The 71,199-nt window shown below is 45.9% G+C and overlaps 1 protein-coding gene and 1 long non-coding RNA gene across 4 annotated transcripts; both read right to left on the bottom strand.

Annotated features, from left to right (window-relative positions):
* Positions 1–6,170: 6,170 nt before the first annotated feature.
* Positions 6,171–10,485, bottom strand: LOC129527675 (uncharacterized). Its single transcript, XR_008672694.1, has 3 exons — positions 10,163–10,485; positions 8,278–8,647; positions 6,171–6,933 (listed from the first exon to the last, which is right to left on the bottom strand). It is a non-coding gene; the product is annotated as an uncharacterized lncRNA (long non-coding RNA).
* Positions 10,486–15,064: 4,579 nt separating this feature from the next.
* Positions 15,065–31,497, bottom strand: SALL1 (spalt like transcription factor 1). 3 transcript variants are annotated; one of them, XM_055366074.2, is made up of 4 exons: positions 31,428–31,497; positions 30,296–30,388; positions 17,773–21,255; positions 15,065–16,633 (listed from the first exon to the last, which is right to left on the bottom strand). In XM_055366074.2, exons 2-4 carry the CDS (start codon positions 30,369–30,371, stop codon positions 16,197–16,199), a joined length of 3,996 nt encoding a protein of 1,331 aa, XP_055222049.2. In that variant the 5' UTR covers positions 30,372–30,388; positions 31,428–31,497; the 3' UTR covers positions 15,065–16,196. The 3 variants fall into 3 exon arrangements, with proteins under 3 accessions (XP_055222049.2, XP_063556272.1, XP_063556271.1); XM_063700202.1 differs by lacking the exon at positions 31,428–31,497 and having other exon boundaries at positions 15,065–16,637; positions 17,777–21,255; positions 30,296–30,841; XM_063700201.1 differs by lacking the exon at positions 31,428–31,497 and having other exon boundaries at positions 30,296–30,841.
* Between the last annotated feature and the right edge of the window lie 39,702 nt (positions 31,498–71,199).

Raw genomic sequence — 71,199 nt, forward strand, 5'->3', positions numbered from 1 at the left:
TGGGCTGGGTAATTCTTTGATGTTAGGGGGCTGTTGTGTGTGCTGTGGGATGTTTAGTAGCAACCCTGCCCTCTGCCCACTGGATGCCAATAGCAGCCCTCCTCTCCCCAGTTGTGACAACCAAAAATGTCTCTGGAAGTGACCAAATGTCTCTTGGGGGCAAAATTATCCCCAGTTGAGAACCACTACTCTGAACAAGGGAAAAATTCATTTATTAGATGTTTCTATTCCATTTAAAAGAGAGCTAGCACAAAGTTAGAATGCTTTTCTGAACATAGAGTAAAATAAATAAAATTAATGATGTATTTCCATCCACATAATGGAATATTAAACAATCACTTAAAAACATGTTTGTAAAGATACTATAGGCATTAGAGAAAAGCAGAACATGGAATTATATGTTATGTGCCCTGTATGGATTCTGTAAGATATACAGATTTGAAAATATAGAAAGTATTTTAAAAGGAAAAACACAAAAATGAAAACCATAGCTCTCCGTGGGTGGTAGGACAATGCCATCTATATTTTCTTATTTAAATTTTTCTGCTTTCCCCAATTATCTACCATGAGCACGTATTTTTATAATTTCAAAATCAGACACAGAAAAAGGACAAAGAATGTTGTATTATACAGCACATGAACGAGAAAGCTGCAACATGCTGCCATCCTCTATTCCTAATTTAATTTTCTTCCACACCCTGAAGGAAGCAAAGCAATTCCTTTCCTACTCATCTGATCCTTTTCCTCATTAAACCCTCACATCTGCTTCACTCTGCAGTCTGAAGTTTCTACGGCCAGAACTCATGACATTGTTTATTTTATTCTACACCTTGCTTCTCAACCTGGGTGGACTCATGCATCCTTTCATTCATTCAATTCTCTGGCACTGTGTGAGGTACTGGGAATTCAGTGGGGGGAACAAGGCAGGTGGAGCCCCTACTCCCATGGAAGACAGACAGTGAATCAATAAACAAACACACAGACGAGATCATTCTAGAGAGTAACAGGGATTGTGAAGGCAATAGAGAGACTATGGGGAAAAAAAGAGGGAGACTATGGGAGACAGCACTACTTTAGCCTGGGTGGTCAGGGAAGGCCCCTCTGAGGAGGTGACATTTGAGCTGAGAACTGAAGAACAAAAGGAAGCCGGGTGCAGTGGCTCACGCCTGTAATCCCCACACTTTGGGGGGCCGAGGCAGGCAGATAGCTTGAGCCCAGGAGCTGGAGACCAGCCCGGTGAAACTCCATCTCTACAAAAATACGAAAATTAGCCGGGTGTGGTGGTGCATGTTTGTAGTCCTACCTACTTGGGAGGCTGAGTTGGTAGGATCACTTGAGCCTGGGAGGTCGAGGCTGCAGTGAGCTGAGCTATGATTGCACCACTGTATTCCAGCCTGGGTGACAGAAAAAGACCCTGTCTCAAAAAAAAAAAAAAAAAGATACAGAGAGTCACCAGGAAACTGGGAAGATTTGGGGGCAGTTTTCCAGGTTTGATTTTTTTAAGTTCAAATATACAGAGCAAGCATGGCACATTCAGAGAAGAGGAGAAAGGCCATCAAAGCTGGAGATTTTCAAGAAAAGCTGGAGGCCAGGTTGGGAAGATGGCAGGACCCTGACTGCACGGTCCTGATGCCACCAAGCTCAGGTCTACCCACATAGGGAGGTGGCAGCAGCAAATCAGAATCTTTGGGGCCAAGGCCCTGGAATTTGCATTTTACAACAAGCTTCCAAGGTGATATTGATGCACTGGAAATTTTGAGGGCCATAGCTCCAGAGTATTCCCTCACTCAAACGTTGTGGGGATGGCTGGAACAGAGATGACGAGTGAACTAACTGTGTGGTCCACATGCGTGCAGCAACAGCAGAAGCAGCCCCTGGGAGCCTGTCAGAATGCAGAATCTCAGGCCCTTCCCCAGGTCTACTGGATTAGAATCTGCGTTTCAACAATAACATTCTATGTCATTTAAATATACATGAAAATCTGAGAAGCACTGATTTAGACCAGCATGATGTATCATAATAAAGCTTTGACAGAGAAGAAAATGGAAGCTGTGTGATTTTTAGTGATAAATGATCAGAGAGTAACAAAATACCTGATCATACTGTGATTTTTGCTTTGGAATTAGGAGGCCACAGGTTATACCTATGTTAGCCTTTCTGGGTGAACTGTAGGGCCTGAATTGAAACCTTGAAATCTGAACTTATTGGCTCTAGAAAGATTCATTCAAATGGGCATTAGACCTTGAAATTTATTTTACCATTTATATATATATATTTTTTTTGAGAGGGAGTTTCACTCTTGTTGCCCAGGCTGGCGTGCAATGGTGCGATCTTGGCTCACCACAACCTCAGTCTCCCGGGTTCAAGTGATTCTCCTGCCTGAGCCTCCCGAGTAGCTGGGATTACAGGCATGTGCCACCATGTTCGGCTAATTTTGTATTTTTAGTAGAGACGGGGTTTCTCCATGTTGGTCAGGCTGGTCTTGAACTCCTGATCTCAGGTGATCTGCCTGCCTCAGCCTCCCAAAGTGCTGGGATTACAGGCGTGAGCCACTGTGCCCAGCCCATTTAGATTATTTTTGAAAGACAGGATATGTTCTTTATTAATGCAACTAAGCATACACATTTACTACGTTGTATAAATGTGTATACATATTTTCATATTTTAAAAAACAGAGAAATGCAAACACTGCGGAATCAGTAGAGACTTCTTTCACTAACCTTTAACAATCATGAGTCTCACTCATGGCCCTTTTCCTCTTCCCCACGATACTTTGCAACACTTTACACATCTCCTTGGCGTGGTCATCTATGTGATCTTCCTTTACTCTGTAAAATGTCTCTCTCTTTTTCTCTAATTAACATGGACTTTTTTTTTTTTTTTTTAATTGCAACAGCTTTTGGTAATTTTAGGACAGGTCTTGCTTCTTTTCTTTCAGTGGTCAGAAAAAGACCACGTTTATCCAAGCCCTGTGCGTATGCTGTAGCTCTCTAATCAAGAAATGTTTCTTTCAACTGACCACGGCTCCTAACTTTATCTCTCTGTCCTTTGAAGCCGATAGCTATTATTTTTAACGACCATCACTAATTCAAGAATAAACACTCTGTTTTCTCCCAAATTGCTACATTCTGTTAAAGGGAACTAGAATTAAAATCCCAATTTCTATCAGCACTCTATTTTATGAAAGGGTACTAAAGTAGGATGCCACAAGGCTTGAGAGCAGAAGCAAAGCGTGACTTCTCTGTGCTCCCTGAGTGGCCCCTTCTCCCACTGTGACGGTCAAGTCCACCTACTTACGGGTGTTCTCAGATTTACTCTATGTGGTGAATGAGGACTCAAAGATAAGGACTGTTATCTTTCTTTTTTCTTTTTCTTTGTTTATTTGGGGGCATGGATGGCTACTGTTTTTTTTTCTTCCCCTGTATCATCATAAAGACATTCATTCTGGAAAAGATTTGATCTTTGCCCCTTATCTGGCTGGAAGTAATTTAGACAAGAAGGGGAGCTTGCCTGGGGAGGAACAATCTCCCCCAGAACCACGATGGGGGCTGTTTTTTCAGGTTTCAGATGCAGCCTGTGACTGTCTTGGTTACGCTCTTGTGAAAAGGATCCTTCCTGCATCTAGAACTTCTACAGCAGTAGGGCTTTCTGGTCCTCCAGACTTCCAGAAGCAGAAGCCTCAGGAAATGAGGCCACTTATTTAGTTTGTTCATGGCCATTGGTTGTTTGGTCTATGTCTCACTTCATTGGCTGTTGCCTTGCTCTGTGCCCCAATAATACAGAATGTAAATATCTCTACAGCAGTTATTGCTGTTACGAGGATCTGTTATTCCACTTGGGCAATGCAATAGCTTTTAGAAAAGGATCTGCCTAAAGCCACGTAAATTACTCGTCCAGACATTTCACAAGAGTATAAGCAACCTGAGGGCAGACACTTATTTTGCTTTGGGCACTGATGAACCTCAGCACCTAGAACAGTGCCCAGTGCAGAGTAGATGCTCATTAACTATTCGCTGAATAAATGAATGAAATCCACCTGGTCAGTCAGGCACATTCCCAGGGCCTGAGAAGGACTTCCTGGGCCCCTTTCCCTTTCTGTGGCTTCGCTTTAGTGTTCTGTGTGTCTAGAACACTTCACTGTGCTCTGTGAGCTCGCACAGTGATCACCACTGCTTTGTGAGCACCAGAGGGCAATCCTGGTGCTTACCAAACTGCCTGGCACTTAGGAGGTGTTTAACAGTTTACTATTTGATGAAGGAAGGAAGCAGGAGAGGGCAGAGGGAAGGTGGGAGGGAGGGTCTGGGTAAGTGGTTAATTAGAGATTGTTCTCTTTAGCTAACTCAGTCCCTTCTGGGGTAAGCTAACCTTTTTAGCTTTTGTTGTGACTAGGCCTGAGTTGAAACTTCAGACACAAATGAGGTAGAGCCTTGTGGCCAGAGAGCAAATACAACTTTCAAAATAGTGAGTGTTGGCCAGGCGCAGTGGCTTATGGCTGTAATCCCAGGAATTTGAGAGGCTATGTGGGGAGAGCTTGAGTCTAGGAGTTCAAGACCAGCCTGGGAAACACAGCCTGTCTCTACAAAAAATTTTTTAAAAATTAGCAGGGCATAGTGGTGCATGCCTGTAGTCCTAGCTAATCAGGAGGCTGAGGTGGGAGGATGGCTTAAGCCTAGGGGTTGAAGTTGCAGTGAGCTATGACTGTGCCACTGCACTCCAGCCTAGGCAACTGAGAAAGATCCTACCTCAAAAAAAAAAAAAAAAAAAAAATAGTGGGTGTTTCCTTGGAAAGAGCACTGGGCTCACAGGGAAACATCCTGAATTTAAATAGCTCCCTATCATGTACTATCAAACCTCAGAGAGTTCACAGTAAATCCTCTAGACCCCCATTTCCTCACCTGAGAAGAGGGAATGGTGGTGCCATCTGCTCTGCACTGTACAGTTAATAAAAACAGAATGTGAAAGTCCCTTTAAAGCACAAAGCCTCAGCATGCAAAGGATCATCAGCAAAACTTCCTCTCCTGCCATCAGGGTCAGCTTCCAGCCCTTGTGTTCTTTTTCTCCCTTTCTCTGTCTAGCATCTCCCACAAGAAATTCTGCAGGAAATCCAGGGTCCTGTCTGAACCCAAAGGTTGGCTTCTGGGTGGAGCCCTTCTCTTGAAATTACCTGTAGGCTGTGCATTGCCTTCTTTGGTATCTTAGTATCTTTACCTTGAAGGTGTCTGAGTTGGGGCCATTCCACCGCAACCTGCCCCTGCTGGACTCATCTGTGGTTGCACTCATCATGAAAGCAAAGTCTTTCTGTCTCTCGGCCTTCCTTTCCTCCCTTGCAAGAAGTCAAACCTGACAGAGGTCGGCAGGCGGGTGGATGAGTGAGATGGCTGGGTGGGAATGAAAAAAAGGTGGAGAGCAGATTTGTTCCCTCCAAAGGGGATGGTCATGCCTCTGTGCCAGCCCATTGTTGAAATGTGGGAAGGCAAGAACACTAGATCATCTGACATTCAAAAAAAAATCTGGAAATCTGAACTTTTATAGGAGACCTCCTGACTTTTAAACATTGGTAACACTTACAATTTTGTTAACTATGCTGCCTGAGCCAACTAAAACACATCTGTGAGCCCAGCACAGTCTGTGAGTCTCCAATTTGTGACCTGGGGGCTCTGGGCACCTTTTTAGCTCTGAGAGCCATGGTCTTTCTGAACTGTGAACTCTGCTAAAAAATAAAAATAAAAATAAAATACCCAAAGCTCTTTTCATACTTCCTTTTCTTCTTAGGTCCTCATTGTGCCTCACCTGAGCTATTGTGACAGCTTCTCTCTAACCTGGTAGGAATCTGATTTGGAAATAGGGTCTTTGCAGATGTAATCAAGAAAAGATGAAGTCTGTGGAGTAGACATTAATTCAGTACGGCTGATGTCTTTCTAAGAAGGGAAGAGACACAGAGACAGGTACAGACACAGAGGGAGATGAGGTGGAGATTGTCATGCCATGGTGAGGGCAGAGACTGGAGTGGCGCATCTACAAGTCAAGGAGTACCAAGGACTGCCAGCGACACCAGAAGCTAAAAGAAAGGCATGGAACAGATTCTGCCCTTCAGGCATCAGAGAGAACACTGCTCTGCCAGCACCTTGATTTCAGACTCCTCGCCTCGCAACAGTGAGAGAATACATTTCTATTGCTTTATTTGTTACAGCAGCCCTAGGAAACCAACACATTGGCCAATCAGGGGATGAGTGCCTAGAAAAGAAAGAAGCTCACCCTACCCATCTTCTCACCCCTTCTCACTTCTCCGATAGCATATCCAGACTATGAAAACCTGACCCTCCTCTCAGATTTCCTGTTTCCCCAAATTTTAACAATTTCTCTAAACATTTCCTTGATTTTCCAGGAATTTTCAAATCTAGCTTTGTGCGAACAAGAAAACATGAATTGCATTGATCTTCTTCACATAGAGACAAAAAGATGCCAGCTGCCCATGCCTGCAAACTACTTCTTCACAGCAATAACTCAGATGCAACTTTTCCTCCTCGGTGAAAGATAGCATGACTTGCAGTCTATGAGAAGGAAAAGGAAAAACAGTTGATTTGTTTTCCCATGAGAGGGAAAAAGAAGGAAGGGATACAAGCTCACACACTATCAGGTGGATGGATCATTTCCTCCACTGAAAAGATACACAAATAATTTGATCTCTAAGCATTAGCAAGGTCTTTGTAGGGTAGGTAGTGAGGATCACATGCATGAAGAATCCATTGCTCGCTGAAAGAAGATCTTGGAATGAGTGCGTGGATCCACAATTCATGTAGATCACTGCTATTTCTGTCTGCGCTGCTCGCTCAGCATGAGGGATTCTGGGTAGGAGAGCTCTTCTGGGAGAAGGAGGAGTTTAGAGAGCAAATCTCTTGCCTGTAGATCGCTGAGGATTCTTCTTCTGGAGACCTATATATAAAGTAGAGAAAGTTAAGAACATCAGAGTGGGGAAGGTGCAGGATGAGGTTTCTTTCTTTTATAATTCCAGACCTGGGGTTTAGTTAGGGAGGGACAGTTAGCAGATTTCTCAGGGAGACTTGAGATAGGGCAAAATAGCAGCATAGTGATGAAGAACCCGCATGTGTGCTCTGTAGCCAGGTGGTCTGGGTTCACATTCTTGTTGCTTACCAGGTGTGTGACCTTAGACATTTCACTTAACCTCTCTGGGCCTTAGTTTCCTTATTCATAGAATGGGGTCAATGATAACACCTACCTCTTATCATAGTTACAGGGATTAAATGAGTTAATTCAAATAAAGCATCTAAAGCCATGTCTGACATGGTTATCATTGCATACATCTTACTGTCATTACTAAATACATCTTATTGAAATGGTTAACTGTGCCCTGATGATGCTAAGTAAGGAATCGCCCCCAAGCTGGTGGCTTAAAACAAGCACCGTTTATTCCTACAGAACCGTGGGTAGGCTCTGTGTGGCTGGGTTCACTCTGGTACATCTAGATTGGGGTTGGCTGGGGTTGGCTGGGGATAGCTCCACTCCACAGGGCTTCCACTCTTTTCCTGAGAGCAGCTGGCATGTGCTTCTCATGTCACGTGCTTCTCAGAGGTGCAAGGGCACAAGTAGAAACATGCAGGCTTCTTGAGGCCTGGCTCAGAACTGGCACACCATAGCATCGACCTCACTCTCCTGACCAAAGCAAGCCACATAGTCAAACCCAAAGAGGCAGGGAAGTGGGGAGGGACTGTAAGTTACCTGGCAAAGGGCATGGATCGAAGAGGCTGAAGAGCTGATGCCAATAAAGGAACTACTAGGGTGGGGTTTTTTTTTTTTTAAATTATCATTTAAACAGGAAGTATTGAATTGAGAACCAAGAATGAGATAGTGTATCTTATCTTCAACTCATAAGTTGACCTCGGGCAAGTCACTTCTGCTCCCAGATTGAGAGGGATAATTCTAAATGACTCAGGCCTCAACTCAGACCAACCTCTATACAGCCAAAGAAGTTCCTCCCTGGCCACTCTTAGCTCTGGACATTTAGGTAAATAAGTAAGTGTGTGTGTGTGCGCGTGTGTGTGTGTTAGAGGTGGAATCTTATCTTTGTTGAAGTCCTCAGACAACCTCCCTATCAGAGCAGCATTTCTACAAGGACTCTTCTAGGAATGACTTCTTAGGACTTTATACTATTAGGCTATGCTAAACCCCACAGTTAATACACAGTGACTAAGGGTGCCTAGAAATGGCAGGATTTGGGAGGGATGTTATCTTAGCTACCCAAGAGCTGGGCCCAATTACCAATGGGGGAGGGATCTTAAAGAGACAGTGCCGCTTGCTGCAGTCATTAAGCTTTCCTGCTCAAGGTTTTTCTTTCCCCTTCTGCACTCATGCGTGTGTTTAAGGAGAAATCCCCTTGACGACAAAATGCTATTAAAATCCTCCAAGTGGAAGCAGCCTACGAGGGGAGAACACACACAAGCCAACACCAGGAGCCAGCGCTGGCCTCTTTCCTCGCAGAAGCAGCAGCTAGAAAACTCTGCACAGTGGATGAGTGATGGCAGAGACTCTGGAAACCACTTCGTCTTCATGTGTCTTCATCCCTGCTCTCTTGATCCTCAAAAACCTGAGTGTCACTCCTCTCTCTGAGGACCCTGGTTCTGTGTTTCAGCTGAGAAACAGAGAGGATAACCATATCTTTCAGAGTCTTTGTCAATAGCTTTCAAACATTTTTAAACGAAGAATTATGTGTAATTAATATTATTGTAGCTTTTATTCTTTAAATGATAAATAATAATTGTATGGGGTACATAGTGATGTTTTGATACATATAATGTATAGCGATCAGAATGGGGTAATTAGCATATCCATCATCTGAAATATTTATCATTTCTTTATGTTTCAAACTTTTTTTTTTTAATTTTTTTGACACAGAGTCTTGCTCTGTTACCCAGGCTGGAGTGCAGTGGTACAATCTCGGCCCACTGCAACTTCTGTCTCCCAGGCTCAATGGATCTTCCCACCTCAGGCTCCTGAGTAGTTGAGGCTACAGGCACATGCCACCACACCTGGCTAATTATTGTTTTTTGTAGAGACAGGGTTTCACCATGTTGTCCAGGCTGGTCTCAAACTCAGACTCCTGGATTCAGGCAATCTGCCCACACTGGCCTCCCAAAGTGCTGGGATTACAGGGCACGAGCCACTGCACCTGGCCCATTTCAAAGTTTTTTTTTTTTTTTTTTTTTTTTTTTTTTTTTGAGATGGGTCTTGCTCTGTTGCTCAGGCTGGAGTGCAATGGCACAATCTCGGCTCACTGCAACCTCTGCCTCCCAGGTTCAAGCCATTCTCCTGCCTCAGCCTCCCGAGTAGCTGAGATTACAGGTGCCCGCCACCACGCCTGGCTAATTTTTGTATTTTTAGTAGAGACGAAGTTTTACCACATTGGCCAGGCTGGTCTCAAACTCCTGACCTCAGGTGATCCTCCCTCCTCGGCCTCCCAAAGTGCTGGGATTACAAGCCTGAGACACCATGCCCGACTCAAACTTTTTTGATGTCAACTCACGCTAAGAATGGCACCATGCCCAGTGCACACGTATATCTAACTGAAACAAAAGCTTCACAAGACACCACTTACCCTTACTACATGTGGTATACTCCGATATTTTCTGTTCTATTACATTAAAAAAAACAGTCCTAGTGATTATATATTCTGATTTCATAATGCACCAGTGGGTCACATCCTGCAGTTTGGAAAACTCTAGGCCGGGTCAAAGGTATGTATTGACAGATATGGGCAGGGGAGATGGGGCTTAAATAAAACTCTGTAAGACTTACAGACCTCATGCTTGTCTGAAACAAGAGACAGATGGTTAGAAGAGAACCCAGAAAGGGTGTCGATGAGTGAAGCCGTGGGATTTGTTCAGATTACTTTGAATTTGGGGAACGTCACCAGTGTAAAACCATTCTGCACTATAAGGGTTTCTCTGGCACAGGATTAGAAAGACTACTGGAGATAAATGAATTTAATGTTTCCCATTCCTTTTGAAATAAATATACTTAAGTTTTAAAAGGGGAGTCAGCTTAAATTATTAAATAAGTAAAAGTAAAGATGGGATTCCACTAATGTAGTTATAAACATGGCAAGAGTTTGAAGGAAGCTACTGGAGCCTATTGATGGAAGTCTAACCTCTCATGGTACAGTTTGGGGAATGGTACCATTGATCAGGCAATGATTGCCAAATGCCCAAAGTTGGCATTCAGGCTAGTCATAGCTCCAGGTCTCCTGGTGTCCAAATGTTCCTTCTCTGCTCTCAGGGCCTTAGTTTTGTCATCTGTTAAATGGATTGTTATGATCACAAGCAAGATGAGACATGGAGAATTCCAAATTCTGAATACAGAAGCAGGTCTGCAGGCTGATTAGTATAGTTATGTTTTGTCTGGCCCTAATCTCAGGAGTGGGGTCTACCATGTTTACATGTTTACCCTTGTTTCCAGGTGACTTCCAGGACCTCATCCCGAATGTAGTTGTGATGAGAAGATGATGTGACCTCCTGGTCTCCAGGCATCCATGACCTAACAGACTGCACTGTGTCAGGATTCAGCTATGCCTGGTGCAGCTGGACTAGGTCCCACTCTGGGTCTTATAAGGAAGGATCGACTTGTGTGTGGCCTCCAATGCAGTTTCACTTGTCTTCAAAGCCCTCCGCAGAATGTAAGTAAAAATCTGATCCTGGAATTGCCCTTGGTGAGGTGAGCAGCCAGGGGCCACACACAGAAAACAGTCTGTTCCTGGTGGCGTTCAGAAAGGCCAGTCACACTTGCCACCCCCGTTGTCATTGTCCCTAGCTTCAGAAAGCACTGGAGCCAGGTTGACATGCGGCCGATGAGTCTTTGTTCAACTTGAGCTCAGATGGACACAGAAACATGAGAGGAGCCAAGTCCTATGTTTAAACAGTTAAGAGGAAGCCAGGCTCAGTAAGGAACTACAACCCGGGATTTAGCCTGGGCCAATTTTCCTTCTCTGGGATTTCCTGTCCTTTTTTGTAGATGTTTCTATCTATCGAATGTTCCCTGGTCATTGGTTGAAGGCCATCAAGTTGGCGGTGAAAGTCTTACCCAGTACTTACACAGTACTTCAGCTTAGCTGCGAAAATATCAATGAGCTGCCGAACTGTGTGGCCCCCAAGCCAGGCTGATGGGACACACGTGCCAGGCCTCTGTCCATCTGCCCTTCTCAGTGGAAAAAGAGCCCAAACTTTAAGACTGGGCTTAAACAAAGCATCCACACAAAGAAGTCCAGCCTGCTACCCCAACAACTGCCAGGGGGGCAGGCCACATTGGGGTTGGTGGGGGACAGAAAACCGATGGGTCTTTAAGGAATGCAAAAGAAGGGAACCCCAAAGGCCCCCTGCAATGTCCTCAGACTGCAGTTAAAATTTAACAAATTTTTAATGTAAATCATCTGGCATACTCAATTGCATGGGGTACACGGGATGGGTGGGGGTGAGGGGTGGCAGCAGGGAGGGAACAATGGCTAGGATTAGATAATTTACTTAGTGCTAAAATTCCAGGAAGTTTGTGTTGATCTGGGCCTGGATCTTGTTACTTTTTAGCTCAAATCTAAATCTTTATCTTCCTCTAAGAGTTGAGAGGACATTTATTACGTCGTCATTTTTACAGTTGTAATTTTTACTCCCTTTCATCAAATAGAGCTGGTTAGATTAGCAGCTCTTAGCACTGAGATGAAAATATTGGTAGGGCCCAATGGGTCCTGTTTTGTTTATTCTAACAGAGCAGGCTTTGATCTAGACATATTTCCTGGGGTCTGGACGAGATGACCTAATTCCTGTCTTATCCATCTCTACTTTTCTGTGAATCTCAGATTGCGCTTTACTGTGGAGCCCTTTGAAATTCACTTTATACTTTTTTCCACTTTGTTACCCACTCTGACATTTGTTTCATTTGGGGATGGAGTGTGTAACTCCTAGCAAAGAATCCATTGCTTTATTTTTCTAACAGGACTGCTAAGTTTTAACAGAGTAGGAGCTTTTTTTTTTTTTTCTTTTTGCTCTCTCATTCTTGACATTCACGACATGCCAAAAACAATAAGCAAATAATCTACTGCTAGAAATTTATGTCAACTGCAAATCATTAAGAATTTTCTGTTTGAAGACATTTTTTTCTTGTAATTAAAAAAAAAAAATGCCCTCCCTCCACTCCCTAAAAAGCCATTTGAATAGACCTGGCCTGTGAAGATTCGGATGTGAAAACTCAAAGCGCAAAGCCAGCTTCAGGTATCTCCAGCTGATCTGCAGGACCCCTCCCTTATGCTACCCACCCTTCCCCAACCCAGACCGGGGGTGGGGGTGGGGGGGGAGGGAGGGAGGGGTCATCTCGAGCAGCTTGGGTTTGTCATTGGTTCTCTCTCTCTCTTTTTTCCCTCCCCGGGTCCCTGTCAATCACCAAACTGCTCTTCCAAGTATATTTTCCAGGAAGAAGGAAGCCCGTGGCGGGGGGGTGGGTGGAAAAGGGAGGGTAGTGGAGATGACGGGAGAAGGAAGAAAGAAAAAGCACGACGGAATATAAGGAAGGAAAGATACAGAGAATGAGAGAATGACAGCTACCCAGGCAGAGAGGAAGAACAGGAAACGCAGTTCCTGGGGAGGGGTGGGGGGAACAAAAACAATAAAAAACCTCGAATAAACTACAAATTCCTAACGTTTGTAAATTTTGAGTGATAGACACAAAGCGTTTCTTAAATTCTTCTCTGGGCTGTTCTGTATTTTTACAATTCCCCCTTTAAAAAAAAAAAAAAAGCTGGGGAAACTGTCACCAAAGTGAATATTTTTAGCTAAACAATTCTGTGAACTTAGTTGCAGCAACAATCCTTCCTTAATTCAGTGAATTCGGTTCTCGGTGATTTCAATACCACCACGAGGCACCTCTAGTGAGGCGTAGCGGGGCAAGGGTCGGGGAGTAGGTGAGGACGGGGTGCGCGCCCGTCAGCTGCCTTCACCTCAACCCAGTTGCTTTGCAAATGTAAATCCAGTTCTGTTCTGCGGGCCGAGCCCAAAGGCTGAGTGTATTTTTCACACTGGGAGGAGAAGCAGGGCAGAGGGCGATTTCTTATTTTGGAAATGGATGGAAAGGGGAATGAATGGGCAGGTAATAATAGATTAGAAAGATAGTCAATCAATAAATGGATAGGCAGGGACAAAAGGAGACACAGAGAGAGAAAGAGAGAGAGAGGAGGGGGTTGGAGAGAAAGAGACGGAGAGACAGACAGAGAGACCCTCTGACCTTTTCCTAATCTCTTCTGATGCCTCCGGAAAGAGAAGTGACTTTTGCTCCCCTTAACTCACTTTCAGAAACCGCTGGAAGGTGGGAGGTTAGTGATGAGAGGGAAAAGGAACACAGCGCCCCCCGCTCCCCTCTCCCCACTGCCTGCCTCTTGGAAATGGACGCGCAGCCCAAGGTGGTGCAGGGCGGTGACCTTCGCGCCCGGCCCGGAGTGCGGGAGCCCCGGGGACTTGGCGGCGGCGACCATTGAAGAGCGGGGTCCAGCTGCTGGCAGACGCTCGGTGGAAAGTGTCGCGGGGCAGCCCCCGGACACCTTTGGAGAGGGCCGGCGAGGCGCCGGGCATGTGCGGCAGGGTGGCGCTGTCGAAGCCTGCCCCTCTCGGTGGGCGGCAGCCCCCCGGATCACTTCCCTCAGATGTCCCCAGGCCCTGTCCCTGGGCGCAAAGGGCGCGCAGCCCGGGGCAGCCCCTCCTCGCCACGCCCAGCGATGGGAAGTTGTGGACGTCGTCTGTGCAACGGAAACAGCTCCACCTGGCCCGCGCAGAACCAGAGCTTCTGGCTGGAACTCCGGCCTTCAATCCGTGTCCCCACTCTTGGGGAAAAAATGTCACTCCTGGAGCGGAGGGGACGGGACAGGAGAGAGGAGAGCGAGAAATCTGTCTCTCTAAATGTTCGGGTGCCAAGCCTTCGGGGTGATTCTCAGCATCCCTCACGACGTCGCGCAACCCTCTCCCCTGCCCCCCCGCCGCCCTCTCTGGCTTTGGGGGCTCCCACCCCCTCCCCTGAACTCTCCCGGCCCAGGTCAGTGCCCACCTTCTGGAACGCCGGACCCGGACCCGGACCCGGAGGCCAAGCAGGGGTTGAGGGCGCCCCCTCGGCACAGAGGTCTAACGACAGGGTCGGGGGAGTGCGGACCCGAGTGGCACGCGCCCTGGTGGAAACTTCTGCAGGAAGCGGCCCGACGCTTTCTACCTTACCTGGGCACAACCGCCGGATGCGCGGTTCACCAGCTCCCTGAAACATTAAAAAAAAAAAAAAAAAATCGGCGACCCCTCTGGACACAGCTTCCCTTCAGTCCGTTTGCTCACCTCAAAACAGTGCTCAGGAGGAAGAAAGCCTGTTCCCCCCTCCGCCCCAGAACAACAGGGAGAGGGGAAGAATCCATTTGAATTTGCATGATGAAATATTCAAGCTGACTCTACATAACCTTTCTAATAGACTTTTTCTTTCAAATATGCATGTGCGTTTAAATGCCTAAAAGACCAATTAAATAAAGAACATGTTGACCTCTCTGGGTTGAGGCCCAGTTTAAGTCAGATTATATAACCCCGCAGCATCAGGAACTTCCCAGCAACGTGGCTCTCAGTTGCCTGAAAAAACGTGACTGCATTAAGTGAAATAAAACCAGAATTGTAAAAGTGAAATCTAAATCGGCATAAATATCTTGCTTAAAAGAAACTTACCTGTTGGGTTAAAACCTCCAACAACATCTTTTTATGTCATTTCGTTGTTTTGCTTTTCTTGGGGGTGGGGTGGGTAGCGAGTGGAGTCTATAAAATCCATTCCTAAATAAATCATAGATACTGGGAAAATATCTAGGGCCTCCAAATTTCAAAATAAAAGAAAAGCGCAGGCCCATGCAAAGCCGTTTCTGTTATGCCTTTTACAATTCCTCATTTAAAGAGGGATACACACTCACATACACAATTGACTGCTGCCTGGGGAAATGTTAAAATGCATTTAGGGGCCTGGCTAAATGGAAATGCACTCTAAAAACACAGACACAGTATTTTGTTTTATCTGTTGCAAAAAAAAAATGTATTTGATTACTTGAGTAAAATTACAGTATCTCTGTTGTTAGTAAGTATTAAATGTTAAAGAAATTGGACCCCCCCTTTCCTTTCAACTTTCCAAGAAAGTGCATGTAACAGTCCAATTTTTTTCTTCCATACCTAATACAAAATAAACAAACACTATACCTGCTCTCTTGATCAAGAAGAAGCATTTGCTCTTGTAAGGAACATATGTACATTTGAATGAAAGTGATATTTCTTATTGTATATACAAGAGCATCTACATTTTCTCCACTGAAGGTTGTTCAAGATGCTATACTTAGCAGCATTGTGAAATTCCAGCACACATTTTCTATCGTGAATATACCTACAAGGCAAAATGTTACGTCTCAGTTTCAACTACCAAAACAACACTTGTTTTCTTTTTCTCTAAAGAATTCTGCGTGCTTATTACTGTACAGAAACTTATTAACATTGAAGACGACTCAAGTAAAAAGCACAATACAAATAGCAGTTCAAAATGGAAATGGTTAAATCGACAAAAAAAGAGGTTGAATTTTAGAATAAAAATAAAAAAACCAAACCTTTCAAAGAACCACACTGTTCAGTCTGTACTTTCAGTCCTTTCCTTATATCTGTTTTGAAAGATTAGACAATGTGTTTGCTGATAAAATTTTCCAGCAGGATCAAAGTGTACATGTATATACAGACTTTATTAGAGATCTAATGCATCACTGAGGCATTGCATCAACACCAGATTCATATTAAACTGGATATAGAAAATAAGTTAATGCCAGATTACAACTGCCTAGCAGGGCAACTTGCAATTGCCATAAATGTTACAGCAAGTTTACAGCACTCTAGTCAATTAGTATTTAGTCCAAAATACAGAAGACCAAAGTTAACGCTTGCATTCTGTTTGCAAAGCAAGGTTATATCACTAATAAATAAGCTTTCTTAGAACTCTAAAGTTGAACAAGGTACAAAAGAATGTCTTCATAATGTTGTAGTTCATAGATCTGGGGAACAGAAGGAAGGGGCGGGGCGGGGTGGGGGGCAAGGAGTAGGAGGCCACCATAGGTCGCATTCTGAACAGGAATGAATGCTATGTCTCCAGCCCGAGCTGCTTTAACTCGTGACGATCTCCTTGCTGTCCTCCACGAAGCGGGTGAAGCGGAAGTTGGTTCCGTTCTCACTGCTTGCCATTTTCTCCAGGCCGGCCAGGGGAGCACTGGGCTCTGAGTTCTGGAGCCTCTCCAGGTTTCCTGTCAGCCCACTAATAGGTGAGCTGTTCCCACTGCCGAGGCTTCCAGGAATTGGAGGGATGCCACCGTTCTGAATGACGGAGATCTCGTTGGCCTTCATCGCCAGCCCGTTGGAGAGCGCTGCTGCATACTGATTCCAGAAGCTGGAAGGATCCCCACTTCCTGATCTTGCCGCCAAATCCTTCTGGAACATTTCTGGGAACTTGACGGGATTGCCTCCTAGAAATGTCATGGGGCCATCCACAGAGAGCCGCCGACCCCGTCGTGCAGGGGTGCTATTCCACATGTGAGTGCCCATGTGTACCTGAGATACGGGGAGGGCAGGCAGAGAGACACAGAGAGAGAGGGAAAAAAAAGAGGAGGGGGAGAGAAGCTTAATAGCTGAATCTGTCTCAACTCATATCCCAAATGTCCACAAAGCAAGTGGCCTAAATGTCTATTCTCATCATGTGACAGACAGTGAAGGCAACAGGAACCATCCATTCCTCCTGTCTAGTAATAACATGTTCACTCTCTGCAGCCCTGGGCTGTCTCCCCTCTTCCAAGGCAAGGATGCCTTACTTACTCTTTTTTTATTACCCATATTTAGCTTATAATGGCCTCAAGCAAGCCAGGCAGTGGCGGATAGCTCCTTTCAGGGCTAGAATTGTTATGTCCACTCTCATTGCAATGGTAAGTATTGTATCTGACACCCTTTACCCTATAAATATCCTTTTCAGATGGGGAGAAGGTATCCCTCCCTGATTGCCCATTGGAGGGCCTGCGTATGGAGAGAAAAGCCAGAAAGTAATTATTCATCTCACATTACTGGGAGCAATCTCCAGAGAAATACTCTGTCAACAGAAAAATGTACACACTAAGAGCACTCAACTGTTGCTCTAGAACTTAAGCATATTTGCTTTATTTCCAACACATATCAGTAGGAAATGCTGTATAATCAATTATCATAATACCCATTAGCAGAGCAGTGACGTTATTGTTTTTAGATAAACAAACCATGCTGGACTGCATAGTTATGAAAAATAGATACATACGCCGAGAACCCTAATAATTAAGTGATACGGGCAGCACACAGGCCACGTGGAGGTCTTTAATCAATACCCCATGGCAACGCTAGGCTGTCTTTCTTGGTAGGTAAAGCAATTCATTTGGTGCACTTAGCGAGACAACAGAGAGAGGCCGCTGCTTCGCTTAGGTACCAAATTATTCAATGTGCACTGACATTCAGTGAGCTGCAGCTTGCCCTTGTCCCTGCCATGATCCTGACCCTCCCAGGCACCTTCTCCCCCATTTCTCCCCCGTCAACCATGTGCAGCAGGTTCCCTTGCAAGAGCTCTCTCCCTGAATATCTGGGCTGATGACTCTGGGGGCATGCATTATAGATAATCAATGGCAGTGGGACAGGGTTGATGGAGTAGGTATGGTGCAGACAGAGCAAGGTACCTTAAGATTGCCTTTAGTCGTGAAAGCTCTTCCACAAATAGTGCAAGCAAAGGGTTTCTCTCCAGTGTGAGTTCTCTCGTGAATCTGCAGGGCACTCGATGAGGAGAAGGTTTTGCCACATGTGTTGCAGTAGTGCTGCTTGGGAGTTCTCCTGGGCAGAGCAGGGAGCAGAACTGGGGATGTGGCAGAGGAAGACAGAGGCCCAGACGGGACGTGACTGGTGGGGGTGTCCTTACTGTCCTGAGGAGAAACATGCACGAAGCCGTTGACCTCTGTCTTGATGAGAGATGACAACGAGTTGGCGGGAATCACCGCTGAGTTCTGATTGGGGCCAAGGTTGGAACTGGGCTCAAAGAGCTGGGATGGCAGATCTCGCATCTGATGTGTCAACATGTGCTGCTTCAAATTACCCTTTGTGGAAAAGCCACGATTGCAAACTGTGCAAATAAATGGTCTCTCTTTGGTATGACTTCTATAGTGAATGTCCAAGGCACTCTGACAAGCAAATGTTTTGCCACAAATGTCACAAGCAGTGTTTTTAAATTTACCCCGGTCTCTAAAAGGGAAGAGGATCCCCAAAGAATCTTCTTTGATGATTTTCTCTGCGTGACTAGATGTCAAATCCAAAGCCCCACCATTCACTGGGGTGGGAGACAAACCATTGGCAAACTCGCTTGGGACCGCTCTCTGTGGTTTCTCCTCAATGCTGGGTGACTTCTGGAACTCCTGCGTGCTGTTGGACGGGGACAGAGCCTGCATGGAAGAGGTAGACTCTGAGATGGCGGGGCTGCCAGCACTTTGGCTTTCCATGTCACCACCCACTGAGGATGAATCATTGGTCAGGACATCCCCCTCGACGGACCCATTCTCCACTGACTTCAGGCTGGCCTGTAGCTGCTCTGCCAGGCCAGCATTGATCATCTTCATCTGATTTTCCAAAGCAGCGATGCTCGACATCTCGAGGGGCAAAGGCGAAGAGGATAAGCTGTCTTGGGAGGCGTCTGCAGACTTAGGTGTATCGGGGATGCTGCCCTCAGGACAGTCTTCCATGTTTTCATCGGAGAAGTTGTCTAGGTCATCAAAATTTTTCTCATCAAAGGAACCTGTGTCAGACTCCATGGACTCAGAGTAGCTGTCGGGGACTGGGGTGTTGGGGATCTGGCCTCCCATATGCATTCGGATGTGCTGCTGCAGGACCACAGCGTTCGTGAACTTCTTCTGGCAGATGGGGCAGGAATGCTGGACTCTGAGCGGGGGCATAGCACGATGGACACTGTAGTGGGTTTTAAGATTCCCTTTCGTGGTGAAAGCCCGGCCACAGATCTTACACTTAAAGGGCCTCTCCCCAGTGTGTGTCCTGTAGTGCATTTTCAAGGCGCTCTGGCAGCTGAGAACCCGGTGGCAGATGATGCACTCATTGGGGTCAGTGGCCTTCTTGTCAATGTTTTCTACCAGTTGCTGAAGCTTGGACGTCTCTGATGCCTGAGCTGAGTCCAGGAGTCCCCCAAAAGGAAACTTGGCCTTGAACTGCTCAGACATGAGCGGCAACAAAGGGTTGGTGAAGGTGGTGGCACTGCCCGTGGGGCCGCAGTCTGCCGCTGGGGAGCTCAGGACGCTACTGCTCACCGTCGGGACTGAGTTGGTGACCATGCCACTCTCTTCGCTTTTGCCACCAGAGGGTGGCAGAGTGGACCCTTCGGCTTCCTCTGGGAGCCCACCTAGGTTTCTTGTGGCTGGCTCAGGGCCCCCGGAGTCACTTTTGACTGAGCCTGGGGGGCTGGTGGCAGAATGGCTGATGGGGATGGGGGCTGGCTCTTCCGTCTTGATGAAGGGTATGAGGCTTGGGAGGGTTGGGGGCAACGGCAGGCCGACTGAAGTGGTCAGAGTAGGCAGGACTGGTTTGGTGTCTAGCCAGCTGGTGACTGGCTTCTCTGGAGGGATGGACATGCCATATGGGATGCCAGTACTCGTGGGGATATTGTCCAAATGCTCAGGCACAGGATAGGGGTTCATCTGGATATGAGGGTATTTCTCTTTGTGGCGCTGAAAGTGGACTTTCAGATTCCCCTTGGTGGAGAACCTGTTCCCGCAGATGTTGCACTTGAATGGCCTCTCTCCGGTATGGGAACGCAAGTGGATCTGCAAGGCACTGTCACTCCCAAAGACCTTCGCGCAGAACCTGCACTTGTGTTTGAAGAATGCCTCATCGGAAGTACTTTTCGCTTCAAAGGCAGTGACATTTGGTGGCTTGCTTTTTCTTTGCTGGGCCAAGGCAGACAAGGAGTTTAAATCCTCTGCAGTTGTTCCGATGTTGGGCAAAGGGCTGGGGAAAACCGAGTTAGCGGAGGCTTGCTGAGGTAGAAGTGGATTAGACGCAGGACTTAATAAACTGCTTATTGCAAAAGCTGGTGAGGACGATGATGAGACCGCTGGGTTGCTGACATGGGAGGCCCCAGCACTTGAAGCCACTTTTTCAGAGGACGGGGTGGTAACTGCCGCTGCCAATATGTTCATATTGGGAGAAGAGCCGCTGTTGGATGGAATGATGGTGTTGCCAGAACTGCTCTGAGGTAGCTGGATTGGGGGTAGCTGTTTCACACCACTAATGCTGGCAGATTGGCTGGCGAGGCTCTGTGCCAATCCAGCTGCTGCTGCCAGCTGCTGAGATAAATGGGAACTTAGCGTGGACAAGGGGTTGGCAGATGTTCGTAAAGTACCTTGAGAAGGACTAGAAGATGTTGGCAAGTCTGCATTCTGAGAAGCCAACAGCAATATTTGGTGACGAATCTGTTCGATCAATTGCAGCTGGTGGATCTGCTGCTGCTGCAGAGCTAGGAGTTGTTCCATGAGGGCTGGGACGGCCAGCTTGCCCCCAGAGGCCCCGCCGCACCTCGCTTCCTGGGAGAACTGGGCCACCGCCACCTTGGTGCTCTGGAGGTTCTCGATGATGACGTTGCTGTTGATTACGGAGAAGTTGCCCAGTGTTGTCAGGTCCCCGAGTTGAGGTAGAGAGGTTGTGATCGCTGAGGTACCTGTGGAGGAGCCGCCGCTGCCGCTGCTGCCGCTGCTGCCGCTGCTGCCGCTGCTGCTGCTGCTGCTGCTGCTGCTTGGGGCGGTACTGCTGTGGCTGCCGCTGGAAGTGCCGCTGCCGCTTTTGTTAGCAACCGGGGCCTCCACCTCCATGGACTCTTCCCTGTCAAGTCCGTTGTGTTCTGAAAGGTCGCTGCAGTCCACTTGATCTGTTTTGTTAACTGTGTCATTCATTTGTTCATCAGGATTATCGGGAGGGGGGCTGGGGGAGAAGGTTTCGGGTGGGGAGGCTGGATTTTCATTTACGATTAAAACTAATTGATTTTTAGTACAGTTCTTCTTGTGGAGCAGAAGATCTGATAATTCAAAGAACTCGGCACAGCACCGGCCACAGACGTGGGCATCCTTGCTCTTAGTAGGGCGACTCGGTTGACCCTTTTCTGTGTCTCCTACAATTGTCAAAAAGGTGCAGGATTAGAAAAGGGGCCAGGACACACAGTCACCTATGACTTAAAAAAAAAAAAAAAAAAAAGGCTAATCAATGGTTTTCTACCTGCAAAACTCAAAACTGTAGCCCTTGAAAACCAATCAATATTACCTAAGAACATCCATAATTAATTTGTAAGGGTATGGAGGAATTCCTATCCATCTGGTATTTCAGAGAGTCATGGCCTTCATATAATTCATCAAAATATAAAATACTACAAATGGGAGACATTGGTGCATGATGAAATTCCATAGCAAAATATTGATTTCCAATCTTTTATACACCTTATTGTCTACTCATCCGGAGAGGGTCCACAAACCATTCTGAGGACTTATTAGGCTCCTGAGTTTCTGTCAACCTTATTCATTTTCAACCGACTCAAAGATATCTGTGACAGTTTGTTCTGTCACTAAACTAATTTGTAGTCATTCAGGTTCCAATCAGTTGTTGACAAGGGGGGAAAAAATGCATATCACCAAGCTGTAGACTGACAACTTGAAAATCACCTCAAGCCCCTACCTCGAACCTGCGCTAAGTCTGATCCGTGACAAACACACTTTAGTCACATCAGTAACAAATCCTCCAGACCATTCCTCAAAACTCACTTGAACACAAAGGGATGGCAACACACACAATGAAGAGAAACACAATGATCATAATCCATTACAAGGCTTGCCTGGCACCTATATATCACCCCATGGCATGTTTATTTTTAAAATTAAAGACGTAACTCCGGCTACCATTCCACTAATCAAAGAATATATGCCACCATGCTCCGAATGGCAACATTATGCTTCTAAATATTTCATCAAAAGTGTTCTCTACGTCTATAAAAACTGGCACAAGATTTACATTTCTGATTAAACATCAACTTCAAGAAGGATGTGCAGTTGAGAAGTGCTCCCATCTCCTAAGAAATAATTCTTGGTTTAGAGTTTGAAAATGCTTTGCAGCTCTCCTTGTCTGAATGCCTTTAAAAACAGTTTGCTCTTAACTGTTATCAATTGTTTAACAGATTGTCCTGAACCTTTTATTATAAAAATCCCTTTATTTCATGTTTGTTTCCATTGGTTGCTCAGATGTCTTCTCACTAAGATCCATTTGTAAATTAAACAGAAAAATCTCTAACTCCAAGCTAACATCCTATTCAAAGACAGGATGGCTTCCCATTGTTTGCCCAGCATGGGGAACACCAACTTCTGTTGTACAAATGGTGTGTGGTCATCTACGAAGGCTGTGAAGAAAAAAAAAAAAACTGTTTAATTCAAGGATTACCTCCCTGCATGCTTTTCTGCAGAACTGAATCAGATAATAGGTAGTTTCCATGACTTCCAAATTGAATCTCCCAGAAAACTTGCAGAAAACAAAGTAATTGCAGATATGAATAAATGTAAAATCAAAATGCTGCTTTTTTCAGTAAACTTAAAGTCCATTGGAAAGGGTCAGCTGTTTGCCTTTTTGTAGTAAACATTTTTAAAAACTTGACTAGTTTAGCATTCCAGAAAATAAAATTAATACCTAAATACTAACTTCTGGAAATTCCTTAACTCTATTTGCCTTGAGTGATGCCGAAGTTGATTAGAATCCCTGGTGAAGTATGCCAAATGTATGCACACTTTATTCACTGGGAGTGTTATTTGAGTAGCTAAGTTATACTTAACAAGCTAGCTTTCCTAATACCCATCTTTTAATCTCCACAAGGGTATAGTGCAAAATGCATTAACACCACCAAACAAATCTTAGTTGTAGCAGAAAATACCAATAATGATTTGGTTTTAATTTAATGTTTAATCATTCTAATTGGCACTGGATTCCTATGCACATGGAAGGTGCTGTTTTAAGCCCTTTCTGTTTCTCCCCTTGCCTTAAAATCATATAAACAAAATATTAGATGAAATTTGCTAAAGTTATATTGCTTAACTTGGGACAAAAATAATGTGACAAAAATTCTCTTTAAAGCGTCTTATTTTGACAACCAATTTTAAATGATGCATCCATTTCAGATGCTTATTTTAAACTAGGAAATGCAATTCCTAATATATTCGACAGAAATGTTATTTCTTTCTCTTTGCACATTTCCATATGTAATGGTTATGTTTCCATCTACTTTTACAGCCAATTATGAAGGAACAAAAGCTATTCTGTTTGTTCACACATTTTCAACAAAATGCATTAAAACTATTATGTCAGCATGTTCTATTAAGCTCTGCATTCAGTGGAAAATACTTTTCAACCAGCTCACATTTATCAAAACATAAAGCCACTTTAAAACACAGTTTTGCTTGGTCAGCTGGGCTTAGACAAATAATGACAGATTCAGAACTAAATAACTAGCAAGGGAAATCAGAAAACTGACTTCATCAATTGTACACATTACAATGTAGTTGCTTCAAATATTTAGCACATCTGTGCTCACGATTAAAAGAGATTTTAATTCTTTATAACTTGCAAATATCTGATATTCTCATAATATATAGAGAAAATAAAAGGAAGGTTACTTTACAGGATTTAGCTGATTATTACTTTCCTGCACTTAAATTCTGCATTCATGCTGCCTCGAGACTCACTTGAGAATTTTCAAGTTTTTCAATCTAAACATTTTTATATTTAGGATTGTGCTAACTGGATGGAAAATATAGATGTTTAAAAATAAATGCAAATGCCTGCTTGCTTTTAAGAGACTGTGTTAAAAAGTTGTCCATATTTTAGCTTAGGTTTTCACAACATTTTTAATAAGCTGACATTTGATCTCACTGTAGAGTGAACTAATTTAATTTCCTGATGTTTATGAACACCCCCACATCCCCAAAATACTGGTATCTATTTTGATTTATTTCAAAAGCAGGTGTCGCTACACTGTAATAATTCTTAACTTGAAATCTAACTTGAAATCTATCTTCATTCGGAACAAAATTCCAAGGAAACAGTCTTTTACTTAAAAAAAAAAAAAAAAGACAAAACATGAGGACTAGTTGGACTCTTTACCAAAGGGAATATTTTAATTTGTAGTAAGATACACACACACACTTACACACACATTCTCTCTCTCTCTCTCTCTCTCACACACACACACACACACACACGTACACACGAACATGTTCTAATTCATTTTTCTGATTGTCTGCTATCTTGTATCTCTCTCAGTAATCTGTTACACAAGATTGCAACTGGTGACCCCATTATAGTAAATACAGTTGCCTTGTTCCTTGTACTATGGTGAAAATAACATTCCTGTTCCTTTTCTATGGATTTTGCATACAGATTATTTTGTAAGCAACCCTAGTCAGATAGCAAAATTTAAGAAGCAGTGGTTTTCTAAGTATGTGCACACAAACAGATATTTGGAATTTTCTGGGCCTTTTGTTGGGGGGGTGGGAAGAGTGATCTTATACCTCCACCAAATTTATACTAAAATCCCAGATGCTTTAGTTCCTGTTGTACTATTTAGGTACCTGATGCCTAATTCAAATTTGTCAGTTTTTCATCATCTGAACCAAACTGCAGAGTCGGAAGCAGAAAATTGAAGTGTTCTACCATATCTGTCTACTGAGAAAATAAAAATAAAACTATGTCCCACACAGAAAGGTTTAGCCAGCCAGGAAGGGAAAAAACAAAACAAAAAACAAACGCAACCACCTTACTCTACTAGGTTTAGTTTTCTTTTTTGGAGCTCTTCAGAAAGACACTTCACTGTACTTCCCATTATCTTAAGATTGCATTTACATTTCTTAATAGAATTTCTCATGGTAGTGGTTTAGGAGTCCTTAATTTTAACAGCCTGTTCCTTTTTTATCACAAACATATTTGATTGATTGGTCTTTTTTTTTTCTTTTTCTTTTTCTTTTTCTTTTTTTTTTTCTGCATCGACCTGGGAAAAGTCTGAATCCAAATGGAAAAGTCTGAATCCAACTTAGGATTCCAAAGAAATTTTAAACACTACGACATATGCTGTGCATATTTTCTGTGATGTCTAAAGTTTCCTCTATGTGATATGCCACCAAATGACAAATTTCCTGGTACCCTTCAAGTTCACTCACTGTTCTGATGGGGATTACAGTATTCTCTTGTGGAAGAATACAAGTGAAATCTCTGAAAAAATAACAACATGGACGACGCATTGCTTTTAAAATAGTGATCCAAGCCCACCTAATGTACACAATAAATGAAAGGGGAAAATGTCTTTCCCATGGATGAATCAAACTGAACACTAGATGGGGTTCCAGTTGCAAGGGTTTGTTCAAAAACTTCTTTGTGGCTTTCCTATTGCAGTGACGCGTAAAAAAGAGACTCCTTAAGGCGAGATCTAAACTTTGACTACATAAACATTGGCAAAGGCACAAGAAACTAAATCCCTGTTGTTTGAGGGTAAAACTGAGCTATGGGAACTACCTGTCAATCTTCCCCTTTGGGGGTCTGGCATCTGAGGGTGACAGGGGAATAAGGTTAGGAAAAGACGCCAAGCTGATAAGGTGAAACTAAAATAAACTACTAACTTCCTGCTAAGTGACTAGCAGGATTCAATTTGGGGGTCACTGGGAAGATACTGAAGGACATATTATGATCTGGACCTTGTCACCTTTGCATGGGAGGAGGCTAGCAAAGGTTAAAACAGCTTGACACATCTAGGTTTTCTAAAGCCTGGCACACAAACTTTTTTCTTTTTTGGGGGGAGGGGTGTTAGTTCTTTGGTTAACTTTCCACCTCTTTTGCCAAACTACTTCAGTTTTAATAATCTAAGAATATTTTTGGAATATTCTGGTGCTATCTGCACCAAGAAGTGTCTCAGAAAAACCTAGTTGAGGTTGTAGAAGGAATTTATTCTAGTTCCTACACAGAGCTTGGCTTTTGACAATTTCAAAAACTTAACCGGTCTGACTATTTCTGCCCCAGTAAGATCTCCACCATAAAAATGTGGAGTTCTACCTTCTAAAAGGTTCTGTTGGTAAAGACAACTTGCTACCTCCAAAAGTATAAAGAAAACAAATAGAGCCCCCAAAGAAGAACCTATACGTTGGCACTTGTGCCAATGAACTCTAGGGGAAACGTGATGTAAAATAAACCACAAAACATTCAGTATCACATATTCACTTTCACACATACTACCCTCATGCCTAACTAGACTTTGCTCATTTATGTGTTTGTTTTTTAACATTTTACAAAGTATGTGCGGCCTGAAGCAAATCACAAAAAAAACAGTTTGCATTTTCTCATTCAGAATCTTCCATTATGACAAACTTAAAACAGCTCTGATTAAACATGAATTCTTTCCAACTGCCTTATCTTGCAGGTGTTGGTTTTTTTTAAAAAAAGCAATTAATTACAGTTCTCGCTAACCTTTTGGGCCCAGAGATCAATGTGTTGCTATGAAGCTGCTCAAAATGAGCAAATTACTTTGGTTAAATAATAGAATTTCATTATTAATATAAATAAGAGGAATTTTTATGATACTTTGTATGATTGTTAAGTGTTTTATCTGCAATTCATGGTGTTTCATTCTTCCAATATTATCTTTTCCTTGAAAAAACTGAGCACCAAAATACTTTTTAAATAAATGAATGGAGTCTAAATGGGCCATCCATGTAGAAGTTACAGGAATCTTAAAAACGCCACCAAAGGAAGAACTCCAACACACACACACACACACACACACATGCACACATGCACTCACGCACACAAAACACATAACTGAAATCCCAATTTGTAGTAAAGAGCCCACATATAAAATCATTAGATTGTAATATTCCCTTTCCTCAGAATTATTTAACTTGATAAACAGTCTTTCCAGTAGCAGTCATCTTTCTGCAAGTAATTCAAGACTTGTTGAATATCATTTAGGAGACAAGTCATATTTGCCATAATCTTGGTTTCATAAGAAGCAGAAAAATTACCAAGTTTAGAATGTTTCTGGCATAGCAGCTGTACACTAAAGTAAAATAAAATACCAGCATCCTGAAATCGACCAAATACTCATTTTTGTTTTTGTTTTTGTTTTTTGTTTGCATTTGCTTCAGATGAAGCTGTCTGTGTGGCTCCTTAGCATGGTCTGGATTTTCTTTGTAAGCACACACACAGTCAAACACACACAGGCAGGACACACAACACCAAGCAGCCCTAGCTGCTTTCAGCTTTGGGAGCTGCTTCTTTAGGGCTCCTGTAACTTAGGTCTACAAACTTTTCTAGGTCTCACTCTGGGTAGAAGTCATACAATCTGAGGTGCTGATAAATGAGAAGTGCATGAACTAGATTTAATTTGGTATGTTTCATATTTCATTTGTCATATTTCAAAGACCATCTCAAGACATAAGAAAAAGTAATCAGAATGTTTGAAAAGGGGCTTGCCTTCTAAAAATATAACAATGTTTCTTTACGTAAAAAACAAAACAAAACAGAAAATCCAGCTACTCCTAGAAGTATGGGTTATATGTGGGGAGAAGAATGAGATTGCTGAACTCACTGCAGAAAAGGTGACTTTTAAAACGTAACCTTGAGTTATGTCACGAACTTTCAATGCCATTTATTTCAGAACTATTCCCAAATAAAAGAACTGGAGTATGTTAGGCCCTCCTGTATGTCCAGCGTTGGGGGAGGATTACTTGTGTACTAATATTATTACAACACACTAAATCCTGAAACCCTATTACAAAATCTACCCTCTAGGCAACTTCTCCCAAACTTATTGTTCAACCATGTAAAAACAGTCATAACCTAAAACCATTACTACTGAAGAAAAAGAGGAGGGGGTGGGGAGAGGTGAGGAAAGAAGGCTGGGAGGGGGTGTTTCCTAGGGAGCCCCTAACAGTTTACTGCTTCTTTAGGACAATGTACCAGCTTTTGCGAAGAAAAAAGAAAGGAAGGAAGAGAAAGAAATCAAAAGAAGGAGAGAAAAGAGAAAGAAAGGAAACTTGATTGAGTTACTTAATTACCTCAAAGCTCAAATAAACTAAACTGAAAAAAATAGTACTAATAAAGAATAATGGTAAGAGGTAGTGAACTCCTTTTATATTATTGCTTAATGAGAAGACTTAACTATTAAAAATTCCTGATACTGAAGGCAAAAGGCAAAGATCTTCCACGCATTTCTCCTCGAAGGCCGAGACTTTTTTTTTTTAAATGTAGAAAACCAGTACAAATTTACAAAACACACTATAAAATGCTCTCTTATCTCTAGTTTGCTTTTTTTGTGTACAAACTGTTAACCTGAACAGTTTTCCGGTGCAAAAGGTCTCACCAGAAACTTTAGGAAAGATGAGTGTGAGTGCGGGAAGCAGAAGAAACTAAGCTGAGAAAACCCGGAAAAATACTCGGCGCAGCTGCTGCGGCCTTGGGTCATCTCACCTCCATCTACCCCGCGTGCTCGCTTTCGCTTGGGGTGGAAAGCGGGGTTCAGGGGCTCTTTTCAGCGGACTGAGAAATCGCAGAGGCCATGGGTAAGGATTCAAGCTTGAGGAAACACTGGGGGCCGGGAGGAGGGCTATTGTAAAGCATTTCTTAATTAATTTCAAGTCCCCCATTTTTTTACAGGCACCCCAAGTCAGGATTCCCCTTTCCCGACATCAGGGGTAAAGGGAGCGGGGGTCCCTTCGCTTCACTGTGCCCCAGCTCTACCGAGAGGCAGGCCTCTGGGAAACGAGCCGGGGACCTGGGGGCCCGGGCGGCCGCAGCTTAGTGGGCTGAGGTGCCGATCAGGGTCACGCTTCGGAGCTCTGTCGGGGCCCAGCTCCCTCCTTCACACCCTAAAATGCCGCCTAGGGCGTGGGCATCCTGAGTGGCATCCGGAGCCGCTGAGACCCCGCCGAGATTGCTCCTTGTGCGTCCTCCCACAGCCGAGAGGCCAGCATCGTGCCGGGATGACCCGGGGACCCGAGTCCGGGCGCCGCTGCACCGCCTCGGGCGCTAGGCCTGGGAGCTTTGAGGCCGGTACCGTGAAACACCTTTAGGAGCAAGGAGGGATTCCAGGTGTCCTCCCTTTGTACCCCAACTCCCTGCCCGGATCTCTTCCACTCTCTGCCATAGCCCCCACACACAAACTTTGTTCGGGACTTGTTCAGCCCCTTCGGGACCCACAGTTGTCGCCTCCATCGGAGAAAACAAGTGCCCCTGTTTCAGGGGGGATTCCACTCCGGCTGGCCACCCGCAAACCTGAAAAACTATTCTATGACTTCTTCCCCGACCCCCCTGGAAGTAGGGAGCACCACGATCCGCAGAGGGCGCATACCGATCAGAAAGATTTTGGGGGGCAGAGGGTGCAAGTGTTGTGGGAAGAGATGCGGAGATAAATTTTGCGAGCCAGACCCCGACACTTTCCCCGTCCGTTTGCACCGTCTCCGGAACAACTGGCGGCCAGCAGCACTCTCCACCCCGGCCGCAACCCCAGCGGGTCAGGCGCTGGCGCCCCGACATCAGTCCCCATCTTCTTGCAGCTCTGAACCTCCAAAGACACCCGGTTCTGCCTCGCAGGCCGAGGGGGAGTGTGCGTGGGGGCAGGGGGGCGCAGCGAGCTCCCCCACGCTCGGAGTTCAGCCCAGCGCCCGAAGTAAACTTCCTTCCCGCTGGCAGCAAGGCCGGGCGGCGGAGGCCGGGCCGGGGGCCCCGGGGCCGGCGCCGGGAGCGCTAGGGGCCCCGTGCGGTCAGGCCGGGACGATCTCCACCCGCACCTACGCCTCATGGGGCTCCCGGGTCTTGGCCGCGGCTGGGATCCCCGGAAAAGCAGGGACGGAGAAGCCAGGCCGGCATGCCCGCCCTCATTCCCCCGGAGGACCCAACAACTCCGGAAAGATCCTGCCGGGAGATGTGCTCGCTTTCCCTGGTGCAGCGGGGGAAAGCCCAGCAAAGGCACATTGAAAATTAAAAAGAAAAAAAAATTACGCCGAGTGGAAGAAGCAATCGGGGCCACGGCGGCGGTGAGGTAGGGGGCGCGGGGGCCAGCCGCGTGTGAGTGGGTCCGAGTGTGCGTGAGTGTGAGTGCGTGTGTGTGTGTCCACGGCGCGGGCCGGAGCACTCACCATCTCGCCGGGGGAGCGAGGCCACTTCGGGGTCGGATTGGAAATGTTGAGGCTTCGCTTGCTTCCTCCGCGACATGCTGGCTCAAACATCAGCTGGGGCAGAATAAAAAATTACTAAAAAAAAATCTTCTCAAAATTACGGAAATCGAGCGGCGGCGGCGGCGGCGGCTCCCCCCGCCCGCCGGCCCGCCCGCCCCCTCCCCGGCTCCCCGGCCCCGGGCGCAGCGCGCATGTGTCCTGCTATAATTATGATTATCAATAATGCATTGCGATTAATCATAGAGGGGCTCTTTGAAAGGCGATTGGCACCGGGCCAGCGCTATTCAAACCCGCTCGCCTTAATCAATTAGTTCGTGATTTGCTGCAGACCCCTGTCTCTCCGCGAGCTGGCCCAATAAGCCGGCCGCGGGGCTGGCTCTGCGCGCCGCGCCGCCCGACACTGGGTTAACCCTCTTTGCGACCGCCCGGGACTCCGCGGCCCGGCCGCCGGGGGCCGGCCTCCTCTCCACTGCGGGCCCGGCGCCCCGGCAGGCGCCCCCCGCTCTCTCCCTCTCCCCTCCCTCTTCCCTCCCTCCTTCGCCCCCCCCCCCAATCCCGGGCTGGGCCGACCCAAATTAGCATGCCCTCCCCGGAATTGAGCCGCCCCGGGTGGGGGGTGGGGCCGGGCGGCGAGGGCTGGGGACCCGGGCTGCCGGCGCGCTGCGAACTTCCCAACTCGGGCGCGAGGCGCGCCGGCCCGTGGGGGGAGGGAGTCCAGTGGCGGGATCGGGGGGAGGGCGTCCCGTTTCGTGAGTGTTTCTTCGTTTCTTTAAGAGCTACCAGAAAGCAGCCCACCCCCACCCCCATTTAAAAAAAAAATAAGCGAGTGGGGAAGAGCCAGCCCCACGCCGGTCCGCCTCCCGCCCACGGCTCGGCCTCCCTCCCGCCTGGCTCGGCGCTCCTCCGCCCCGAGTTCTCCATCCCCTGGATCCCGGGCTCGCGGGGGCGCGGAGAAGAGGATCCAGGAAAGGTTTGGGAACCTGATGGGTTTGTGGCTGCGGGGGAGGGGCAGTTCTCCCGCCACCCCATCCCCTCCCCGCCAGGGGCACTGATTCTCCAGCTTCTTGCTTGCTCCCTCGCTCCCTTTCTCTACCTCGGACATTCCCAGGACAATTAGGGCTGAAGTTTTCGGGAGAAGCAGCCCCGAGCCCGTGGGATAAGGGGGCGGCCCGGCTCCGCCCAGGACCCCTCCCGGACCTCCCCCCCGGCTGCCCCGGTTGGCTGCAGGGCGCGTCACTCCGCGGGGAGGCGGCGGCAGCGGTGGCGCCGCAGAGCCCCGGGCGGGCGGAGAGCGGGGACCGGCCTGGGCTCCGAGTTCAGCTCCGGCCGGGGGGAGGGGAGGGGCTGCCGCTCACACTGAGCGCAGCAGCCAGCACCGGCCTAGGGAGACACAGCCCGGGCGGACCCGGCACTGGACTGGGCCAGTCCCTGGGACCCCTGGGCACCCCGCCCTGGGGAGGGGGCCGCGCCCCAGCCTTCGGGGACGAGGTGGCGGCGCAGAGCCGGAAAGCGGGGTGGGGGGAGGGCGGTGGGGAGGTGTTCTGTCCGAGGCTGCCTGGCGGCGCCGAAGCTCGCCTCCACTTTTTGGGCACTTGCCGAGCGCGGCGCCCGAACTTTTCGCTCTATCACCATCTCCCCCAAGCTGAGATGCAACCTCCCTACCCGCACCCCAGAGCCCAGGGCCAGGAGCCCGATCCCTCTGCCGGGCTCAGGCGCCCGCGAACCTGAGACTCGGTACGCGGCTCAGCCTAGCTCTTTCCCCTCGCGCCTCGGGGTCTCCTCGCTCCAAGGTTCTTGAAGTCTTGCGCCCGAAGGACTAAACTAAACTAAACTTCGGCTGAGTAATGGGGGAGGAGGGGGGTGCAGATACACAATCCCTGCCCTATCTCACGATCAGGAAAGGAGAGGGCTCATAAGGACGACCCAATTCGCGAGCGCCCTTGAGTCTGGCCGGTGCCACGGTCGGTTCGCGCGAAGTGGGCACCGGTCTCCCGAGCCGACTTCGTGTACTCCGGACCTGTACTGCGCTCCGGTAGAGGACCCTTCCCTTTCTCTTAGCTTCTTAAATCTTTTCTTTTCTTTTAAGGTGTAAATGTGTTTGTGTGCCGATGAATGTTTCTGTTTTTCATCTGCTGACTTTATTTTTTTGTTGTTGGTATAACTTCTCCCTTCTTTCTTCCTGCTCGTCCGTTTTCCACCTTTTCTCTTACTTTCTTATCTTCTGCCCTCGCTCACTCCCTAACACACACATTCACACCCTCTCCGCCTCGCTGTCCCTTTCTCGCCAGGTCCTGATGGGTACAGTAGATTTTGATAAAAAGACAAACGAAGCTATCAGTGGGGCTGATGTTGAAGAATGAAGATAATAATGTTTCCATAGGTGGTGCTTCAAATGCCATTATTTCTCACTGAATATTTAAAGAGATCCCTCGGCAAAGATGGATCTGCGCACTCCTGGGGTGTGAGCGGCTCGCTTCTCCCAGACCCCGGGGAACGTGTACGGGAGCACGTGTAAATCCCGCACCCGCCTCCATCTCACAAACAGGGGTCCTCGCACACCCACCAATCCACACTCTCCCAGGTACACGAACGCGTTTGTGTGCACTTGCACACTCCTGTCCCGGAATGTGCCCGTGTTTGGAGCCGCCCGCATCCTTCTCCAACAATCTTGGCTTCTTGAAAGTCCGGGCCTCCCGGGCACCGCATGCAGCCAGGAACCTAGCGGAGCTGGCGGTCCCGCAAAGCTTTTCTCCTGGTGCGCGCCGCGTGCGCAGCAGGAAGCTCCCGGGAATAACTTCACACGTGTTTGTTACTTGGTCTACGTGTGATTTAAGATTAAGTGTAGGAAAAAAAAAATTCCCCCCCCCCAAAAAAACACCACAACAAACAACCAAACGAAATGAACATGCAAAAAGCAGCTACGCGATGCTTAATTAAAAATGGGCGAGCAGAGACGAATAAATTGGGGGATCCAAACTTTAGTAACTTTTTTCGTTTTTTTGCGTCCTCGACGGCGTAGAGGCGGGCGTTTCGCTCTGCGCTTGGCGTCCCCCGCTAATTTCTTGTTTGTTTTCTTTCCCTCGGTGGCCCCGGGAAAGGAGATGGGAGGTGGAGGAGGGGGGGATGGGAGGAGGGGGATGGTCGGAATGGCGGGGAGAGGAGAATTGGTCTTTATTGTTGATGGCAATACATCAATTACGGGCCATTGTCTCGGTCCCAAGTTCCGTGGTTCGCTGGTGCTGGCGCCGCAGTGTCAGGGCGCTGGCGAGGCTCCGCGTGCCGCGATGCAAAGAAATACTTACATCAATAAAAACAGAAGCAGAGTGGGGGTTAATCTGTATTTTTGTGCGGGTCGAAAGTAGGCGGCGAGCGGGAGTGAGGTGTCACTCCTGGAGTCCCTCCACGCGCCCTGCTCACCCCAGAGACCTGCGCGCTCTACGTGCGGTAGCACCCTCCTAGCTCTGGGTGGAGGTGGGGTGGGGGGGGGGTGGGGGGGACTACTGGGGAATCCGGGTAGCGAAGTTTGGACTTGCAGGTTCCGCCAGAGGGCCTGGTACTTAGGGGCTGATCCGCAATAGCGAATGGGGATAGCCCGAAGTGAGGCGGCAGCTGCGCCGGGGTCGCGACCTCACTGGCGGAGAGGAACCGCACCCGGGGGAGGCGCTTGGCGAGTTTTGCAAACTCCCATCTTGGGGGATTGATGCTCGTTCCTACTAATACGTCCCCTTAGTTTTCCCAAGTCCTAGAGTGTCCTTGGTGGGTTGGCGGGGCCGAAGGTCTGTGCCCCAAGGCCGCAGGCCACAACTGGGGTCCCAGCCATGAGGTTTCCAGGCTTCTTTGCTCAACCTCTGGTCCTACGAAGGGCAACGTGGGGGGCGTCAAGGCTCGCGCATTCTGAGGCCTGGTTCTTCTACCATCAAAAGTATCTTATTCTGGCCCGATCTGACCTCGGGTCTGGGATGGGGCCTGGGATGAGGCCTTGCCTGGGCCCCAGACCCTCTTTTCCGTTCCGTTGACGGTGCTTGGCCACCCCACCCCAGAAATGGAGGACGTCTCCAAGTGCTCTCCCTGCACCCGTGTTTCCTCAGTCCCCAGCTCAAGGCCCCGCTGGTCCCCGGCCGAGGCTAGAAGGGCAGTAGTGGAGGTTTCGTTTTCTTAAGCAAGGCAAAAAGCGGCGAAAAGGCGGCAGCGGCGCCCCGGGGGCGGGGGACGAGGCACATCGATGGTATCAACATTATTGATGGGGAAAAGTTCGGGGCAGGAGCCCGGAGATCAGGTTCCCAGTCCCTCCCCTGCCCGGAGGTGGGTGGGACAGAGCGGGTGGCCAGCTGTGTGTGTGTGTGTTGGGGGGGGGGGGTGTTCCTGAATGCACCCGCATTAACCACCTGGGGTTTATTTGTATTTTCCTTGTCTGAAAGTTTGAGGGGGCAGAGGGAAAAGGAAGGGTTGAGGTGGCTTGTACCCTCTAGCCCTTAGGGCTCTTAACTAGGGTTGGGGTTGGGGTTGGAGTTAGGGTTGGCGGGGGGGGGGGGGGGGGGGATGCGGGGAGAGCAGGAAAAAAATGACAGAAAAAAAGATCAAGTTTGGAAAGCTCTCCGTAGATTCGGTTATTTTTCCAAACCCCGGGACTTTGCTTCCCCGGGAGTTTCAGAAACTCCTTTCCTACTGAACTGCTGTCACTCAATCCTAACCTCTCTTAGAACACTGGAGCGGCTTCGAACCCGAGGTATGGAGCAGGCTTGGGTGGGTACCTCGCCCCTGGCCAAGTCTACACTGTGCGCCCTCGGCGCACTCGCTCTCCAGCAGTTCAATACCAGCAGCAAAACGCAGGTTTTTGGGGGGACTCCCGCCGCCCGCCACCAAGGGCTATCTCCAGACGGGCGCCGGGTGCAGCGCCGTGACCGGGCGCCCTGGCGCCGGCTCGGGCGCGAAATTCAGCGGTGGCAAGCGGAGGGTGGGCTTGGTAACCACCCGCGCGCGCCCGAGCCAAGAGTCGCGTACTGTCTGCCCGCGGCAAAGTTCGTCTTTCTCCGCTTGGAGGACCGTTCCTACACCGGTATTAAGAAACCGACTTCGCTAGCGACTGCAAGTGCTTGCGATTTTGACTTTCCGTCCACATTTGAGCGTCTTGCACTTAAATTCACTGCGCCCCGCATGCAACAGTGCCTCGCCAAGGGGCCTCTGGGTATGAAATTCCTCCCAGAGGAAATGTCCCGACGTAGAGAAAGTGGAAAAGGCTAATCGAATTTATAAAAAGAAAATCTTTCCTCCTTTTGGTTAAATCCCTTTGCGGTTTTCTGAGCGCGAAAAAAAAAAATTATCACCATGTAATAGAGTGTAGCTAATTCTTAGAACCTAGTAGTAGGATGTTCAGGAAGCCCAGCAGGACGCACAGATTCCCATCTGCCGCTCCAGTAGGACCTTAGTTAGGATCCAGCGAATAGTGGTTAGTTCCTGTGTCTTCTGTTGGAAACAGGTGTGAGATCTGTGGAGTCCTGTTCTCGGAGTGTGTGCATTTGGAAGAGACTGGTAGTCTGCCAGGAAACTCACTTTCATTCATAAATGAGATCCCCTCAAACGACCTCCTTATGGCATTCCTGGATGAACTAACTTAGCACATCTCTTGCAACAAAGTTTTATTTAAAAAAAATTTACGCTGCCACTTTTTCAGCAGAACTTCCATTGTTAAAGAACAGATAAAAAATTCTCAGAGATGTGCATCTTGGTTTTTACAAAAAAAAAAGTTGTGTGCAGTGAACCCTTGCTGGTGAATGGCTTCTCTTCCTCAGTTTTCATGCAGGGAAAAGCACCTTTTGGTTTCTGTTTGGTGGAAATGAAATGGCAAGGTCTGATTTCAGAACTGTGCTGGGGTACTGACACTTGGCTGTGAGCAAGGTCTGCCTGTCACTCACATTATAGATAATTTACAAACCCCTCAAGTCTCAGCTGAGCTATGACTTTCATAGGGAATATTTCTCAGGGTTTCTTGCTACTGACTTTTAAGCAAAGATCATTCATTTTTTGTTTTTTCCCTGATGGAGAGAGGTGCTTCTTGGGGCTGCAGTTTGAATCACATTTGTAGCTTTACCCTGCCCCCACAATGAACTTCAATTCGTCAATCCTGTGCAACCTTTTCAGTTCAAACCCACATTCTTTCCTTTTCAGCTCCATATGTGTGGTCAGTAAGGAAGGGGTAAAAAAACGGTGTGGCAGGGATAGCCCACTCTTCTCCCTCTTCCCCTTTTCCCAGATTGACTAAACTTTCTTAATTATTGCACTATAATTTCTTTCTTTCAATTTTTATCTTTGTCTCTTCAGCCACATTAACAATATTGTTCTCTTCAACCCAACATCCAGTTTGACATAGAGTTTTACATTTAAGAGACCAACATTTCCCAACCCCAAACCCGTGTCTCCCTGTTTTCTTATGCCTTCTCGAAACAGAAGCAATTATCCCTGAAGCCATAATCCCAAACCCACACACTAATGTTAGCAACTAGTTCCAATCTTTTCTTCCTCTTCATGTTTATAAATTCTCCTTCTGTCCTGGCCTCCCCTCTTTCATCCTGGCTTTCCTCACTTCCCCAAGACTCTTTGACATGTTTTGTAGTAAATTCCAATCCTCGAGAAGATTCACCCAGAAGTTTGCTCAGGGTGTAATATCTGTAACTTTTGCTGAGAACTGGGCCCAGGTCTTGCTGTGGACTTTGCTCATGCTGTAATGGATGCCTGGGAACTAAACAAGGGAAGATGCCAGCACATTCCTCCTTCTCCAACCAAAGCAAAATGATTTCAAGAGAACTGGGGTGCAGCCCACATTTTCCAGGGTTGTCTTTATTTCCTCTTTCTTTCCTGGACCCCACAACACCTTCAGTCTGGGAGAACAGTGCTGAATAACCCAGTTCCTATTATCTCCACCCCATGGACAATCTCTCCTCTGCAGATCTCACATACTTGCTGTGGACTCGCTTGATTCCACATGTGCTACTTGGGAGTTGAGCGTGCAGACTCACAGTCAGGTTATTTGGGTGCACATTCTGGCTCTGCCATTTAACACTGGCCAGGGAACGCAGCCCTAAGCTTGCCTCTGCGGATCGGGGAGCCTTGTTCAAATTAAGATTGCCACTTTGGGAGGCCAAGGTGGGCGGATCACGAGGTCAGGGGATCAAGACCATCCTGGCTAACACAGTGAAACCCCATGTCTACTAAAAATACAAAAAGCCTGGGCATGGTGGCACGTGCCTATAGTCCCAGCTACTCGGGAAGCTGAGGTAGAAGAATCACTTGGACCCAGGAGGCAGAGGTTGCAGTGAGCTGAGATTGCGCCACTGCACTCTGTCTCAAAATAATAATAATAATAATAATAATAATAATAAATTAAGATTGCTACCCTCCATTTTCTGCTTCATAAAATGTAGCCAAGGGAAAAGAAGCATAGTGCTTAAGAGCATCTAACAAGGATTCGGCTTTGCCTCCTACCAGCAGTGTGACCTGTATATGTCTCCAACAGTTTCTTGGTCTGCTAAATGAAGGTAATAATCATCCATATTTCATAGAGTTCTGGAGGGTTAAAAGAGTTAATATGTATGAAAAATTTAGAATAGTGGCCAGCATATAATCAGCACATTATAGGTGTGAACTATTATTGTTATGACTTCTCAAGGTGGTTGTGAGAATCAAATTATATCCTATGGTTAAAATAACATTCTGTATTCACCCATCCACCCATCCATTTATTCATTCACGTCACAGAGGTGCGTGCTAGACATGGGATATCTTTTCCTTGCTTACAAGCAATTAATCAAACCTTATTTCCTGAGAGCATGTTACTGCCTGGCTCAGTGTTGGGGGTGAAGGGAACAGTGTAGTGGAAAGAATAAAAGCATTGCTTGATCTCAGGTAATTTCTAAGATTTGAATGGGTGGTTCTAGCTAGTAAAGAAATTTGAGACTGTAGCAAGTTGTGCATGAGCCAAAGCATCCTTTTGCCTGTGGGTCTCCTGGGCTGGGGACAGACCATCTTCATGCTTCTAGAAGGTTTAGAAGCACCGGTGGACACATAAGTGGCCTTTTGCTCAGGTGCCAGCGTGTATTCACTTGGTTGTTTTATTTGGTTCACTTAAAACAAAAAATTGTGTAGTTTTCCGAATTGTGCAGAAAAAGAAAAAACAAAACAAAAGAAAACAGGTGCCGTTTTTTGGGGGGAGTGGGGACCTGTAAGGTTTAAACCACTTACGGTCTCATAGGCCTCACTTTTCTGGCAATTTTACTTCCCATTTTGTCAGATTGTAAAAATTAGTCATGTTTATTACAACAGAGCAATCTGCAGCCAAATCTAAAAGTTGGAATGGAAACTCCTCCCGTCAGCCTGTCCTGCCCTTAAAGGTGTGTGTCTCCTGGATCTGCATTCAGACCCTGCAATAGCTGCTGCATGGACCAACTCATTATTGGCATGATAACCATGTTGTGACCAAATGTAATTTAACATTTGCAGGCAGAAGGCACAGTGCCCTTGTGAAACCCTCTCCCTTGTGCTTTCAGATTAAAACACTTTTTATGGTTAGAATCTGGAAAAGGAATGAAAATCAGAGCAAAAAAACCTGTTACCAGCAGAGTTGTATAAAATGAGAGAGACAATAGCATCTGTGTATGGTTTTCAATGTAATCACGGCTTCCGTGGGAAGCATCTGACAGCGAATGTAGTTTAAGACATTCGCAGATGTCCCAGCAACTGGAGGGTGAGGTTTCTTTTCTTCCTGGTGTTGGGGTAGCAGACTTGATGTAATCTGTCGCTGCATGTCCTTCTCCTCAAAAATAGTGCTTGGGAGCCCTCGGGTGCTTTATTTAGAGGCTCTCAGGAGCTTGGCAGTATGTAAATTACATGTGAGTGTCCTTCAGGGTCCCTAGTGGTCACAATCAGAGGGATTTAAACATGATTTAGCATTTCAGATGATTTGTAGGAGCACCGGAGCCAGCCAGTGTGGTGGGGATCACCAAGGCTGACTTGCTCACCATCATGTTAAATAGATTTTCGTGTCACAGCTGCTGGGTTTGGTCCAGGCCCTTGCGCCAATCCATGAGCAAGCCCGTGTTAGTGGGTGGCCTTCCAGATTTCTTTACTCTATTAGGGAGTTCTGAGATTTTGCAAAAAAACGTGTTTTATAACTTTTAAAACTATAGTTCAATCCATAGTGCTCTTTCACCTTTTCATACATTCATTCATTTATTCTCTTATACTTTCACTTAACTAATATTTATTGAGCACCTACTATATAGCAGTCAATATTATAGGCATCCAGGATATAATGGTGATCTTGGAAGACCTCTGAGGAAGTGACTGGAGCATTGAGATGTGAATGATGAGAAGGTATGAACTATGTCAAGATTTGGGAAACATTCCAGGCCAAGAACAGGGCAAGTGCAAAGATCCTGAGGTGGGAATGAGGGCAGAGAAGTGGGATCCTTTTTTATTTTCCTTTTTCCTTGTTATTATACTTTCAGGAGGATTAAAAAAGTTAAATTTCCTTTTTCAAAACTGGTTTTTGCAATTGCATAGAAAACAGTTTCATTCAGCGGAGTAGTACTCAGCAATATAAAAGGAATGAAGTACTGATACTTGCAATGATGTAGATAAATCTCAAAAGTATTGTGCTTAGTAACAGAAGCCAGTAGCAAAAGAGTACACACAGTGTAATTCCATTTATGTAAAATTCCTAGAAAATGCAAATGAATCCATAGGGGCAGAAATCAAATTAGTGGTTTCACGGTTGCCTGGAGTGGAAGGGGAGGGAGGGAGAGATTGTCAAGGGGCACAGGGAAATTCTGCAGGGAGATAGAAATGTTTGTTATCTTGATTGTATTCATGGTTTTACAGTTATATACCTATTTCAAAACTGATCAAGCCTGGCATGGTGGCTCATGCCTATAATCCCAGCACTTTGGGAAGCCAAGGCAGGCAGATCGCTTGAGCCCAGGAGTTCGAGACCAGCCTGGGCAACATAGTGAGACCCTATCTCTGCAAAAAATTTAAAAATTAGCCAAGAAGGGTAGTGTGCCCCTTTAGTCCCAGCTACTTGGGAGGCTGAGGTGGGAGGATTGCTTGAGTCCAGGGGGCAGAGGAACTGATCAAATTGTACATTTGACATATGTGTATTTCCACAATATCTTGATAAAATTGAAAAGTTAAGTTTCTCATTTCTGAAACTGTTTGGAAATGGTCGTTGTACATAAAGAATTTAAAGGGAAAAGGAAAATTGCCACTGTCATATTTCAGCATTTGAACACATAAAGTTCTCTGGGGCCTGGTTGCATTTGATCTGGGAACAAAGCTAGGGTGGGGACAGGATGGGGCTGGCACTGAGCCACCTACATTGACTCTGGAGACAGCATAAAGTTTTCCTTGTGTTTCTGAGTAGTAGTAACTTATTCTGTTATTCTGCCTGAAGGCAAAAAGACCTTTGGCTGTCAGGTACTAATCTAGTCTCACAATTAGATGCCCTGTCTGTGGTGAGAGTGAAGGCCACAGACCCCAGTGGCAGACATATCCAGGGGGAATTCAAGGTCTGAAGCTGGACCAACATGACTCAGAACCCCCAAACTGACATAACTCACCATTGGATGATTCTTTTGGTATGCTATGGATTGGTTGTGGTGAAGGACTAATTGGTTTTCTTTTTTTTCCAAATGTATTGTGGACCAATGTTTTGGGGAATACATTAGAAAAATACTACTTGAAAAAAAGTGAAATAGAAAACAGGGTCACAGAAAACATTAGTCCAAAATTGTATGATGGATTTAGCAACCAAGAAATTATTCTGGCAAAATGCCAAAGTAAGTTCTCAATGCTTACTTTCAGTTTCTGTAGTTATGGTGTTGCAGATGGACTACAAACTCATGGATCACACTGGTCCATGGACCAGAGTTTGGGTGGCTCTGAAATAGTCCAGAATCTCACAGCCATTGTACCCACCAGGTGGGTAGTTAGATAATGTTTCCCCTTAGTGCTCAGGGTGGCTGGGTATGACCTGGAACAGCCAGAGTACCCCAGAGCCAGTTGCCTTGGGTCACAGGAGCTTCTAGCTTTCATCACAGTGAGCCACACAGATGTTAATACTTGTCTATGTAGAAAAGGTTAGGAAGCACCAGAGACGAGTGGGTTTTACATTTTAGTGAGCACAACAATTAGAAAGATGGGTAGGGAGAACTTGGGGGGGGGGGGGGAAAAAAGCATGTTTCTGAACTGCAACCTCCAAGAGTCTAAACCAGGAATCTGCATTTTCATCAATACCCTAGTAACACCATCAATACCCTAGTAACACCGTAGTTGACTCCAATGGGTGTGTTCCAAGGGCTTCATTTTCAGAAGTACTTCTGTAGACATAGTGGAGTTAGGTCAGTGGTGGGGATTTTCTAAGTGTACACATTTATTTATTTCTACAAGTTACATTTAAGACCAGGAATTAAACTGAGGTTTGCTTCTGTCAGGGTTCTTAGCTTCAGCAACAGAAACTGGTTAATTTAAACACTGAGAGGCTGGATGAATTGGCTCTCGCTGGCAATCCCAGCACTTTGGGAGGGCAAGGTGGGAGGATTGCTTGAGGCCAAGTGTTCAAGACCAGCCTGGGCAACATAGTGAGACTGAGTCTGTACAAAAAAGTAAAAATAAAAAAGTAGCCATGTGTGGTGGTGCATTTGAACGGGGCTCTGCCTCCTTCACACTCCCAGCTCAGCTCAGCTGCATGTGTCAGAGAGTTGCTAGGGAGACTCATCAGGTGCCATCTGCCCTCAGTAGACCCCTGGGATGTTTTCAGAAGAAACGGGAGGGAGAAGGTATTGGCCTTTTATTGCACACTTTCCAGGACTCCAGCTGAGCACAGTACACCCATTATCTCAACATATTCCTCCAAGAACTCTGTCAAGTGTTTCTGTTTTCCCCATTTTACAGAGGAGAAAACTGAGACTCATGAGCAATTTCCTTGAAGTCATGAAGCCTTGGAGTTGCTTGATGCCTAAAACCAGGTCTCATGACATTTTTACAAGAAAACAAAAACTACTGATAACAAAAAAAGGCTTCAAGTTTTAGGAAGCCCAGGTGCAGAAGGATTTGGGGCAGGACTTTGGAGTTCCCAGCAGTGACCTGATCTGGGTCCCTGTTTTGGTTTAAGATGTTAGGAAGATACAGTATGAGGGTACAGACTCATTAAAATCTCAGGAGCTGCAGTTGCTTTGTATTTTTTTTAATGGGTGGTCTTTAAATGCCTTTGATTTAGAACTGATGAAACTGACGGAGAGCTTAGAGCAAAGCTAACTCCACCCCAGTGAATGAAACTGTCTTTGAACCTCTGATTCTGGATGAGTTCATGACTGATGCCAGCCGCCAGTCTGTGTGACCCCTATCCTGCAATCCTGCCTTTAGTATGATTCAGTAGTTAGGATATGCAGAAACCTCTGTGTCTTCTTTTTACCCCAATGAGTATGGTTGAAAAGTAGTATGAATATAGGAGAAAGGGGCAGGATTTGGGAAAAGAATGCCTCAGTTAAAACTCTTATTCTGTTTGTTAGCAGCGGGATTTTGCCCAAGCTTCTTAATCTGGTAGAGCTTCACTTTCCTCCTATGTTGTAAACTGAGTGACTTTATCTGGGTAGTCACCAGCTGGGCGGGGGTGGTGGCCAGAGGCCACCAGACTGTCAGCCCCACATGGGCAGGACGTGTGGTAGGCATTCGAGAAATATTTATCAAATGGGTGAATCCAGAGAGCGAAGGGATGCTACGGTCCATCTGTGCACACTCTAACATGCTGACAGATGCTAGCAGCCTTGGATTCTTACCACAGAGCAGTATCTCAGACTTTAATGCATTCACAGATAACCTGGAGAACTTGTTAGAATGAAGATTCTGAATTGCAAGGTCAAGGGTGGGGCCCGAGATTCTAAATTCCTTAATGAGCTCTGGGGTGCTGCTGTGGCTGTGGATCACGGACCACTCTTTGTGTAGTGAGGGTATAAATGAGTGGCCAGTGAGTCCGCAAGTCGTGTGTGGTTGAGTGGGATAGGGCAGGGGTCACCTTGACTAGTGATTTTCCAGTAGGATCATGACTCAGTTCTCCAGCCCATCCTGTGTCAAGAAACATCCCTAGTCTGACAACACAGGACTGTCAGCAAAGAAGGAGCACACTCTCTGTTTCCCCTGCAGCAGTGAGGGCAGCCTGGCCATGCTACTTCTTGTTTGCCATATTTGGTGAACATGATGGCTCTGGCTGTCTGTTACTGTGAGTCACCAGCCCGTGGCACCAGCATTAATTGCCATGAATACTTGTTAGAGATGGTGGGTGTCCAGTACCAGGCATATGGTTGGTATGTGATAGGCACTCAAGAAACAATAGCTGCTGTGATGAGGATGATGATGGTGATGATGATTATTTTATGAAGTCCTTTCGCATCTCATTTAGTGTTCTCAGGAACACAATGACATGGGTAATAATTGTGCAGTGTTTGTTTATCTCTGGATCCTGGATGTACCAGGCTTGTTCCCACCTCCACACCTTTGCTGGGAGCAATGGTTTTCAGATGGGAGCAATTCCATCCCCAGGGATATTTCGCAATATCTGGAGACATTTTGGGTTGTCATGACTGAGGGGTGTTACTGGCACCTAGTGGGTGGAGACCAGGGAGGCTGCTGAACACCCTACACTGCACAGGACAGCCCCCCTCCAAAGCAAAGAGTTAGGCCACAAATGTTAACAGTGCCGAGAGTGAGAAACCCTGGCTTAGATGGTTCTTCCTATAGAGATTACTTCCCCAATTCTACTGTGGGATATTCTATACGCTTGCTAAACTGACTTTGGAGTGAACACGTGTTATGATGTTGTCTTAATTTTTAAAGCCTAGAGTCTCTTAGTGGTACAAGTTTAAACTAGAGGCCTGCAGAGGCTTCCTCACTGTCCCCTCACCCTATACCCCCCGCCCCCAACTTTTACAGTAGGGACATGAGAGGGACAATTTCATATTCCCATTTAAGATGTGAATGGAGGGTTGGAGAAAGGAGCCTCAGTGGGTATATGCTTGTGTCATCAATTTCAGAACTAGACCACAGTTCTTTGGTCGCTATCTACCCTCCCTAACCAAGACCAGCAAGGGATGCCAGCCCAAACAAGGAGGCAGAACTCTTAGGCCCACCTTGGCTGTAACATCCACAATAGTTTTTGTTTTTTCCAAACACAGCAAAAGGGACTAAAAAAAAATTAGCATTGTAAGGAACTAGTTTGGTAAAATAATGCCTTTTCCTCTCCAAAAGATAAAGAAGGACTGATGAGATATGGCCTCCCTCTAGGAATTTAATATGGAATGGATCTTGACAGCACATGGGTTTTTGCACCACCTTCCTGAGAGCCAGGAGCTGCTACAAAACCTCCAGCAGCATTCCCCATTCCACACAATGCACAGGAATAAAATGCGATGATCCTTACAGGTGGCCTGGCTGGTACCGGTGAGCCTGGGAAAAAGGTGGTTTGTTGTTTTTTTTTTTTTTTGAGACGGAGTCTCGCTTTGTCGCCCAGGCTGGAGTGCAGTGGCGCAATCTCAGCTCACTGCAATCTCCGCTTCCCAGGTTCAAGAATTCTCCTGTCTCTGCCTCCTGAGTAGCTGGAGTCAGAGGGACCGCCACCACACCCGGCTAATTTTTGTATTTTTAGTAGAGATGGGGTTTCACCATGTTGGCCAGGCTGGTCTCGAACTCCTGATCTCAAGTGATCCACCCACCTTGGCCTCCCAAAGTGTTCCGATTACAGACATGAGCCACCTTGCCTGGCTGGGAAAATCTTTTGAACAACATAAGGAAATGTCTATTGGGAAGTGGAGTGCAGATGGCAGGCAGGGAGCACGTTGCCTCCTGGAAATGGTTCTTTTGCTGCGAGCTCATGCAGGAGATGTTTGTCAGAGAGGGGTAGATGGCCCACAAAGGGAGAAGCCTCAATTCTGTCTCCAGCAGCCTTTTATTGCTAGTGATAGGTGCCATCAGTGTCTGGCCTGAGGAATGGTCGTGCTCGCAGGCACCTCTGTCAAGTATCCTATTGATCTGTGCTTCCTCTTCCCTGGAACAAAGGAAGAGTAGTAAAAAAGTCAGGCACTGCTGGCTGGGGAGGGTGGTGGTGTGGGCTCCCTGGGGTGAGCTTGTGCTTGGTCATCCTCACAGCTGCCCTCCCTCCAGAACCGCAGATCCTCACCATACTGGTCCCCACAGACACAAGTCCAGCTCACAGTGACCTCTCAGAAAGATGCATGCCTTTTCTGATGTTTCTTTCTCATTGAAGTGGTGGCGGTGATTCATTTTTCTGCCATTGGCGCATTAGATGTCTGTTAAATAGGATTGAAAGTAATTAATCTGGAGCAGAACACCTGAATATCCCATTCGTAAATAATTGTTTTTCTTGGTGCCCCAGCATTGGTGTGTGAGGGAAGATTTACAAGCCTAAAGCCTATAGGCCAAACTCGTAGAAAAAAAGTGTGGACCCAATCCTCTGACTGTACATATGAGATTAAATGGCCATGATTCGTATATTGCCATAAGCACCCAGGGGACATTTTTATGGCATGTTCATAAGAGTTTATAATGTAGAAGAGACAAGATCCACCATCAGCCCCCACCAGGGCATAAAACCCATCTTCCAAATAAAAACACAAAGGCACTTTAGCAAAAGTTCTGTTGCGTGGCTGTTAAAATGGCAGAGAAAATCTGTTGAGCATAGGGCAGGCTGAAATTAGTGTCCGAATGTGTAAGTGTGTGTTTGGAAGGAAGGGCATCTCTGGAGCAATATTGCTGAGTTATGGCTGCATGGCCAAGGACCCTGCCAAACCTGGGGGTGAGTCATGGCTCTATTACCTGCTAGCCATGTGACCTTGGGCAGGTCATTCAAGTACTCTATGCATCAGTTTATTAATGAACAGAATAGTACCTGACCTCCTAATGTTCTTGCAAGGATTCCATGAACTCATGTTTACAAAATATTAAACCTGTCCCTGGAGCATAATAATAGCTCAATAAACGTTAGAGAGGAGAAAGACATGCTGTTGATGATGATGGTGGTAGTGAGGTTGATGGCAATGATCCCTGGTGTCTGGAATGTATCAACTTACAAAGTACAGCCACGTGCCTCAGTCATCTGACTCGTTCCTCTGTCAGTTAAGGAACAGGTTCAACCACTTCGAAACATGCTTGATGGTGCAGACAGCCAGGTAGAGCAGTTGTAGGACATGTCCCTGGGACAGTCACTTGTCCACTGGAGCTGGTCTCGGATCTCTGCCCTCAAGCCCCTGTTCCCTCAGTGCCCTGACTCCCTCGTGCTGCCCATTGGCTGTGTGTCCAGAGACTGTAAAGTGATTTTAACATCAGGACTAGCACACCATGGTTAAGAAGGAGAACTTGCTGCCAGCATTGCCACTCAACATTTTTGTTTGTTTGGATTTGGCTTTTGGAGGGTCTGTGCCTCCATGCCGTTGTGTTCATCACATGTTGCCAATTTGTGGTGAATGTGGCAAGCGTGAGACTCCAAGCAGCCAAAGTTAAGTGTAGAGGGGAAGTTTGCCAATTCAGCAACTGGGATACTGTGTACCCTTTTTGGTCAATCAAAACCTTGTGTTGAACTCAGATCATCCCTTCGTGGGGGCCATCTGAATCTGTACTCATCTCAATAGCTAACGTGTATGGAGCCTGGCTTTACAAGAGTGATTTCAGTGAAGCTTCGCCACAGCCTTATAAAGAAGACCCTTTCATCTGCCAGCATTCTTGGCTGCAAGCAACAGAAGCTGACTTGCTTTCTCAAAATGAGAGAGTTTATTGGAAGGAGGTTGTCAGAAGCTGGAGCACAAGGTTGCGAAAAGGAAGGGGGATTCATGGAACCCCAGAGAATCAGGAAGGCTGTTCCATGTGAAACCTCTGTTACTACAATCAACACAATTTCCAGTCGTCTCCACCGCCTGGAGTCCCTCAATTGGGATTTGCTGAGCTTACTTCAAGACCTGCCATTTGGCTGGGCCAAGGCAGGAAAAAGAGATCTTGTCTGTTAAACAACAAGAGTACTTAGCAGGCTCTATCTTTCTCCAAGACTGTATATCATTGGGGGAGCTCCCCAAAAAGTTTTGAAGGTGGGGGACTGGATTCCAGATAGTCCAAATTGACCAATCACCACCACAGTAACATTAATGTCCCTATTTACAGATTAATACACTGATGCTCAGAAGAGTTGGGTAAATTGCTCAATTTCATACCAGCAGCAAGTGGCAGAGCTGAGATTTGCACTCAAAATTGTTGCTCTTTTATTTTTTTTCCACAGAGTCTTGCTCTATTGCCCAGCCTGGAGTGCAGTGGCATGAGCATAGCTCACTGCAGACTTGAACTCCTGGGCTCAGGCAATCCACTCCCGCCTTGGTCCCCCAAAGTGCTGAGATTATAGGCATGAGCTCCTGCACCTGGCCACTGCTCTTCCTTTGATTAGAGAATGCATTGGTTAGGATGAGTTCAGCTGGCAGTAATAGGATACACTACTCAAACGGACTTAACAGCATGGACATTTATTTGCTCCCACACTCAGAATTAATCCAGGGCCTTCATCATGACATCAGGGACTTGTAGCTGCTTCTTCTGAAGGCTGGGTCCCCTCACGGCTTCAGGGTAGCAGCCACAGGCATCAGAGCTCTTTGCTTCTCTGTTCACATCATGTTGGGGGAAGTGAGAGTGGACTTTCATACTCTCTCTCTCTCTCTTAAGTGCATGAAATACCTTTCTCAGAAGCCTCTGGCAAACCTCTCTTTAAGTCTTATTGGCTGGAATTGGATCACACGTCCACTACTAAACCACTTGCTGAGAGTGATTAACCTCAGACCTACCACAGGAGCTGGATTCAAACCCCAAACTACATGGCCTTTGCAAGGTGACAGGGTGGTTTAGCTGTTGGGGAGTTGACCATGGTCCACTACGAGGAATAACAATGTATATGTTTAACTCCTCTTTTATATAGAACAAGGACCCAGGCCAGTCAATATATTTACCGTACTGATACCTGTGGTCAAGTTTAACTCTTTCTCTAGCTAGTAAATGCTTTACTACATAGCAGTAGTATAAACAGAATGAACATAAATTATTTCTTCATTGTTCTTCCCAGCCTGGACTTTAACATCTCACTGATCTATGGCCAAAAGACATCTATTACAGACACCTTGCTCTGGAGCTTGGCTAACCACCTTCCATTTTCATTAGAGGCTCATGTTATTTTTCGATGTTTTTAAACATAGTTTGTGACTTGGCTTCCTTCTAATATAATGATGGCACCATCTATGGGTGACTCTTGGTTTGAGGTAGCGGCAAGGGTTGGATAGAGAAGAAACTCCCCCAGAGGTGTGATACTTTGTAAGCATAGCGACTTCCCAGAGCAGTATTGCAGCATTTGGAGGCCATGGGTTGCAAGTAACAGAAACTCAAGTTGAGCCAGTTTATGGAAGAGGGAGACGAAAGAGGAAGACTTTTCTGGAGTATCCCAGAAAAGATGCAACAGGACCTAATGGAATGAGGGGTTCAAATGGGATCAGGACAAGTGATCTTTTTTTCTGCTTCCCGCTGGGCATCTGCTCATCCTATCCACTTGCACACTGGCTTCTTCCATTTCTGACACCCTCATGGAAGGAAATGCGGCTACCAAGAACACTTCATGCCTTGCTTGAAGGTACTGGAGGCTCTCTTTTATTTTAATTTCAAGGATTCCTGAAAGATCTCTTTTTGGCTCAAAGTGACAGGTGCCAACCCCTGAGGCTGTGGTCAGGAGTCAGGTTGGACTTGCAGGGTAATTCCCTTGATGACCATGTAGAAGATGGGAGATGGGGAGTGATGGGACAATTCCTGGAAAAGGAGTCCTGGGAGGACAGTCCCATAGGCTGCATCATAATCATCTAGTGCCATTAAGGGGAGCAGGTGGCAGGAGAAAAAGAAGGGAATTCCCCTTGTGATTCTGTAGACCTGGCTGTGCCTGCAGTTTTCCAAGGCAACTAGAGAGCTCTGTCTTCTCACCACTTCTTCTGGAGGATTCCCTGAGGAAGCTGCTGGATCTTTCAGAAGGTGGTGATGAACAGAGCTGGGTGAATGGGCATGGCATAGTCTATGCCCTTATGAAGACCAAAGGCTGGCTGGGGAGAGAGATGTGCGCTCAACTCAGGGCCTTCACTGGGCTTCCAGAGGTCCTCTGCTACCACACTCACTGTATATGGTGACAGCTGTCTGTGGGTGGATTTTTTTTTTTTTTTTAGATGGAATCTCACTCTGTCACCCAGGCTGGAGTGCAGTGGCATGATCTTAGCTCACTGCAACTTCCGCCTCCTGGGTTCAAGTGATTCTCGTGCCTCAGCCTCCTGAGTAGCTGGGAGTATAGGCACATGCCACCACACCCAGCTAATTTTTGTATTTTTAGTAGAGATGGTGTTTCACCATGTTGGCCAGGCTGGTCTCGAACTCCTGACCTCAAGTGATCTACCCACCTCGGCCTCACAAAGTGCTGGGATTATAGGCATGAGCCACTGGGCCTGTCCAGTGGGTGGACTTCTTGAGGGTGGGGAGCTGTGTCTGGGTCTCCTTGATGCTCCAGAACTTAGTTATTTTCCTGACACTGCACAGGTATGTCAGGTGAGTGATTGAATAAATTCTTCCCCATGCAAGGCAGAATGAGAGAAGTGCCAAAGAGAGACACAAGCTGGTGGTTTTGAGGAGGAGAGGTTGGTTCTTTCCAACTGGTGGACTGGGGCAAGTATCACATATGTAACACCCACTGAGCTGTGCATGAGTGGTCTGCAGAAATGCAGTAGATGGGAAGAGGAGGGGTGATGCATGAAAGGCAAGCCCCAAATTGGGGCTTAGCCTGAGAGGGTTCTTGGCTTTGCCCAGGAAAGAATTCAAGGGTGAGATGGTGGTAAGGTAGAAGAAAACAGCTTTACTGAAGTGTCAGTGTTGCAGTTCTGACAGTGATGCAGCTCTGTGACTGCTCCTGCAGAGCAGGGCTACCCCATAGGCAGTGTGCTGAGAGCAGCAGCTCAGGGCAGGTGTGCAGTCATAGTTATATCTACTTTTAATTGCATGCAGATTAAGAGGTGTTTTTTTGCAGACATTTCTAGGAAAAGGGTAGTAACTTCCACACCATCAGGTCATTTCTATGGAGAGGAGTGATAACTCCTGGGTGTTGCCACGCAAAGGTAAACTGATGTGGCACACTGGTGGGCATGTCTTATGGAAAGCTGCTTCTGCCTAGTTCCTATTTTAGCTAGTCCTCAATTTGGTCCAGTGTCTGAGCCCCATCTCTGGTATTGAGTCCCACCTCCTACCTCAGTGGTGGGGGTCGGTTCTGCCCGGATGGGTTCAGAGCCTCTTGCTGCTTCTGTCCCTGACCTGGGCTCTGACAACCCATATTCTCTCTAGAACACCATCTAGGTCACAGCAATTAAACCTGAATTGTTCCAAAAAAACAAACAGCAACTACCTGATGTTCACTATATCTTTCTGGAGTTCCATGTATTTCCAACCAGACAGACTTTTCCATCTTCATAATAGGCGAGAAGGAGGGGATTGGAAGGGGCCATGGGGAGGAGCATAAGGAGGCTCCATGGGAGGCAGCCTCTGAGGTTTCAGCCAGCCTTCCACACAGTGCTGCCAGCAACACACCATGTGATTCTGAGCAAGTCCCTTTCCTTCACCAGTTTCCATTCATAAAATGAGGAGATGGGATTCAGTCACTCTTGTGGTACTTTGCAGTGCTAACGTTTCATGCTCCTTTCTGTGCCCTACTGGTCATGCCAAGTGTCTAAGAAGGGCAGTGGTTGGCCTAAGTCACCTAGCAAGTTGGGGAAGGAGGCAGAAAGTGCACCCACTATGAGCAGCAGGAGGGCGTATTCTGTTCACTCCCAGGATAGTCATAGCAGCTTGCTAGTGCCTTGCGCACAGTAGGTACTTGATAGATTTACTGAATGAACGCATGCACGTTTCTACACTCCTGAGTTACTGTAGATTCCAGAAGCTACTGCCTTTCTATTAGGATTCCAGAAATAAGCCCTCAACTTCCCCACCAGGATGGTTTGTTACCAAATGGGGATCTAACACTTTTTTTATAATTGAGGTCAGAACTGGCCAGGAAAGGAGAAGCTGGGATTTATCCCTAATTTCCCATGGGGATCTGGCACCAGTGCAGCTCACAGGAGAAGCAGGGCTAACCTGCAGAGGAAACTGTCACATAAACTGTCAACAGGTATGTGTGGCAAACCGGGTGCGTGGGCTTGCATCTTGAGGACTGAATGCGGCTGAGTCCTCTGGAGGATGCCAGCACCGTGGAGATGCAACCAGGACCTGAAAGCATTGTCAGAGTGGCTGGAGTGCTCCCTAGCACTGAATAGGGAGGCAGGCAGCTTAGAGTGGAATCCTGGGCTCTATGCCAAAATGCAATCCAATGTTTTTGGAGATTCAGTAGGACAATAAATTAAGGCTGAGGTGAGGCCGTCAACAGGAGAATCTTGTTTTGTATTCCAGCTAGATATTCTTTAATCTATTATCACATATATGCATTTAGAGACAGCCCGCTACCCAGGCTGGAGTGCAGCGCCATGATCATAGCTCACTGTAGCCTTGAGTTCCTGGGCTCAAGCGATCTTGCCGCCTCAGTCTCCCAAGTAGTTGGGACTACAGGTGCCAGACACCACTACCAGATAATTTTAAATTATTTTTTCTGTAAAGATGGGGTCTTTCTGTGTTTCCCAGGCTGGTCTTGAACTCTGGGCCTCGAGTGATCTTCCTGCCTCAGCCTCCCCAGGTGCTGATTTAGGCATGAACCATCATACCTGGGCCATTCATATATTTACTGTTTTATTTATGTTTATGGAAGTCACAAGATTCTCAGCAGTCAATTACAGCATTCAAGAATGATCTCTCGGCCAGGCGCAGTGGCTCACGCCTGTAATCCCAACACTTTTGGGAGGCCGAGGTGGGTGGATCACTTGAGGTCGGGAGATTGAGACCAGCCTGACCAACCAGGAGAAACCCCATGTCTACTAAAAATACAAAATTAGCCAGGCATAGTGGTGCATGCCTGTAGAAACAGCTACTCGGGAGGCTGAGGCAGGAGAATCACTTGAACCTGGGAGGTGGATGTTGTGGTGAGCCGAGATCATGCCATTGCACTCCAGCCTGGGCAACAAGAGCTAAACAAAAAAAGAAAGGATAATTTCTCTTCTAAAGAAGGATCCTATGTTATTAAATCCAGGGCTTTCAAACTTTTTTGAACCCATCCTTAAAAAATACCTTTTCCGGCCGGGTGAGGTGGCTCATGCTTGTAATCCCAGCACTTTGGGAGGTCAAGGCAGGTGGATCAGGAGGTCAGGAGATCGAGACCATCCCGGCTAACATGGTGAAACCCCGTCTCTACTAAAAATACAAAACATTAGCCAGGTGTGGTAGCTGGCGCCTGTAGTCCACCAGCTACTTGGGAGGCTGAGGCAGGAGAATGGTGTGAACCTGGGAGGTGGAGCTTGCAATGAGCTGAGATCATGCCACTGCACTCCAGCCCAGGTGACAGAGCAAGACTCCATCTCAAAACAAACAAACAAAACAAAAACAAACAAAAGAAAACAACCTTTTCCATCAGGATCCAGTACACATGAACAGATATATTACTGGAACAAGAGTTTCAAAGAAACAAAACTTGACTGTAATATATGTGATGCATTCTTAATATAGTGGTTCTCAAAGTGGTCTGGGACCAGCAGCCTCAATATCACCTGAGAACTTATTAGAAATGCAGATTCTTGGCTGGGCGCCGTGGCTCATGCCTGTAATCCCAGCACTTTGGGAGGCCGAGGTGGGTTGATCACCTGAGGTCAGGAGTTCGAGACCATCCTGGTCAACATGACGAAACCCCGTCTCTACTAAAAATACAAAAAAATTGGCGGGGTGTGGTGGCAGGCACCTGTGATCCCAGCCACTTGGGAGGCTGAAGCAGGAGAATCACTTGAACCTAGGTGGCAGAGGTTGCAGCGAACCGAGGTCATGGGTGATAGAGGGAGACTCTGTCTCAAAAAAAAAAAAAAAAAAAAAAAGGAAATTCAGATTCTTGGGCTCAACCTCAGGTAAGCTGCATCAGTCATTCTGTGAGATTTACCAGGCCTTCCAAGTGATTCTGATTGTGATTGTGATACATGTATGATACATACATGCGATGTAGTAAGGAGAACTGCTACAAATCACAGTATAGACTATTAGTCTAATCTATTTAATTAAAAAACCAAGCTATTGATTATAAGCCACTACATTTGGGGTTAGCTTAAAGGCTACCTAAAAAACCTCTGAAGTCCTGCCCAGTTGTTTTCCAGCCTCCCTCTCCAAACTCATCTCAGACCATCTGCCCTTCGTAACCTTGCCCTAGCCAGCTTCAGCCAGACCCACTGCTTTTCTGGTTCTTAAGCCTCCAGCCCTTTCTGCTGCTGAACCTCTGCCTGCAGCGCAGCACTGCCTGGAGACCTCTTCTCCTGGCTCTTGGGTGGATGGCTCTTGCTCAGTGAAGAGTCTTATCTCAGATGCTTTTCTTCAGAGAGACTGCCCTGGCTAAATTGGCCTCAGCTGGTATATTTTATTTTCATCATAGCCCTTAGCACAATTGATCATTGTCTGCCTCCAGTTGAATCTTATTTGCATAGAACAATGCCTGGCATGTAGTAGGTCCTCAGTAAATACAGTCACACACCACCTAATGACGAACCACATATATGACACTTGTCCCATATGATTATAGTTCCATATTTTTACTGTACTTTTTCCCATTTAGATTTGTTTAGATACATAAGTATTTACCATTGTGTTACAATTGCCTACAGTATTCAGCACAGTAACTTGCTGTATAGGTTTGTAGCCTAAGAACATTAGGTACACTACAAATCCTGGCTGTGTAGTAGGCTGTACCATCTAAGTTTGGGTAAGTATACTCTATGATGCATTTCTCAGAACGTATCTCCATCATTAAGTGATGCATAACATGACTATATTTGTCAAAGGAAAAAAATGAATGAATAATTCTCAACCCAGAATACTCCCCTGATGAGTGTTTTGAATCCACAAATCCTTGGTGACCCCTCGTAGTGACATGGCCTTTCCTCCCTCCAGTGAGAAACCCTGCCACTGGAGGGTTTTTCTTCCCTCCAGAAGAAGGAAAAAAATATTGAGAATTCCCTCTCCCGGATGCGCCTCTCTAGTCCTCCACCATTCCTTGTGTGCAATGTTTAAATCAGAGAAATGTACCACCTGGGTACAAGGGAGGGTTCAACTGCAGCCTGACTGTTTTTGGCCTTGGGTAACTTACTAAGTGCCTTTAGGCCCAGTACAGCAGGGGTCACAAAACCTGCTCAGGCTCCCTTATCGAGTTATCAAGGATCACATAGGATAGAGCTTATGAAAATGCCATGTATTATGAAAAATTCACCAACTTAACACCTAAAGTATTGACCCATAGACCACATTCACAGCACAGAGGCACAACCTTCCTGATATGGGTTGGGTATTTGTCCCTCCAAATCTCATGCTGACATGTGATCCCCAATGTTGGAAGTGGGTTCTTGTGGGAGGTGTTTGGGTCTTGTGGGCAGATCCATCATGAATGGTTTGGTACCATAATGCGTGAGTTCTCACTCTGTTAGTTCATGTGAGAGCTGATTGTTTAAAAGAGCCTGGCACCCTTCCTCTCTCACATGTGATGCCAGCTCCCCTTCCCCTTCTGCCATGAGTGGAAGCTTCCTGAGGCCTTACCAGGAGTAGATGCTAGTGCCATGTTTCTTGTACAGCCTGCAGAACCATGAGCCAAATAAACCTTTTCTTTATAAATTACCCAGCTTCAGAAATTCCTTTCTAGCAATGCAGATGGACTGAGACACCTCCCAAGGAAGTTGAGAGAGCTTGGGCATGCAAGTCCACAATAGAGCACGCAATCATGAAAAAACCTGTGTGAATTCTAAAAGGAGCCCCTGAGCCATAGGGAATAAAAGGGGGTTTTTAGTGACTTGCATAAGGATTTTCACACTGTTTGCAAGTCATTTAAGGCAGGTGGGCATGCATCATGATCCATAATACTCTTGTGCTCCCTCTTCCAGCCATCTTTGGCCCCTTTACCTTCACATCTTCCCTGCTGGAACCCAGCCTGGAAAAATGGTGAGTTGAGCTCCCCCTGGGGGGCTCCCATGGCTGTCCCCTCCTTCCAGAGGCATATATGGGGGTGAATGTGGGCCTGGAGAGATCCTGGAACATCGTGCTGTCTCATGGATGGCAGGCCTTCAGTGTCACTGAGCGTTCACACCTGAAACCATTAAAGGTTATTCTCCTTTTAATTCTGTATGGTCGCTCTCACTCCTTCCTTAGAGAAACCTCTGATTTTCATTTGCGAGACGCTCGGCTGAGCTTGTCATACCCTAAAAGGTGATTTCAGTTCTCCGATGCCAAAGAACCTCTTCCGCTAATCAAAACACAGCTGCAGAGGCCTGTGTGATCTGCTAATGGGCACCCCAACTCTGGGGTATGTCTGTCTGTACCTGGGAAAATAGATATAATTAGGATAACAGATATCATATGTATATGCAAATGCAGCAGGTAAAAATGACTAGAAATGAGACAGGGCTGGAGTTTGCCAAATCCCATCAGACCAACCTATGCAGCTTAACCAGACGCTAACACCATCACCACCAGGCCTTCCCCAGTACCAGCTCTGGTGCCCTTGCTTCATCTTCTTTTCTCCACCGTGCTGGAACCCTCATGCAAGTCATTTTTATTTTTATTTTTTTATAGATAGGGTCTCACTCTGTTGCCCAGACTGGAGTGCAGTGGCACAATCATGGTTCACTGCAGCCTCAAACTCCTGGGTTCAAGTGATCTCCCGCCTCAGCCTCCTGAGTAGCTGGGACTACAGGCCTGCACCACCATGCCCAGCTAATCTTTAAATTTTCTGTAGAGACAAGGTCTTGCCATGTTGCCCAGGCTGGTCTTGAACCCCTGGCCTCAAGCAATCCTCGCACCTCAGCCTCTTAATGCGTTGGGATTGCCTATTTTTATTTTTTAATATAACAATAGATCCCCATAGTTTTCTGAAGAGGCTCTTTCAAGAGCTTCACATCTTATGAGGCTGCAGGGATCCTAGCATCTGAGAAGCCAGTGGGGGAAAGATGGACAATAGAGAGGGCCTCTTCAGTGTTTTTCCTTTAATGAGGGTTTGATCCCCACAATGACAGCATCAGGATTGGAGAGGACCCAGTGCATCATTACCAAGCCCAAGTTGCCTTTGCAAAGAGAACCACCCCATAAGGATGAGAACCACCCCAAACCTTCTTGTCTGGAGTCAGAAGTCTCAAGCTGAAGTTCTATTTCTGCCTCTTCCTTGTGGTGTGCACTTAGGCAAGTGACTTACCTCTCTGTGTCTTGTGTTCTTCATCCTAAATGGGCACAATAACAGCACCCACCTCAAACGGCCTGCAATATGTAAGCTCTCAGATGATGTTTTCCTTTGTGATAGGTACATGGGCAGGTGAAGAGTCAAACATCAGGCCCAGGGTTCTCACTCCACTGCATCACTCCATCTACCTGCCCACGGATAAATCACTTCACCGTTCTGAGCCTCAGTTTCTTCATTTGTTAAGTGGGCTAATAATGGATGGATGTCATAGTGCTGTGTAACAGTAAACAACAACATGCCATTAAACAGAAGCTAGTCATGCATGTGGAGTAATGATGTCTGCATTTTGGGGGACTGCCAAGTCTGATAAGATTGAAGAGCATCTCAGCTGGGCGCGGTAGCTCATGCCTGTAATCCCAGCACTTTGGGAGGCTGAGGCGATGCTCTGTGTCTGATAGGGGTTAAGGAAGTCATCACTCCCATCTGGTCTATCAAAAGGGCTGCAAAACTATGCAGGCAAACGACCTGGGCACTGCCTTTATCGAGCTGTGCAGCCATTGAACAAGGGCATCCAACTTCACCAAACTAGGAAAGCCTGCATGTGCACATCCATCTCTGCTGTTGGGATTGGGGCCTATGCCTGTTCCCATTCTGTATGCTGTGTGCTTGACACTGTGCCTGGTGCATTACATGCTCAATAAATATGTATTGATTGATGGATGAATAAATGAAATCATCTGCATCCATGGATGAATAGATGGTCAATTACATTGTCAATTTTCTACCCTGTTGGTGGAGTGGAAAACCAGTCAGAATCTTGGTCCTTTTGCAAATGGTGGAAAAGGACAATGTTTGTAGAGTGTGTACAGACTTTGCAGTCAGAGCCATGTTCAGTTCTCAATATTGCCGTATCTTAGCAGTGAGCTTATTCAAACATCAGTTTAAGAAAATGTGCTAACCTTCAGCTTCCTCATCTGTAAAATGAGGATAAAAATATTGCCTCCTTTATAAAATTATTGTGTAGATGCTATAAATTTTTATATGCCAGGGCCTGGCATGTTACCAAGTGGAAGGTGGTAGAATGGAAATGAATCTCCTTCTTACTTCCCCTCTGCACTACACAGATTTCAAGGATATTGTTTTATACCCAGCCAAGTCTGAAGCACTGGAAGTGGATCCGATCTTTTACCTAACTCTAGCATTGATGTTTTTTATTCTGTTGAAGGCATCAATATTTGTTCAATAGTATAAATCTTAAATAAACATCTAAACTACATATTACAGATGATGAAAGTCATTTCTGCACAGAAGATTATCTCACATGATCATGTTTCCTTCGTTATCTGAGGCCTCTGTAGTTGGCAAATCTCTGCAGCTACTTAAATGATAACATTAGTCCTAATGCCATGTAAAATGACTAGTTCCTCAGGGTAGGTTTATTTTTAATAGTGTATGTCAGCAGCAAATAGCTTGGAAGACCCCAGAGGAAAAAGCACAGCTCAGGCTCTCACTGAAGCGATGATGTAGATATATTTAATATCTATATTAAAAACCTTTTAGGTGCCATGGTGATATTGAATTGGATAGTTAGGCATGTGCAGGGAAAATCCTGGGCTGTTTATAGAGCATGATGCAGTGTGCATTCTAGAAACCATTTGAGGTTCTTCAAAGTCAAATTTGGGCCTCAAAAATCTTTGAGAGACATTTGACCCCAGTAGTAAAATACTCTGAAATACAAGCTGGGAGAATAAAATCACCTCCTTTTCTCTTTCTTGATATGCCTGTTGATAAGTTTGCTGCGCTATTAGAATGTTTACTCACTTGCTTCCAGCAAGAGCAAGCTTCTGTCTGAAGTTGCAATTTATTAGAGTGCCCAGAACATACTTGCTGTTTACCCAAAAGATGGCTAGGGGATTCTTACAGAGAAAACAAACCACACTTTGAAATCAAGCATAGAGTGGCAGATGAATGGATTGAAGGCTAAAATTATTTTGGAGTTGATTTCAGGGGAGAGATGATAAAACCTGCACTGATTTTCTATCCCAAAGGCACAGGGTTAAATCATACAGTGGCCACAGGTCTGGCCTGTGAGATATCCCTGGGACAGTTGGTAAAAGTGGTGCCAGGCCTGTCCCAGGGAGGGGAGAAGAGGCAGCAGAGGAAAGGGCTGCTTGCTAGAAGCATACCTTCCAAGAAGAGGCATTTCTCTCTGCTTTAGGATTTGGTCAGAGAAGCTCAGCCTGGAAGGACAATGAACAGATAGGTGCCTGGTTACAGCAGAATGCTGTGCCCAAACCCCTCCTCCCTCCTTCTCTTCTATGGACCTCACTTTGGGCTTTCAGACTCATCCCAGGCAAACTGAGTCATGGGGCAGGGAAATGCCTTCAAGACAGCGAGCATCATTCAGTTATGGCACCCGAAGACCTCTTGCTATTGGCACAACACCATGGACCTAGCCCTTGGAGGAAGTGGAGTGGAGGGGCCCCTTGGAGGGCCATGGATAATTAACTCCTTCCAGAAACTGGTATCCAGGACTACGCCTCGGAGGGTGCCTACAGATAATGAGCCTACCATCAGGTCATAATTTTCTAAACACAGATGTGTAAAGATATAAGGAATTTCCTGTTTATCATCCTGTCTTTGCCTATACAAATTCCTTTTTAAATCTGCATGATTGTATCCCAAACCGGGTTATAAAGAATAGCAGATATTCTGGCAGAAAAGAATACTATGGCTTAATATATTTGGGAAATACTGCATGCCTTGAATCACCAGATACAATGGCATATTAATGACTCTCCTATGTCCTGAACTGAAAAACTAGCAAACGAAACTGGTTTCACTCTGTTTCCCCCAGTGTTTCTTCAAATAGTTTGGCTATGAACTGCTTTCTTCACAGAACAGCTATCATCACCTTACCTTTGTGGAAGGCAGTTTGAGAATTGCTGTGTTACGGTAGGCAGAATTCTAAAAATGCCCTTGTTTCCCCCAAGATTCTCCTCTTCTGTTGACTCAATTGAACATTAACACAAATGCTGCTGAGAGGGAATTTTGCAGATGCAAGTAAAGCCCTAAGTAAATCGACTTTAAAATGTGGAGAGTATCTGGGTGAACCTGACCCAATCAGGTGACCTCTTAATTGAAAAGGTGAGGATTTGATGTTCCTTCTGTGGCTTTGAAGGTGGAGGGAACCCCATGAGAAGGAATATGGGCAGCCTGGAGAGGCCGAGACCAACCCCAACCCCCGGGTGACAGTGACAAAATGTGGACGTCAGACCTGAAGCCACAAGGAACAGGATTCTGTCAACAACTGTAAAAAATTGGAAGCAGAATATTTCCCAAATCCCCCAGATAAGAACCCAGTTGACTGACACTTTGATGTTGGCCTTGTGAGACTCTGAGCAGAGTCCAGGTGAGACTGCCTGGACTTCTGACCTATAGAATTGTGGGATATTAAATGGGTGTTGTTTTAAGCTGCTAAATTTGTGGTAATTCATTTCGCAACAATGGAAAACTACTACATACTGATTCAGAGAAATCAAAACAGAAGTGGTACACTCTTCTCTACCCTTTTACATTCACAAGGTGTTTCCAATGTAACACTCATCTATGGTGAGGGCAGGTGTCTCTGTTTTTACAGGTGATGATATAGACTCAGAGAGATTAAGTTACTTGCCCAGGACACTCATCCAGGAAATGGGGGAAGAGGACTTGAATGGGCTTTTTTGTGTGTGAGTTAGGATGGGGTGGGGGCGTTTCCTTTACTGTCTTTTGCATTCAAATAGGAAAAGGCATTTGGAGAGACTGCAATTGGGAGCTTGCAAAGGAGGATGAAAAAAAAAATTCAGGGAAGAACACATCAAGCAGCGGGTTCAACTGCTTCATCAGAGAGGTCCTTTCTTTCATCTCTTGTGTCTGAGCAGAAAAGCTTGTTAGAAAAAGGACCTACAGCTGTGAGCCAGTGACAATGTGTGGGGGCAGGGTCTTATGAGGCCACCGGAAGTGGGCTGCTGGGATGCTTTATATGGACAACTAAGGGCGAAGACACGCAGGCCTGTAATATCAAGAGAAACAATGTTTGCAGGCTGACCTCCCAGATGGGTGGTTTGCAGAGGTGGGGCTGCCTGCATAATTAATCAGCTCTAGCTTTCTTCGCCACAACTAGCATTCCTACCTGTACCCGTAGCCCTTAAGGGGCCCCTCACTCAGTGTCATGGAGCAGACAAGTCATCTGGGACCACTCCCCACTAACTCCCACGGACAGAAGTGGAGACTGAAGCCCAGAAAAGGAACAGGACTTCCTCAAGGTCACAGTCAAGGATCCCCTAACATATGACAATTCTCTGTGGATGGCTTCCTGATGAGCCAGTATTCATTACTGAGCAAATTGTGTGTGTGTGTGTGTGTATGTGTGTGTGTGTGTGTGTTTTGTGTCCAGTATGAGAGTCAGAAATGTGAAGTGTTACTATTGTCCTAATAATAATAGAAGTCAATACCCATAGAATAGAGACCCAGTGCTTGATGCTGTCTTGAAAGTGCTGCGTTTTAACCCCATTCTCACAGCAAGCTCATGAGGTAGTCGGGAAATCTTTAGGGTTTTAACAAATGTTTCTGTCCAGAAGTGGATCCAGGTTTTGCAGAGCTTAAAGCTTATCCAATTTGTGGGGACCTCTTGAAAGAAAGGAATACCAACTTACAAATATAAATTAGGCACAGGGTCCCATGAAAGAGAAGAGCTTGGAAGCATTACAGTAAGTCTGTTAGTTGCACGTTAATGCTCCCTGCCCCTTGTGAAGTTAGGCAAGAGCATGTAACTTACTTTGGCCAATGGGATGTGAATGAAATTGATGTGTGCCACTTCTGGGTGGAAGTCTTAAGACGTAGTGAGTGATTCTCCACTTTGTTTCCTAACCCTGACTCCCATGGTCCCTGGATTGACCACGGAAAAGTGTGCCAAGATGGAACCTCCTTTGCCCTGGAACTCTGAGTCTATGATATCTAGAGCAACCTCTCTCTTAACCCTGCCCTGTGTCAACTGGCATGAGATATGGAGTGTAAGAAATAAACTTTCATCATGGTAATTCACTAAGATTTTGGAGATTTTTTTTTTTTTAACCACAGTGAACCTCGCTTAACCTAACTGATATAGGCAGGGTCTTATTATTGTTTCCATTTTCCAGATGAGAAAATTGAGACATAGAGAGATTTAGTTACTTGCCTGAGATCACCCAGCTAGTTAATGGTAAAACTGGAATAAATGGCTCAGTGTCTTTGTTTCTAAGTGACATTAGGGAATGGTGGGGACTTCAGCAAACTGAAGGTATTTGTTTCATCTGAAGACTGCTTCTGACTTCCTGCTGATGGTTGTAAAAGAGGAATGTAGGCCTTCTTTGCCAGATCCTCTGATTTTTTTTTTTTTAAGCAGAGGCCATAAATCCAGCGTTTTAATGTAAAACCAACCGATGGAAATATTATATTTTCTTTTTCTTTTTTTAAACACCATGAAGCTAAGACATCAGTAAGCTAGGCTTGGTTCATCAGTTTGAGACCTTACAACATTCAAGTTTTCATTAAAAACAAAACAAAACACAAAAACTTCAAGCCAGTAACAGATATGTGCTAGTGACATAGCCATGGTAGTCTGAGAAGGCTTTGGTGGGGAGGTAGGACTATGGTAAGATGTCCAGTGCCCACAGAGGTTCCCTGAAGTAAGATGATAGGGGTCGGGGGTGTTCCCGGGCTGGGGATGGAAAGAGAATAGTCACACAGATTTTCAAGGACTCAGTCACATCAAAAATGTTTTGCGGCCAGGCACAGTGGCTCATACCTGTAATCCCAGCACATTGGGAGGCTGAGGTGAGCAGATCGCTTGAGCCCAGGGGTTTGAGACCAGCCTGGACAACATGGTGAAACCCCTTCTCTATAAAAAAATTTTTAAAAATTAGCCAGGCATAGTGGTGGGGATCTGTAGTCCAGATACTTGGGAGGCTGAGGTGAGAGGATTGCTTGAGCTGGGAGGTTGAGGCTGCAGTAAACTGTGAATGAGCCACTGAACTCCAGCCTGGTCAATGGAACAAGACCCTGTCTCAACAAAAAATGTTTTACTAGGGTTATCCAAATTTTTGTATGAGGCTGTCATACTCACACACAAATACTCCTCAAGGAAACACTAATAGTTTCACATGATGCATTTCTAGAAGCTTTCGTATCACCATGCCCTGTGGGATTGAGCAGGATCTAGCTGAATGTCATTGAGCCAAAGAGAGAAGAGGCTGTAACTGAACAAGACTTCCTGAAAATAGGAGATCTCCCTGGATCCAAAGAAAGCAATTCCCTGATAACTCCCTGAAGAGGCCCGGGTATTTCCATCTGCCTCATCTCTTCAGCTGTCTTGTGGGGCTCAGCTCATTCTTGGGGAGTGGAGACAGTAAACAGTAAAGGTTATGTCCAAGAGTCCCTAACATGAAGACTGAAAAGGAAAGTCAAGGTGAGATGAGACCAGTGAACGTTCAGCACACCTGACCTCATGCATTAACCCAGAGGTTCTCAAAGCCATCAAAGGGGACTTGAAATGTCATAAGAATAAATGAACCATTTGTGGAAATAGAATCTTGTGGGCAAACACATTTGGAAAACACATTATGCAATGAAACAAGGTCCTTTGCTGCAGAACTTCTCAGAACCTTTAAAAAGCCACACGCACTGCGTCTGTCTCTAAGAGGGCAACCCTGCTTTGTTGTGGAATCCCTCTCTCTACCTTTTGTTTTTTTTGCAGAAGCTTTTGGGAAATAATGTGATAGAGAACTTTATTTGAGACGTGCTGTCTACTTTCCTTTGGGGGTTCTCACCTCTGAATATCTTGGTCACTTCCTCTCCAGGTTTCTTTTAGAATTGCAGTTTTCTCTTTTCAGAAAAGGAGCCATTTCTATTTATTCATTAGTTTTCAAAGTGGCCAGTGGAGATCAGAGAGGTTATTGCATGCCTGGCACTGTACCCCACAAGTCCTTGAGCTCTCTAGGCTGGGCACAAGCATCTACCTTTTCTTCAACTCAGTAGTGACTTCAACAGTTGGAATTTCCAGCTCAAAGGAGGTTCTTTAAGGCAAAGAGACAATGACACTTGGGAGGTAGCAGCCTCAAGGAAACACTCTCTCCGCCTAGGGACACGTACTTGGGAGGAGGAAAAGGAAGAGGAGGAGGAGAGAGAAGCCCCTGAGTGGTTGACCAAAAGGGGCCCCTTTTATGGCCTTCCTGTTTATGGCTGAGAAGTAAACAGCTCGGGAGCCAGGTTGTCTCCTTCCACAGCTGGGGCACTGGTTCAAGCTGGCCGGGGACCCTCTCTTTCTGGGTGGCAATGGGCGGAGAATCTGCCAGTCACGCTCATCTCAGAATGCATTTTTAAAAAGTCAGCATCTTGGGCATTTTTCCTTCATCCCGTGCCATCTGCTTGGCCCACACCTCAGTGGTCTTGCTTCTTTCAGGAGACAGTTGGAGATGTGTGTGTGCAAGCTTGGGGGCCAGATCCCAGCTGCAGCACGAAGCAGCTGTGTGACTTCCGGGGAGCCCTGTACCTCCCTTATTCTCATTTACGGTGATGAGTAGTAGCCCCTTCCCCCAGGGATTTGGGAGGATGTGCAGACTGTGCCTGTGAACTTGCCTGGCATGTGGTAAGTGACAATACATGTTTACTGCTATGACCATTATTTCAGTTGCCCTCTGGGCTCAGCCTCAGCTTCCAGGGGGTGGAGAGCTGGGGTCCTGGTTGGGGGCAGGGGCTCAGGCTCACCTCCCAGAGGGACTCCAGGGGCCTTGGTCCAGGCAGCAGCTCTCTCCGGATTAGCACTGGGAGTGCTTTGCCTCCTGAGAAACGCAGGCTGTGATGGAGTTGGGAAGGTGCCCCAGCTAACATGAGGAAGACGATGCCGGGGGCAGCTAACACCAGGAGAATCAATAAACTATAATTATCAAGAATGGTGTCTGTGTGGGGTGGGGAGTCATGGGGACAGAGGGAAACAGAGGAGGGGGTGGGACAATGCCAGAGAGAAGAAACAGCGAGAACAAGACACACTCACACACACACTGAACAGATGCAGAAAAAGTGTGCAAGCATGAAAAGAGAACAGAAGTGTGTGCTGTGCTCAGCCCTCCTGTCCTGTCCCCTCAGGGTAGGTCTGCCTTCCTGGACAAGACAGAGGGAGTAAGAGCCAGACATCTATTAGCTCTTTACATTCCCCAAGTCCTTGCCCACATCAGTCCTTTAACTCTTGGATGCAAGGAATAAATGTTCTCATGTCTGCTTACAATGTCTAATCTATTAACTTAGTTATGTTCAGAAATTAGAACAATATCTACTTTTTATATTGAGTGTAGTCTGTTAGACTAGAAATAGTATTTCAACATTACCAGTGCCTTCATCATCCCTGGATTGAATGCTGCTTTTCAGGCCCACTGCTTCTTCAGGGTTTCTTTTTTTTTATTTTTAAAATGTTTTTTAGAGATAGGGTCTCACTCTGTCACCCAGGCTGGAGTGCAATAGCACAATCATGGCTCACTGCAACCTGGAACCCCCAGGGAATAAGTGATCCCCCTGCCTTGATGAGTGAGTAGCTGGGATTACAGGCACACACCACCAGGTCTGGCTATTTTCTTTCTTTATTTAAAAAAAAAAAAAAATTTTAGAGATAGGATCCCAATATGTTGCCCAGTCTGGTTTCAAACTCCTGGGCAAAAGAGATCTTCCCACCTTGGCCTCCCTCCCAAAGCACAGCAATTACAGGGGTGAGCCACAGTGCCCCATGCTCCTGTGGTTTTGGATACAGTACTCTTGGAACCCGTTATGAGGCTGTCACCTGGACGTAAAGGCCAAGCCCCACAAACCCACTGGCTATTCATGAGCTCTATCAAGTTACCACTTACTGTTTTTTACTAAAAAAGACTTGACTTTTGAGAGCAGTTTTAGGTTCACAGCAAAATTGAGAGGAAGGTACAGAGATTTTCCAGACATAACCTGGCCTCCCATATAACCTTATTGCTTTCAAAAGCCATCTTTTAAAATTTTCTTTTCTCTGATCCTCCAACACTTGCCATTTTGAGGTCTCACCCCTAGAGGGGATTATTACATCTGGTGCTTGTTTTATTGGCTTTCCTTCCCCCTGATTTGATCTGGGAGACTTCACAAGCACAGGAACAGGCATTGATGGAGGTCATTGAACATGGGTGGGGTTGACTTTTCTCCTGAAGGTATCAAAGAGACCCTCAGAGGAGGAAGGCTTTTGTGACACTCAGATAAGGTGAGTCCCTGTTTTTGAAGGGTAGTGTTTTGGAAAATGAGCATATATGCAAACAAACTTGTGTTACCTTTGGGCTTTATTGTGTGCCGGGTCACTAGCCACTAGACTGTGTGTGTGTGCGTGCGTGTGTGTGTGTTTAATCAGCATTATCTCAGTTAGGCAGTCTAATCTCAGTAGTATTCACAGGAACGATTTCTACCTCCTTCGTAGTATAGAGCTGCTGGCCAGGAGGTGTCCCTCCCTGTCACAGTCACAGAACTTGCAGGTGGCTGAGCCTCCCAGGTGCCCAGGTAGTCCATCAGCACTGCCTTTCCCCTGTGAGGAAACTGAGGCCCTGGCAGGATAACTCTCAAGGCATCCCAGGCTCACTATAGCAATGACCAGCCTAGGTTAGATCAGGTCCCCTGACTCTCAGCCTCTCTGATAGCCCATGGGGAGAAGTTGGTGAGGACAAGATGAGACAATGTATCCTGCCTGGGAGGGGTTCTCCTGGGGCAGCTTTCTCACACATGCCCTTTGCCTCCTGCCCTCTGCCTTAAAGTATGCACACTCTCCTTGTCTAGCCCTGGGTGGCACACTTTACAAGGAGCCTAGCCTCCTGGCCCTTGGCTGGGGAATCACATAGCTTCCATGTTCCTGGGAGGCCCAGGGTGGGAGACAGAGGCCAGGTCCTGGTACTGGACCAGCCAGGACTTCTCCGTCTGTGCCTGCTCCCCCACATCCTATCTATCTGCCTCCTTTCTCCTGCCAGCGACAACCACAAAGCTCCCTCTTGCCTGGAAAAATCTCCCTCTTGCCTGGAAGCAGAAAGAAGATTCTTTGGTGTGCCCACTCAGCCGGGTCAGTGAGGTCCCCTCGGTGAGAAAGTTCTTCCTGGGTTTGGGCACAGTTTGCTCTGCCCACAGGTGGGCAGATGCTCCTAAGCCCTTCACCTTGTGCTGGACAGCAGGCAGGCTCCACTGCACAGGGCGGGGTTTGGGTTTCTTTCTCATCACCGAGCCCAGCCTCCATTTTTTTTTTTTTTTAAGGAGGATGTGATTTCTACTTTGTTTCTCTTTTTTTGTTACTTCAAATTGACATCCTGACCTTGGGAAGAGTGTAGCAGGGAGCTTCCTTTTATTCTTATCTTTTTGTTTTGTGTTTTTGTTGTAAACTGTCTAAAACTGTTGGAGAGTTTAATTTGGAAACAATGAAGCCAGATACCACAACATAAGTTTACCCTCAAGACTCTGAGCTCTTAAAATGTGTAAGAAGGTCAGTTTTCTCCCCCTTTCTAAACTCATTGCAAATTTATGTTTAGTAACTTTTTTTCCTAGTTTGATAAGGTATCATTAGAGAAAGGATGGTTCAAAAAAGAAGTGGTCTGAGATGGGAGGATCGCTTGAGCCCAGGAATTGGAGGCTGCAGTGAGCTATGATAGCGCCACTGCACACCAGCCTGGATGACAGAATGAGATATCGTCTCTTAAAAAGAAAAAAGAAGAAGTGGCATGTGCTTTTTCCACTTTGATTAAAAGAATAAGTGTGGAATGGTGTCTGCTAAGAAGCATGCTTCCTGCTTGGCCAATGCTGCCGGTTATTTTTATTTGCAAGTGTCAGAGCTGGGTTTCTCTACTTTCTTCCATTTCAGACCTACTTCATGCCCATTCTTAAATGGCATTCAAAAATACAAATGTGAAACTTTATAAAAGACTCGAATGTGTGTTTCATTTTAATCAGTTTTTCTTGAAATTGAAGGGAAATTTAGTTGCGTTAAGTGGAATAAATTTTTCTTGCACATTCAGCCTGTTGGTGTCTATTTTACTTGGGAGAAAGGGCTATCTGCATAGCCCCCAACAGGGGAATCATTTTCATTAGACATTTTCTTACTTGCTTTAGATTAAAGGGGAGAAGTCTCGAAGCTCTAGAAGAATAAAAATGTAGGTGGGGTGGGTGGGGGAGCGGGGAGAAACAATGCAAGTAATTACCTCAATGTTTTTTTCCAACCTAGATTTTCCCCTCTTCTTTTGTAGACACACACCAGGCATATTGGACCTTGCCCATCTACGCCTCAGCCCCACAGAGCAAGGTCGGACGCCCACTGGTTTGGACTCCCATAGGTGGATGGGGTGGTGGTGTTGAGGCGGAAAGGAATTAGGGAGAAGAGCAGAGCAGTTTCCATAAGCAGAATTTGGGGCTGAGCTTAAGCCACCGCATCAAGGGGAAGATGAGCCTGGTGGTTCCAGACACGTTTTTTTCCCGAATACTGAGTTAAAACTTTCTATATCAGTGAAATCTAACACTCTGGACACCTTATTAAATTGTTGTGTAAAACTATGGCGATGGGTTCTGTGAATTAAAAAAAATAATTAAAGTACTTGTTTTCTTAAAAAATAATAGTAATTTTTTTGAGACAGAGTCTCTTTCTATCACCCAGGCTGGAGCGCAGTGATGCAATCTCAGTTCACTGCAACCTCCGCCTCCCGGGTTTAAGCGTTTCTTGTGCCTCAGCCTCCCAAGTAGCTGGGATTACAGGTGCCCATCACCATGCTTGGCTAATTTTTTTGTATTTTTAATAGAGACGGGATTTCACCATGTCGACCAGGCTGGTCTCAAACTCCTGACCTCAGGTGATCCATCCACCTCAGCCTCCCAAAGTGCTGGAATTACAGGCTTGAGTCACCATGCCTGGCAAAAATAATAATAATAATAATAATAATAATAATAATAATAATAATAATTTGATGTAAGCCTTTAGTGGGGCCAGGCAGGAAAGACATAGAAGAAGACATACTGTAGCTACTGCCAAAAGTTATTTTGCAAACTGTGGTTTTCTGATTGAATTGCTTATTTTTTCCCACCTCTTTTTACTACGTTACTCTCTTTTCCATATTGAAATATGTATATTAGAACAACTTTGCTTTCTATTTCGTACTTTTTCTCCTACCTCAAGAGTTTGAATCTCTGCTTAAATGCTCAGAAATGGACATTTTTGCACCCATGTGGCCATGCTCATGCACCTCTTGCTGGGCGATCCTGTAGTCACTGTTCTTTTGTGACTTCCCTGAAAGACCCCACTGTGGTTTGACCCCTCAAGGTTGCATCCAGGTGGTCCTGATACAAGCTAAAGATTTCAGGCTCGTTCCAAGTTCCAAAAATGTCTCCATCTCAAGGCACCCTGGGTTTCTCACTGTCCTCTTTATTGACATGGACAAAACACCCTGCTTTGTGGGCTGATTTACGGTTGCATTAGGGAAAACTCCACGGAGGGTATAAAATACAGTGTCCCACGCTGGGGCCTAATCTTACATGTTATCAGTGATTGCAAGTGCATTTTATAACACTGGTGCCAAATCGAAATCAAGGTGATTTGCGCATCAATCTCCCGGATAAAATCAGGGCACACTCTATTGCAGTTTGACCTTCGTGGTGCCTTTGGCTGGTCCAACTTGTTTAAGTCCCTGGGACAATTACCCAGGGATAGTTGGAAAATGCAGTGATACTGGCCAGAGCTGGATTACCAGCTGTATCAGAAGGCTTAACCGTTCATGCCAGAGACTCCTGAGAACCAGAGGAAAAACCCTCAGAGGAGGCTCTGATGGCTTCTAAGAAGCGCTGGTGCTGCGGGCAGAGAAAGGGGAGAAACTAGGGGCCATTTTCATGTGTTTTTAGATGTACCCCCGAACTCTACAGCAAATCTAAGAAGCAAAACTTTCAATTTTACAACAAGCTGGCAGATAACTGGGTCTCAAAAAGCCTGTGTGGGCTTTCCCTGCCTTATTTATCATTCCAAGAGCTCAACTAACTGTGGGTCAGGGAAGTACTTAAACTTCTAAAACAAATAATAGAGCGAGGATGAGAATGAAGTCAGTGGGAGATGTTTTATTTCTACCACCACCAACTAACTGTGGGTCAGGGAGATACTTAAGTTTCTAAAACAAATAGTAGAGCAAGGATAAGAATGGAGTCAGTGGGAGCCATTTCATTCCTTCTACCACCAACAGTTGGTTCCGCTTATTGATTTTCATAGAAGAAGATCAGAGACTTCCTGAAAAATCTGATAGATTCCCTTGGTAAAGCTCAAATCATAACCCCAAATTTTGATTGATGCCCTCACAAGAGCCTAGGAGGGCTAAAGATATTTTGAGGAGATTCATGGAAATTGTAGATTTTTAGAACCTAAAGGCTCTTTAGTGATGGTCAGAGGGTATATTTAGGATAAATATTTTTAAATCAGGGTTTTATGCCTATAATCTGAGTTTCTCAACTTATATTTAGCCCAGACTTCTTTTTAAAGTAATTCCATCTCTTTTGAATCTGGACCCTTTCATAGCCCAAAGGGGGAACCTTAGATGCCTCTTCAAATGGTGAATACTGTTTTACAAAAACCCTTTGAGATATGCTAATGGATATGGGATGATTATTAAGATAAATACCTTGTGTTGGAAACTATAGTTAATTATAATATATATAATTAGTCACTGGTCAGGCTAGAAGTTATAATTTATTGCTCCTTAATTTGCATTTATTATCAAAGATATTTAATTTAAAGGAATTATAAAAAATAGCCTGATTTGAGTGATTATGGAGATGGCGGGCATTTAGCAAACTTCAAAACTCTCCTTTCAAATTTTTCTAAACCCATCATATACAATTTCAGGAAATAACACACCAACAAGAGGAGATGACTTATGCTTGTTGATTAAAAAATGAGAAAGCCATTTCTGTAAGAAGAAATGATGTAATTTTCTCTTTCAGACCCTCATTTTTGGAACAGTAGGTAAACTTTTATTGTAAGAGGGTCCAAGTTCAAGTAATAGAATTATGAAGCTTTTGTGATGAAGTTGGTGATGAAGTTCTTTTGTGTCTTTTCATGGGGGAAAACTATAAAATAAAATATTAGATCCTTTTCCTTTTAGATAATAATTTCTCTTCGACAGTGAAAAAGAAGCCCCTTTCAGTGAAAAAGTCGTTAGTCACAGATACAGCTTTTGTATAAAAGGAGATCCTGGTTTTTTTTATATAAAGCTCTACTGCTTTCAAACATGGTTCCTGCACTCTCTTTTATGATTCTTGCTCTGTCACAGCTCTGGGTCTCTTCAGCCACACAAGAATGACTTTCTTGCATCCTTGTGTCTCTGAATTAATGTCTGCTAAA

This window comes from Gorilla gorilla, chromosome 18 (genome assembly GCF_029281585.2).
Source record: "Gorilla gorilla gorilla isolate KB3781 chromosome 18, NHGRI_mGorGor1-v2.1_pri, whole genome shotgun sequence".
NCBI lineage: Eukaryota > Metazoa > Chordata > Mammalia > Primates > Hominidae > Gorilla > Gorilla gorilla.

What these genes read in the sequence shown, in the direction of transcription:
- SALL1 (XM_055366074.2), bottom strand. Translation starts at nt 30,371, where the DNA reads ATGTCGCGGAGGAAGCAAGCGAAGCCTCAACATTTCCAATCCGACCCC. An exon ending in CTCGCTCCCCCGGCGAGATG is followed by an intron (nt 21,256 to 30,295) that starts GTGAGTGCTCCG and finishes TGACAATTGTAG; the next exon opens with GAGACACAGAAAAGGGTCAA. An exon ending in TAAAGGCAATCTTAAGGTAC is followed by an intron (nt 16,634 to 17,772) that starts CTTGCTCTGTCT and finishes TATCTCAGGTAC; the next exon opens with ACATGGGCACTCACATGTGG.